Source organism: Arvicola amphibius, chromosome 1, assembly GCF_903992535.2.
Source record: "Arvicola amphibius chromosome 1, mArvAmp1.2, whole genome shotgun sequence".
Lineage (NCBI taxonomy): Eukaryota > Metazoa > Chordata > Mammalia > Rodentia > Cricetidae > Arvicola > Arvicola amphibius.
In genome coordinates this window covers 104,611,920-104,684,008 of record NC_052047.1, presented here as the reverse complement: position 1 = coordinate 104,684,008, position 72,089 = coordinate 104,611,920, and the positions used below count along the sequence as shown (strand labels likewise).

Here is a 72,089-nt window from a genome sequence, read left to right as displayed (position 1 = left end):
GCCCGCACCCCTCCGCAGGAATCCTCAGACCTGCCTGGAGGCCAGAGTCTGACCCCTTTGGGTGGATGGCCTTAGAACAGGAGCAGGACACCTGAGAACACTAGGGAAAGCTTGGGAGACACAGGGACGGGAGAACCGACACAAGCCTGCAGAGGGAAGTGGGGGTAGGGGGTCTGTGCTCTCTTCCAGGGCAGGTTGCCCCAGGGTCCGCATTCACTCACCAGTTCAGATGGAATGTCAGGGCACAGGATCAGGGATTCCAGGCAGCCCAGGGTCGCAGCCCAGACAAAAGGGCCAAGGTGGGGGCAGGGCGGGATGGAATACCACACAGCGAACCTGGCAGCACAATCTGAAGGAGCCCGCACCCCTCCGCAGGAATCCTCAGACCTGCCTGGAGGCCAGAGTCTGACCCCTTTGGGTGGATGGCCTTAGAACAGGAGCAGGACACCTGAGAACACTAGGGAAAACTTGGGAGACACAGGGACAGGGAGAACCTACACAAGCCTGCAGAGGGAGTGGGGGTAGGGGGTCTGTGCTCTCTTCCAGGGCAGGTTGCCCCAGGGTCCGCATTCACTCACCAGTTCAGATGGAATGTCAGGGCACAGGATCAGGGATTCCAGGCAGCCCAGGGTCGCAGCCCAGACAAAAGGGCCAAGGTGGGGGCAGGGCGGGATGGAATACCACACAGCGAACCTGGCAGCACAATCTGAAGGAGCCCGCACCCTCGCAGGAAGTCCTCAGACCTGCCTGGGAGGCCAGAGTCTGACCCCTTTGGGTGGATGGCCTTAGAACAGGAGCCAAGCATCATGTTCTTAGATCCAAATTCTGAAGTCATACCGTTAAGAGTGTCCATTCTGGTCTAGACTGGCAGCCCATATAATGGAAATGTTCTCTCTGTATTTAGCTCCTTTACAGTCAAAAATTTCAAAGGAAACAACACAATAAATACATAATCCAGACTCTCTGTGAATTTTTCCATTTTTTACGTGGCTTATTTTTCACTCTATCACTTTACTTTATTCTGTCTCTTTAAACACTTTACCCTTTTTTTAAAGGCATTAACTTTATTCTCTATATTTTCTTTTTTCTCTCTTCAAGCCTACGTATATTCATCCAACATTGTGAACCATTTAAAGGCCTTCTATGTCTGAATCTTTCCTATTGTGAATCTGTAATTTTTTACTATCCAGGAGCACTTCTTAAAATGTTAACCACTTCTTAAAAACTTAAGTTGCGCCATGTAGAGGTAATACGGTACTGCCTGTTTCCAGCCAAGTCTAAACCTTAACTGCGCTGTTATCATGGTAATTACAATAGATAGTTCCTGCCTGAGATCAGCACAGTTCATCACAGCGGAGCAGAGCCAGAGCCGCTCCTGCCTCAGTCATTTGGTGCCCCTGAGCCGCACACAGTTCCAGGTACACAGCAGTCCACATTGGAGCCGCACTCAGCAGTTTAATTCTGAGACTGAGCGTGCAGCACAGAAACTCTTTTCATCCAAGTTACAGCCAAATCTGATGGGCAGAGCACCGCGCAGTCTGAAAACATCTCTCTCTATGGCGGCAGGAATCCGCCATGATCTTCTGCCTGCCTAAGCCTGATTCTGCCATCTGCCCAGGTGCAGGCGGGGAGCTCTGAGCCATTGGCCCGGTCTCAGTGCACTCTCCTTCCTATCCCAAGCGGGAAACGGGAACACAATATCCAGGCCCATAAAAGCCATTGAAATGCTTTAAAGCCAGAGTTCGCGCTGGCGGCACAGCACCAGGAAGCCGCGTTTTAAAATGACTCAGCTTTTTCTCTGCCCCTTTTGCCGAAACAGGAAATCTCTCTACGGCACGTCCAGGCAAACAGCAAAAAGCTGTGTTAAACTCTCTCTCTCCTTTATTTAAAGCCAACTCAGGTTTTTAAGTGGATTTAGTTACCACGTTGGAGCGCCAATCTGTAGTAGGAAGCGGCAGGGCTGTGTCCCGCCACCCTGCTAGCTTTACCCAAAATAATTACACGGAAACTGTGTTCTTTTAAAACACTGCCTGGCCCATAGTTTCAGCCTCTTATTGGCTAATTCTCACATCTTCCTTTAACCCATATTTAGTAATCCATGTAGCACCACGAGGTGTGGCTTACAGGAGAGATCTTAACCTCGCGTCCATCTCGGGAGAGGAGAATCTATGGCGGACTCACTATGGTGAATGCCTGAAGCATCTGCCCCACTCTACTTCCTTGTTCCCACAATTCTGTTCTGGTCTACTCCACCTACCTAAGTTTCTGTTCTCTTAAAGGGGCCAAGGCAGTTTTCTTTATTAATTAACCAAATGAAGTAAACATAGACAGATAAACTCTCCTCCATCAAAGTATCAACACCCCCCCCACCCAGGACTGGTCTTAGATCTGTCATGATCCTAAGAAGAGAAGCTGGGTTCAAAACATGCCTCTTTACCCCTCAGCCTGAAAAAACATTACTCCTGAGGCATTGCAGCTACTTTCTATTGAAGTTGTGTCCTGCTGACTCATCCACTCTTCCTGCTTGGGTGTCCTAATGTCTTACCCTCAGAAGTAAGCATTGCACCACCTTGGGCCTGTTCTCTCCAAGACCACATATGCCCTGAAGCAGGGACATTCTTCACAAAGGTTACATTGTTAAGGTCCGACTTCAATTCGCCCTCAAAACTACTGTCTTACACAATCCTACTACTGTAGCCCGTTGAAGCCCACATAACGCTTTTCTAGTCTAGAAATATTCTAGTCCCAAAGTATTCCATACTCCTCCAAACAAAAGCATGGTCAGGACAATCACAGCAACGCTCCACTTCTGGGACCAACTTCTGACTTAGATCACTGTGAAGAGACACCATGACTATGGCAGCTCCTAAAAAGGAAAGTATTTAATTGGGGCTGGCTTACAGTTTCAAAATTTTAGTCCCTTACCATCATGGTGGGTAGCATGGGGGCACACAGGCAGACATGGAACTGAAGAGGTAGCTGAGAGTCCTACATGTGGATTGGTGTACAGCAGGAAGAAAGAGTGCCACTGTGGATGACTTGGGCTTCAGAAACCCTGAGCTCACCCCCAGTAACACACTTGCCCCAACAAGGCCACATCTCCCAATGGTGCCCTTCCCTGTGAGCCTACGGGGCTTACAACCACCACTCTCTTCAATGTCTTTCATCACGTTTTAAGCAAACAGACTCCACATCACAAACCTGCTACCAGCCTTTGTCTCAATTGGCCACGGCCTCTTTACCAAATTCATTTTCACACTATCTCCTCTGTCACCCCGCCTTAATGACTGACCTGAGGCTGTCTTTCAAATTCACAAAATGTATTCCAGATGCTTTCCATATCTACTGTTTCCTTTTGCCTGTAGCAGTATAACCTCATAGACTGGCTTGTCTTTCTCACTTACTTCATCAAGATCCCCAACTCAGCTCCTCAGAAAGGTCTATTGTGATCACCAACTTGCACTTCCTAACATTTTCTTCCTTATAATCCAATTTTTCCAAAGCACCTCTCATTTTTAATTTTTAAATAAAATTGTGTAAGTTTATCATGCATAGCATAATGTCTTAAATATATGTACTTCGTGACTTGGATAAATAAAGCTGACTTAATATGTACATTAATCCCACATTAAAAGGGAAGATCACTTGTCTAGATTGCTGTGGGACAATGGTCTTGTACTCTCTGGAGATTTGTCACTTGTACTGGTTTAATAAAATGCTGATTGGCCAGTAGCCGGGCAGGAAGTATAGGCAGGGCAACCAGAACAGGAGAATTTTGGGAAGGGAAAAGGCTCAGTCTGCAGTCGTCACCCAGACCAAGAGGAAACAAGATGAGAATGCCTCACTGCTAAAAGGTACCAAGTCATGTGGCTAACACAAGCAAGAATTATGGGCTAATTTAAGATATAAGAGTTAGCTAATAAGAAAACCTAAACTAATTGGCCAACCAGTTTATAATTAATGTAAGCCTCTATGTGTTTCTTTAGGACTGAATGACTGCAGTACCGGATGGGACAGAAACCTCTGTCATCACTAGATCATGTAAGAACTGGATTGGATCAGCAGCACTAAGGGAAAAAATTGTTAACTATTGTTAACTAAATTTAGAACGTAATTTAGTAACTCTCTCTCAAACCTCATTAGGGCCCTGGAAAAGTCCCACAAAAGACCACCATCCACATATGCAATCAACAAGAGCATTTGTTATCTCTAGACTAGAAGTGCTAGCACGCTGGGGTTGCACATCCAACACAAAGGCAAAAACGGTGAATGGTGACCCCAAGAAAAGTTTGCAGGCTCTTTTATGGCTAAAGGACTTCCAAAAGCAGTGTGATTTTAGTGTTTAGTATGTTCTAATTGGTTGGGGCTAGCAGGAGTTAGCTAAGCTTACAGCTTTTACAGTGAAGGTTACAGGCTTTGTCCTTATTTGGTTATTGCCCTAAGGCAATGGGGAGTTTGGTCCAGGCTTATCAAGTGCAGTTTTCCACGTCCAAAGGGTGTTGGCAATTGGATATGCTTTGTTGTATCTTCCTCAGAAACTGTCTTGTTTGGTCTCAAGAGGCAGGAATTGAGGCCTAGCTCTTAACTGAGCTATCAGGAGTTTGTCATGATATTTGCCTGGCCCTCTCAAATCTATCCCTCAATTAACTTCAACTTCTGTGTCCTTTGATCTAGCCTTCTTTTCCCACCATGCCAGTCTTTATATTCCACAGATAAGAGGAATTTGTCTTTCTGTGTCTGTCTTCTTTCACCTAATACAATCTGCAGTTTATCCACATTGTGGCAAATAGAATTTTGTTCTTGTTATGGCTGAATAGCGTTTATCTGTGCATATCCACCACATCCTCTTCGTCCACTTGTCTGTTGATGGCTCTGAGTTCCATGCCACTATATGTGAATAAACACTGGGAGTTCAGATATCTCTTCACACACTGATTTCATTTTCTTTGAGTATACACCCAGTAGTGAATTGAGAGATCACACGACAGTTTCATTTGTAAATAAATAAATAACACATAGTAACACAGTAACGAGGCCCTTGCCAGATGGAGCCTGGAACTTGAACTTGCCAGCCTTTAAAACCATAAGCCAAATAAATTTTTATTATTTATAGAGCACACTATGGTGTTCTGTTACAGCAGAAGGTGGATTATGACATTCTTCCCTCCTCAAACAAAGTCTAAATTTCAAAGCTTTAATTTGATGCTTCTCTGCAGCATCCCAGAGGTCTCTTTAGTGTCCTTATCACCAGGGAGTTTCTGCTCATACCTAGAGCCCTAATGACAGGATGAATACTGAAGTTCTAAGCCCCACAGGACCCTAACTCTGCGATCACCCTCTTCTCATACCTGGTAAGTCAGTCTGCAAGCTCACTTCTGCATTAGACGTACGATAAGCTGGCCACAGACCCAAGTGCCACTAGGCTCATTTCTCACTGAGATATTCCTGGCTCTTTGGATAAAGACCTCCTCTGTCAATCAACAGTGTCCTATAATGTATGGATCAGCCTCTCCAGGTCACAGGGAAGCAGGTGAACAGAGTTTAGGTGAGATCATTGAATCCACAGCTGGTGAGTTTCTGAACCAGGACTTGAATTGCAATGATCTTGGTCTTTCATCGAGGAGCGATGAATTCTGGCAAAGGGTTTTCATATGCTCAAGAGGGGTGAAAAACCTGTTCCTTACCTCAAAACTTAGCTCTGTTCCTGGCACCTGGGCACCTATTCTTATATGTTTTAAGTAAGTCCTGTCTTATAGCAAATGCTAACATGATTCAAACAAGGCGAATGGATGAGAAACTACTTGCTATTTTGAGAAAGTTATTTGGAAGTGGCTGGGGTTTGTTTGGTAGACTGCAAGTTGCAGATGAATCAGGAAAAAAAACCACTAGAGAATAAAAAGACAGGTAGGAGATATAGAGATATAGGAAAATGCAGTAAAACTGTCCAGTACCACCTTCACTTTGAATGGGCTCAGCAAGCATGCTGTTCAGCCCTCAGCCTAGAGGCCACTAATCAGAAGACAGGAGTCCCTGTAAATGCTGATGATGGCGACCCAACTTCAGCCTTGCCCTACAATCTTACCATCCTGGATGTTTTTAATGAATTCTAACTCAAATATTAGTGACAATTAGGAAATGAGAAGACCAAGATCTATACCTAAGCCCTGGTATCTTTCCTGGAATCTAAGCACAGGATACTCAGTGCCTGCACCTTCCAACTTCACTTCCTCACATATGCGAACACAGCCAAGGCAAGGGAAGTACATGGACATTGCGGCATGTAGCTCCAGGGTGAAGGACAGGGCAAAGACTTTCGAATGGAAATTAAAGAGCTGAGTAAATCTGATACAGTGATTAACTGACTAAGAAGATAAAGGAAGAAAAGAATACTTAGGTTATTTAGCCCTCTGGTCCCTCTTTGTCAGAGAAATTATATCTGGAGAATGGGCAGCCAAAGAGAGTGTCTTGTAAATCTGTGTCTGAATCTTCTGAATTCAGCCTTGCTTTCATGTCAATATCTATGGACACACAAAATCACAAACTTAGGCAGCATGCTCATCCCATTTCACAAGGTCCCACACACTCTGATTTCCCCCTGCCCCTGACACTTCCAGCTACCACATTGGCTGAAATCCCCCATGGAGATTATTGGTCCCAGAACTGAAGATGGAACTATCATAGAAGAATACATAAAACATGTTAAATCATGAGCTAGAAAGGGATAGTATGGCTTATTCCAGAGTGGCAGTTACAGTTGACTCTGGGATGGAAAAGAGTTGGCCTGGCATAGCAGTTCACATCAGAAAGGCTCTCCTTCCTGCCTTTCTCCAAGGCAGTTTCCTAGGTCCCAGGGTGCGGATGGCTGATGCTAGCAATTGCACGGATACTGTAACTTTAGGCTTGGGACACAGCCGTGGTATTTCCAGATGATCTCTCTGGTTCTTCTTTCTACTTCAGTTAGCAACCAGGACATGCTCGTGGCCCATCTTGTCGTGAGCACTTCTCTCCATGTGAATTCTGGCTTTGATTCTCTTCGCGGTTTCGTTTTCATCAGCATCTCTTCCCTACCATCCTCTTTCCATATTTTTCACTTGATCTCCCAACTCCCTTAAATTCTCAAATATTGCTGGTTAGTGTATTTAAAAAAAAGTGAGATGTATGTAGGTGGAGGGAGATCAGAAGAGTGTGTGAGGCAGACAGTGTGGAATAGAGATATGTCAAAGCCCAGCGTTATCTTTGGACAAAGTTTAACTCTGCTTGCTTATGGGTATTGTATATTGTCGGTGATTAAAATTCACATCTCATGCTTTTACATAACTTAACATTTTATTATAGAATATATTTGCAAGCAATTATCTGTCAATGGTCTCAGCAAATCACTTATTATGACCCTCAACAAATCATTTGTTATGACTAAATCAGCTTGACAGCTACTGCTACCCATTCTGCATCGCTTCACCTGGTTCTACCTACAGCTGCATAGGACACCTGACACAATTCTAGGATCTTACTAAACTTGAGCCAGAAAATCTTCTATCCACAGAGGCTACAAGAGATTTAGTCCTTCATCTGTGCTTTGATATTCCCAGTCAAAACTGAAGTTTCAGTCCTTATGCATGGGTTGTGATAGACTTAGGAAGTTGGAATCCCCCACACAAAATGTATTTACCCTCCATTTACTTCCTTCAATAATAATCTTCACATCTTGAAAAGGAACCATATCTGAGGCTCCCGTTCAATGAATTTGAAGAAAATAGTACTAGAGAATTTCAAGGGTTCATAGGTAGAGACAACTACGTAAACATCTCTAGCTCTGAATTTCACCATGTGGTGGTTCTATAGCCATGCCCCCTCGCCCCGCCCCACAGACCAGACATTATTAAATCACACAGAAGTGAGAAGGGTGTCCTTTGAACCTTGCTGATACTAACCCATCTCCTGCTTTGTTATTTCCCAGGGCCCTACAAATCTTCTCATCCCAGATGCTCTTTTGTAGAGTCTTAACTCAAATATTTCTGCTGCCATTCAGCTAGAGCAGAAAGATGATCTTATCTCTTAATGCTTCATAGAGCTTAGAGCAAAGCAGTGAGATCTTCCATACATACTGGTCTTTGGCCTGACCATGATATACACAAACCACAGCCATCAGAACCCAAGCTCCTTCCTACTTATGGGAATTCCTGGCCTGGAGTCATCCCACTTTTGGATTGCATTTCCTTTCTGCTCCATGTACACCCTGGCAGTGCTTGGCAACATGGCGGTTCTGCTGGTGGTGCACACTGAGCCGTCACTGCACCAACCCATGTACCTGTTCCTGTGCATGCTGTCCACCATTGACCTGGTGCTCTGCACCTCCACCGTGCCCAAGCTCCTCGCACTCTTCTGGGCAAATGCTGCTGAGATTGCCTTTGGGGCCTGTGCTGCCCAAATGTTCTTTATCCATGGCTTCTCAGCTGTAGAATCTGGGATCTTGTTATCAATGGCCTTTGACCGCTACTTGGCCATCTGTCGGCCGCTGCACTATGGGTCATTGCTGTCCCTAGAGTCAGTGAGCAAGTTAGGGGCTGTTGCTCTGCTTCGTGGCTTGGGACTCATGACCCCACTTACTTGCCTACTGGCAAGGCTGAGCTACTGTGGCCGAGTGGTGGCACACTCCTACTGTGAGCACATGGCTGTGGTGAAGCTGGCTTGTGGCAACACACAACCGAACAATATATACGGCATCACGGCAGCCACACTAGTAGTAGGAACAGACTCCATTTGTATTGCCGTATCCTATGCGCTCATCCTCCGGGCTGTGCTGGGCCTCTCCTCCAAAGAGGCCAGAGCTAAGACCTTTGGCACTTGTGGCTCCCACCTGGGTGTCATCCTTCTCTTCTATACACCAGGGCTCTTCTCATTCTATACACAGCGCTTTGGCCAGCATGTGCCCAGGCATGTCCACATCCTCCTAGCTGACCTCTACCTGGTTGTACCACCCATGCTCAACCCCATCATCTATGGGATGAAAACCAAGCAGATCAGAGATGGAGCATTCCGACTACTGAAGAGGGGTCCTGTCCAGTCATAATGCTTCAGCCCCACCCCAGACCCAGCTGCCAACATGATGGAAGGCAGAAGCCCACACTCAATGGCATCCTTATTTTAATGTGGAGATCGCATATGTGGAGGAGGAATCATTTACTGCTTGCTACTTGTGATGGAGATAGAGTCACAATGGTCATGAAGATTTGCCTACAGGAAGATACAGCTTCCAAACTAATAGTGGCTTCCCTGGAAATCCCACTGTCTACCATCTCTCCTATCTTCCAAAGAATGCTGATTAAATGGGAGAAATGTGGCTCCTGACCCAAGAAGAACAATACTTCCCACCCACAGGTTGCTATTCCTTTTTATTGCTGACAAATACTACATTTTGCAAAGCCACCACAGTTTGACTCTCTGATCTTGGATTCCTGGATGTTTTCCACTTTGGGCTGGTAGGAAATAAAGTGCTATATTTCTTAACCTACAAGTACAATTGCTGGGAAGAGGGGAGGTGTGTGTTTAACAGAACCTGCTGAATGGCTTTGTTCAGTGTAGTTGTGCCATGCCGCAGTCCATCAATGATGTCAAGCTGTCCCTCTCCTGCCCATCTTTGATAGTGTCATTTTTTACCACTCCCGTGAGTGGAAACTAGAAGAAATTCATTGCAGCATTGCATTGCGTTTTTCTTGTAATTAATTATGTTAAGCAAACTCTCTCATGTTGACAATTCATGAATATTCCTTTTATGAAAACTTCAGTCTTTTGCTCATATATGAGTTTCTTGCGTAGTATTATATGTTTTGTCTATTTACTCTAAGTTATCTGTCAAGTATACATACTATTTGTCTGATTTTTGTGGTTTGCTTGCTTGCTTGCTTGCTTTTTGGCTTTTTGAGACAGAGTTTCTCTGTGTAACAGTCTTGGCTGTCCTGGAACTCTCTTTGTAGACCAGGTTGTCCACAGACTCACTGAGATCTGCCTGCCTCTGCCTCTCAAGTGCTGAGATTAAAGGCATGCGCCACCACTGCCTGGCTTGCTTTGTTTTCTTAATAATATCTTTTACTTAAAATGCAAGTTATGGTAAACTGCAAATCATTTTATTTGTGGTTTATTATTCAGTTCATATACTCACATTTTAATTTTAGGTGCATGGCCCAACACAAGTACCAGCTGTCACAGCATAAGCTAGGACCCGAGTTTCCTCTTTCACATGCGGATACCCGTCTGCTCCAGCAATTTTTGTTGGAAGTTCTTCCTCTGTCAAACTGAGTTGTGCTGAACCTTATCAAATTGGTCAAAGCACAGGCAGAGAGGCAAGAGAAAGTATTTCAGGAGTCAGTTCTCTCCTTCCACATGTGGCTTCTAAGATTAAATGCAGGTCATCAGATTTCATGGTAAATAGCTGAGCTGTCTTGTCTACATGCTGTTTATATTCTTTATCTATAAGGTATTCAATGATAACAAAATGTTCCAAAAATAATTCCTGTGTGACTTCTCTCATTTTCCATCTTAATTGTCTACTTAAATATGTGCTATAAAAATCTAGTTTCTACATCTGTACAGTATTTGGGTTGGGCTTTTTGTTTGTTTGCTGCAAACTATACTAATATGGCTTTTGTGCTTAAAAGCCCATGCTGAGAAAGGCCTGGGACTACGCTGGGATCCTGAACACTCAGCGTAGTCCCGACTGGCTAATAAAGACTTTCTGTTCCCTTCAATCCATTCCAAGTAATCTCTCATGCATACCGCACAACACTGAGTTTTGTGCCAACTTGACACAAGGCAGAGTCATCTCAGAGGAGAGAGCTTCAACTGAGAAAATGTCTTCATAACATCCGGCAGGAAGCAAAATATTGGGCCTTTTCTTAATTAGTGACTGATGGAGAACCAGCCTATTGTGGGTGGGGTCATCCCTGGAATGTGGTCCTGGGTTCTAAAAGAAAGCAGACTGAGCAAGGAATGATGAGCAAACCAGTAAGCAGCACCCCTCCATGGCCTCTGCATCAGCTCCTGCCTCCAGGGCAGAACCCTGATTGAGTTCCTGTCCTGCCTTCCTTCAGTGATGCAGTGATGTGGAAATGTAAGACAAATAAACCCTTTCCTCCACACTTGCTGTGGTCACAGCGTTCATCACAACAACACTAACTGAGACACCATGTTGTTATTTTTACTGTCTAAGCTGACTAATGCACGTGTACATGGCCTGCAAAGGCTGAGGTACGGAGACATCATGAGAGGCAGGAATGATACAAGAGCCCAGCAGCAGGCCCTGCAGCCAGGAACAAACACACACTCAGCAGCAGGAGCAGCTTTTCTTAAAGCTCCAAGAGTAGCGGGAGCCTCTGGCTGCCCAACCAGCCATGAAGACCACTGGATCAAGGTAGCACCGTCTGAATCTGGTGCAGTGAGGAAACAGACAGAGTCTGGAAGAGAAAGACACAGTGAGGTGATGGGGTGAGATGAGAGGATTTGAATCTGCTGTATCAGAGGAAATTAAAGAAAGTTGGGTTTTGCCGGGCGGTGGTGGCGCACGCCTTTAATCCCAGCACTCGGGAGGCAGAGGCAGGCGGATCTCTGTGAGTTCGAGGCCAGCCTGGTCTACAAGAGCTAGTTCCAGGACAGGCTCTAAAAAAAGCTGCAGAGAAACCCTGTCTCGAAAAACCAAAAAAAAAAAAAAAAAGAAAGTTGGGTTTTTTTACCTTATAAATTAAACATTTTATTGCTTTCTATACTGATCATATACGTAAGTACAAATAATGTCTTCTGTTGGCTATAAATCATTCCTGAATTACATACCAAGGGCTATATACTTAACATACCTGCTGTATATAAATAATACAGTAATAACTAGATGTAATACAGAATTTCAGACATAAGGCAAATCCCAGTATATTGTAGTTAAAACATATGCTGATTTTTAAAATCTGACACTTCCCAGAGGAAACTAGTGTACTCTTAACAAATGATTAGCCAAACGATGTAAGTATGCACAGTAACAAGAGCCCGCCCGAGAAAAGAACCACACATAAACACTATAATTTATCTATATTACAATCATATTTAAGCACAATTTAAAAATTATATTTGGTTATATTTTAAGAATATGAATTACAAAGTTCAACAAAATTAGTGAAATAAACTTCATAATTTATAAGAAAATCAAGTTCACTTAGTGTCAGCACATTTTCAGTTACTACAGAAAGCAGTTCAAGGTCTCACAAGCAATGCAACATTTTTATTTTTCACAGTTACTAAAATCAAATATTAAATAATTTAGTTACACAGTATTACGTATACACACAAACTACTTGTAACAGCATGACCAGTTACTTTCTTGAAAAACCAAGGACAAAAATACTTTTATTTACATATTGCCCGTAATATGTGATGGGCTTTCTAATTTTTTAAAAAAAAAAGTACATTTGAAAAAAACTGAACCAGAACAGTGCCACCTAAAAGTTACATCCTATTTGTCAGACATCGCTGTCTTTGTAACAACTGCAGTACAATTTAAGAATCAACTTCATCCTAAAGAAAAGCATTAAAAACAAGAAATCTAGCTATTTAAAGAAATCATGCTTCCATAATAAGAGTATCCTTTACAAAAAAACAAACCATAAAGAAAGCAAAATTTAACTTTTATTCACAACACTGCCATACTAAATGTAAACTTTTCAACTGTTTCTTTCCCTATAGATATGTTCTTCCTCTTCACTGAGACCTAGTCCTGAAGAGCCTTGATCCTTTTTATTGTCACACGAATTTGGGAGCCATTTAAAGAAGTTAGCATTCCCAAAGTTTGAATACCTTTCCCTACGGAATAGGTAGTTTTCTATTTAGGTCTCTATGTGTTCATGTAAAAGTGACTGGCTTTTCATGTGACTTATAACACTTTACCAACAAAGGAAGCAATATCACTTAGCCTAAGTAATGTGTTTAACAACTAAAGGAAGTTGGGGTTTTTTTTTATAGCAGGAATTGAATTAGTTTATTTAAAGATAGAAAATTGCTAAATACTACATTGTTAGCATTAGCACATTGTTTTCGTAGGCTAGGAATGTAGCTCAGTTAAAGAACACTTGTTGCCTGATGTGTGTGGGGCCCTAGGTTCAGTCCCCAGTACTGCAACAAAACAGCAACAACAGAAATCAATCAGAACACACACACACACACACACACAAAAAAAAAAAAAAAAAAAAAAACTCAATAATAGCAACAAAGAAACTCTTGGATTAATTAGAGCATTTGTTCTGTTTTTTAAAAGTATCTAAAAATATATCTCCATATGTGACAAAATGGCCACCACATCTTTTTTAATATCTAGGATTTGTTGATAACTCCTAGGCCAGGCGCACTTTGGTTTTTTTTATTGTTTTCATTGAGCTATATATTTTTCTCCTCACCTCACTTCTCCCCTCCCCTTCTACCCTTTTCCATGATCTCCACGCTCCCAATTTACTCAGGAGATCTTGTTTTTTTTCTACTTCCCATGTAGATTAGATCCATATATGTCTCTCTTAGGGTCCTCTTTGTTGTCTAGGTTCTCTGGGATTGTGGTTTGTAGACTGGTTTTATTTGCTTTATGTTTAAAAACCACTTATGAGTGAGTGCATGTGATAATTGTCTTTCTGGGTCTGGGTTACCTCACTCACTATGATATTTTCTAGCTCCATCCATTTGCCCACCGATTTCAAGATGTCATTATGTTTCCGCTGAGTAGAACTCCATTGTGCAAATGGACCACATTTTTGAAGAAAGTTTTATAGAGTGAAGAGATTCACTGTTAAATGCTGATGTCAGACAATAAATGGAAACTATTTTAATGTTTTTTAATTAATATAATTATAATTTCTTCCTTTCCTTTCTTCTCTCCAAACCTTCCTATATACCAGTCCCCTTGTTCAATTCCTGGCCTCTTTTCCTTGAACACTTGGTGTATACATTCCTACATACATGTCCACCACCTGCCCAGTCCGTAAAATGATATTTGCACACATGTGTTTTCAGAGCTGACTGCTGGTATTGGATAACCAATTGGTGAGCTCTTCCCCAGGGAGACTCTGTCCCACTTTAGCTTGGATTAATGAGTCATCCCAGTGGAGTAAAAGGAGCTGAAAGCCTGACCTGAACACGAGAGAGGATAGCAAGGAAAGAACTGGTGATGATGAGTGCATAGCATTTCCATTCTTCCCATTCTTACTGAATAAAAGCCCCATGCCTGGTGTGGGTCATGAGAAAAATTGCTTTCTCACAGGAGGAAAACCAAACCAAAAAATTTAACAAGGCCTCTGCTTCTGAGTTGCTGTTGTAAGGGGGTCGCTTGTTCATTTCCTGGCCACCCAGCACCTCAGACCCAAAATAATCACATAGAAACTATATTATTTAAAACCCTGCTTGGCCCATTAGCTCCAGCTTCTTATTGGCTAACATTTATATCTTAATTTAACCTATTTCTAGTAGTATGTGTATTGCCACGTGGCTGTGGCTTACCCGGTAAAGTTCCCAGTGTCTGTCTCCGGTGGGGCTACATGGTTTCTCCTTGACTCTGCCTCCTCCTCTTCTTGACTCTTCCAGCATTCAGTTCAGTTTTCCCTGCCTACGTAAGTTCTGCCCTATCAACAGACCAAGACAGTTTCTTTATTCACCAATGATATTCACAGCACACAAAGGGGAATCCCACATCTATTTGCTGTATGTACCAAACCATCTTCTTTAAGGGGCAGGGGGTGGGGGAGATATATGTTCATGTAACCATACAGCATCCTTCTGGATGAAGAGAGAAGTGTGTTCATGCTAATCACATAGCATGCTTCTGATGAAAACAGAAGTGTGTTCATGTAACCACACAGCATGCTTCCAAATGAAGACAGAGTATGTCCATGCTAACACACAGCATGCTTCCAATGAAGACAGAAGTGTGTTCATGTAACCACACAGCATGCTTCTGGATGAAGACAGAAGTGTGCCCAGGCTAACCACATAGCATGCTTCCGGATGAAGACAGAAGTGTGTTCATGTAACCACACAGCATACTTCCAGATGAAGATTGGAGTGTGTCTATGCTAACCACATGGCATGCTTCCAATAAAGAGGGTGAGTGACTGTTATTTCCTGATGCATTCAGCTTGGAGATTGGTTAGGATCCTCGTGGTTACATAATCCAACTGGTAAGGTACAGAAATCTCTCTCTCAACCCATCCAATAATAAATTGGGCCCTTCAGAAGTATAACCTTGTATGTTTGGGCTTTAGTTACTCTCTTGATGGATGAAATTGACTTAAGCAGTTCTCCCAGTGAAATTGTTTTATAAGCTGACCCATCCTCCTGAATTAAAAATGCTTAGTCAAAATAAAATAAAAATAAAAATGCTTAGTCAGGTCAGCAAGTTTCACATCTTCTCCAACGGGACAAGAAGATGATATGAATTAAAATGAATTCATAAAGAGGGATGACCCCAAAGGAAAAAATGAGGACTTGAAAAATAGCAGCTGTCAAGCTGTAAAAACATCTTTTATTGTTTCATGCATGAAGCCAGCTGGCTATCAAGCATAATGACTGAGTTTCAGAGAAGAAAACAGAGTCTTAAGGCCAGGCCTGGTGACATATATCTGCAACTCCAGCATTCAAGATATTGAGGTATAAAGATCATTAATTTGGGGGCAACCTGAGCTGTGTAATGAGAGCCTATAATAATAAATAAAGAGGGAGGAAGAAGCTGAGGAAGGGAAGGGTGGAGGAGGAAGAGGAGGAAATGAAGGAGGAGAGGTGGGGGCAAGAAATTAAGCTTTGCATCTTTACAAGTGACACCTGACATGGTTGGCAGTTTTGGAGATACAGAAACTTAGCCTAGCTGAAGCACAATGCTCCCTTAAAAAGCCAAATCTTGGAATATACCATTAAATGTGGAATTGTCCCTCATAAGGCTTAGAACATGGTTCTAATCTGTGCCTACTAATTTCAAATGCCTGATGATAACAATCTAAATTTTTGGAGAAATGTCATTACACACCAACAAATGTAGAACAAGGTGAGAAAGACAAGATGTTACTCAATGGCAAAGTCCATCTCTGAAGAAGGGCGGCAGCATATTATAATCAATGCCTTATAAATACCTGCCAATGATATAAAGAAAGATATATAGAAAGGGAGATAGAAGTAGGGCCCCGCATGAAAAATCATCCATAAACCTTTAAAAATAGAAGCCTAGGGGCCAAGGAGATAGTTCAGTAAATAAAGTGCTTAGAGGAATGAAAGCCAGTGTTGTCCTCTGGCCTACATACATGCATAAATATACACACACACACTGACACACACACACACACGCACGCACACGCACACACGCTTTTTAGGAAGACTATAAACAGCAGTGAGAAGGCAAGTCTCTCCTCCCCAACTCTAGGACATAGCAATATTCTTCCTCCATAAAAGGAAATATCAAACCAAGCCTCCTTTGCTAGGCGAGGGTTAAAAGTCATCTTTATAAATACTTCTAAAGTGTAGGTCAACATTCTTCTTATGTTTAACTGAATTGTGAAATTGTATTAATGATTCAGGTGATAGGGAATTAGAAGACTCTCAAATCAGCTCTCAAAGCTAGGAGATGTCTCTCGGGGTTTCTAGAGCTTTGGGAAAGGATAATTAAATTAGACATGATCTGGGAGTGCGGACAGCTAGGCAAGGGCACTGCCTCAGATTTATGGGGCCCAAGGGATATATGACATTAAGTTATATCATTATTACATTTTCCTATACTTCTTAATATTCTCCAAATAGAGCTCATTTCATCTCCATGTCATTGTGGTGTAAGGCAATTGCAACTTGAATCAATGCTACCTTCAGTTGCAAAACACTAGGAATGCAGTCTTTTGCTTATTTCTTTATTACATAAAAGGCTTGCAATAGACTAAACCATGTTCAATAATAAGATTGGATAAGTCAAGAAACTGTCTCCATGGTGTTTCTAGTAAATAGAAAAACGTCACTAATCAAATAAACCCAATCCACATCAAAGGGTCTTCTAGTGCTGAACTGTGTGCTCTGTACAGTTAAGTCTCTACATCTGCAAGGAAGGTATCTCCATCTAAGAAAATGGCGCCTCAGAAGGGTGCTGTAGTTAGCTGAAGGCTGCACAGAAGCATGAGGCAGAATAAGACTTTCAAACTTGTGTTTTCCGCATACCCATGCAGTCTGATTAGAACACGGAGTAAGAACAGAAGCATTGCATTCATGTGCATGGACTTTTTTTGTTTTGTTTGTTTGTTTGTTTTGTTTTTTGAGATAGAGTTTCTCTGTGCAACAATACTGACTGTCCTGGAACTCACTTCGTAAACCAGGCTGGCCTCAAACTCAACAGAGATCCACCTGCCTCTGCCTCCTGAGTGCTGGGATTACAGGCGTGCTGCAGTGCATGGACATTTTACTGACACTGAAACCTGAAGGCCACTGAACACGTCCTAACAATCTCTACAGGGTAAACTAATAACAAAGCATTTTAGAGACCATCTCGGGAGTCCTTATTATGCCCGGCTCAGCCATTCTGTAGTTGACTTGTAAAGCGAAGGTAAAGACTGTGGGACATGCTGAGATGTTTGCACAGTGGATGAAGCTGTAGAGGTTTGGGATCCTAGATCCCGACCAGCTTGTAGTGTTATAACAGCCATGAAAAGTCAGGCTGCGTTGACAGAGAGGGAACCCTGAGAGACATCACCAATGGGACGTGAGAGACGATCCAACACTTCAGGACTTGTGTTGCTCTTACAGAGGACCTGGGTTTGATTCTCAGCACCCACATGGTGGCTGACAACTACCAAAAACTTCAGTTCCAGGTGTCCAGCACTTTCTCAGAACTCCGTGGGCACCAGGTCTTAGACCTGCATGGGCACCAGGCACACACATGATGCACATGCAAATATGCAGGCAAAAACTCATGCTTTATTCCAGGTACCTAAGGGGGGATGGAGGAAAAGGGGGATAAAGTGATATAGTTCTATTTCAATTTAAAAACATATTTTAAAAAGCATTCATACAGATAAAATAAATAAATCTTAAAAAATTAAAAAGAAAAGAGAAAGACATTGCCAAGCTCAGAGATGTTGTCACTTAAGTGTGATAGAGTCCAGGGTCCCTCTAATACAAGGCTGAGTGTCCAAGCCCCAAGTCTATTCCTTTGATCTTATGAATGGGACTCTAAAACAATTGTTTGTTTGCTGTTTGTTTAACTGCTTATGCATGCCATCTTGTGAGCCTCTGGTTTCGGACTGAAACTGGTAAAAACCAGTTTTTTACCAGTGAAATGGACTTCCTCCAGGTCTAGAACCTTCTTGTTACTAGACTTGCAGGTGAAGCAGAAGAGGGGCCAAACAAATTCACTGATGTTGTTGACTGGATAGTACTAGACACAGTATAGCAAAATGGGAAATTTGCAGCCAGGCCCTCCATCTTCTGTATTTATTTTAGTAGTCTTATCTTCCACACTCCACAGAAAAAAACCATTTATTCTGACCATGCAATGGCTTCATAGCCCAGACTCTAAACCTGGTTTTTCATCCTTGTTTCTTGATCTCTAAGGCCAGGTCTGTAACCTTCAAAACACAGGACTCACAAAGCCTCCTGTCTACTTACTGACATGCACAGAGTAATTCACACTACTGTGGCCAGAGGAAATGGGATACAGCAGAGCAAGCACGCCTCCCAGTCACACATCTTTTTCGAGATTCACAGCTCTCCATGCTGTCTTCCTGCCCCCAAGGTCCTTATTCTCTCTCTTCTCAATTTATGGAAACGACCAAATGACCATAATCATTGGGGGTCTCAATTATCTAGAGAGCTATAAAGTAAAAGTTCTACATAGCAGGACTGTAATGGGTTTTTTTCCACCAGGAATATCCACATTTATTCAATAAATACTGAATAATTTGTATCAAGAGAAATGTCATAAGTGGAATAGAATCCTTCACTCTCCTGAAAGTTTGGAAGTAGTAATGGAAAAGATTCCACAGTGTTCCTTGGCTCCTCTCTAAGGTGCTGTCTTGGAAGAAGCCACCTTCTTGTGATCTAAGAGTACAGTTTTCCAAATAGTATCCCGAAGGTCCGTGACATCCCGAAGGTCCGTGACATCCATCCTTACGTCATGCATTTCAGTTTATGTATTCACTGCCTTCTTCCTCGTCTGCCTTAGACATTCAGATCTCCCAATTCTGCGCCCTCCTGAGAGCCAGCTGTTAATCTCTACCCTTGATCTCCCCCACTCACGGATCCATTGAAGGCCCTGCATCCCTCTTCAAAAGGCACCATTCCTGGTGCTAAAGACACATCAATGAACAAACAGCCCTGAATCCTTTGCCTCTTGGAGACTATCAACTGCAGTAGGTCAACTGCTGTGGAACCGAAGGAAAGTCTAGCGTTACTATTTGTACCTAAGAAACATGTGCCTCCCAGAAATAACTTCCTTAATCTTAACAATAACAAACTTTCTAACTAAAAGGAAAAGGTACACAGGACAAAAAAGAAAGAAAGGAAGGAAGGAAGGACGAACAAACGAAAGAAAGAAAGAAAGAAAGAAAGAAAGAAAGAAAGAAAGAAAGAAAGAAAGAAAAATAAAAAGAAAAAAAAAAAGAAAAGAAAAGAAAAAGAAAGAAAGAAAGAAAAAGAAAGAAAAGAAAAGAAGAAAGAAAGAAAGAAGAAAAGAAAGAAAGAAAGAAAGAAAGAAAGAAAGAAGATATTTAAGAGAATTATCAGCCTGACTACAGGGCAAGTCAAGATCAGGCCCCCTCTCCTCTATTGCTTAGGGTCTTAGCTGGGGTCATCCTTGTGGATTCCTGGGAATTTCTCTAGAGCCAGGTTTCTGCTAACCCTATAATGGCTCCCTCAATCAAGATATCTCTTTCCTTTCTCTCATCTCTGTCCTTCCTCCATCTCAACTATCCCATTCCCTCAAGTTCTCCTCAACCTTCCCCTTCTCCCCTCCTATTCCTCTTCCACCCTGCCCCTCCCCACCTTCATGCTCCTAATTTTGTCAGGCGATCTTGTCTGTTTCCAATTCCAGGTGGATCTATATATGCTTTTCTTTGGGTTCACCTTATTACTTAGCTTTCTAAGATCATGAACTATAGGCTCAAAGTCCTTTGTTTATAGCTAGTATCCATTTATGAATGAGTACATACCATACTCATCTTTTGGGGTCTGGGTTACCTCACTCAGGACAGTGTTTTCTTTTTTAATGATTTTTGTTGAACTCTACATTTTTCTCTGCTCCCTCCCTGCCTCTTTTCCTTCTCCCTCTCCTTCAACCCCATCCCCAAGATCCCATGTTCCCAATTTACGCAAGAGATCTTGTCTTTTTTCATTTCCTATGTAGATTAGATCCATATATGTCTCTTAGTGAACTCATTGTTTGTCTAGGTTTTCTGGAATTGTGATTTGTGGGCTGGTTTTCTTTGCTTTATGTTTAAAACACCACTTATGAGTGAGTACATGTGATAATTGTCTTTCTGTGTCTGGATTACCTCACTCAAAATGATTTTTTCAGCTCTATCCATTTGCCTGCAAATCCAGATGTCATTTTTTTCCTGCTGTATAGTACTCCATTGTGTAAATGTACTACAATTTCTTCTCCGTTTTTCCATCTAAGGGGCATTTAGGTTATTTCTAGTTCTGGCTATGACAAACAATGTTGCTATGAACATAGTTGAGCTCATGTCCTTGTTGACACAGTTAATCATCCTTTGGATATATACCCAAAAGTGGTTATACGGGTCTTGAGGAAGGTTGTTTCTTAAGTTGTGAGAAATTGCCACACTGACAGCCAAGTGGCTGGACCAGCTTGCATTCCCACCAGCAATGCAGGATTGTTCCCTTTACCCCACAACCTCTCCAGCATAAGTTGTCATCAGTGTTTTTGATCTTGGCCATTCTTACAGGATTAAGATGGAATCTCAGAGTTGTTTTGATTTGCATATCTCTGGTGACTAAGGATGTTGAATATTCCCTAAGTGTCTTTCAGCCATTTAGATCCTCCGTGAGAGGTTTCCTATTTAGGTCTCTACTCCATTTTTTTATTGAATTATGTGTCCTTTTTATGACCAATTTCTTGAGTTTTTTGTATATTTTGGAGATCAAACCTCTGTCTGGTGTGTGGAGTTAGTGAAGATCTTTTCCCATTCTGTAGGCTGTCGTTTTGTCTTGTTGACCGTGTCCTTTGCTTTACAGAAGCTTTTTCAGTTTCAGGATGTCTCATTTATTAATTGTTTCTCTCAGTGTCTGTGCTACTGGGGTTATATTTAGGAAGTGGTCTCCTGTGCCATGTGTTCAAGTGTACTTCCCAATTTTTCTTCTCTAAGGTTCAGTGTGGCTGGCTTTATGTTGGAAGTCTTTCATCCATTTGGACTTGAGTTTTATGCATGGTAATAGGTATGGGTCTATTTTCATTCTTCTACATGTTGATACAGGATAGTGTTTTCTAATTCCATCTATTTGCATGCAAAATTCAAGATGTCGGGTTTTTTTTTTTACCTCTGAGTAGTACTCTAATGTGTAAATTGACATATTTTTTTTTATCCATTCTTCGGTTGAGGGGCATCTAGAAGCTTCATCCAGCACTGATGGAAGCAGAGGCAGAGACCTACAGTGGAGCACTGGACTGAGCTCCCAAGGTCCAGTTGAAGAGTGGGAGGAATGAGAATATGAGCAAAGTCGCCAAGACCATGATGCGTTCACGCACTGAAACAGTTTACCTGAGCTAAGGGAGCTCACCAAACTCCAGCCAACTGGGAAGGAACAAGCATGGGACCAAACTAGTCCCTCTGAATTGTGGTTGGCAGTTGCATGGCTGGGGAAGACTGAGGGACCACTGATTTATCACTACTGCATGTACTGCATTTTGGGAACCTATTCTCTTTGGATGGATACCTTGTTCAACCTAGATATAGTAGAGAGGGCCTTGGACCTTCCACAAAGCAATGTGCCTCACGTGATCTGAAGATTGGATGAGGGTGGGCGGGACGGGAAGGTGTGTGGAGAGAATGGGAGCAGATGAGAGGAAGGGAGGAAGGGAGAACTTGGATTGGTATTTGTTTAAAATCTAATAAATAAAATAGAAAGAAAAGAAGGAAAGAAACCTCACTTCTCAAGATGAAACCCATACCTGGCACTGGCACTGTTACCAGGGCCAAGAATCTGTGGCTGGATGGTCATGGTCTCCACGGGAGAAACCACTTGCTACTGTTCTGTCTAAACTGACACAGCCATCCAAACGACATCATACACACCCTTAGATGAGTGCATCTCTCGAGTTTCATCAGACAGCTGCTTTCTGGAGAGCATAGTGATGGATATGGACTCGCACAACTAGCCAAGGGCAGAGAACAAGAGAGTCTGAGTGCTCAGCCTTGAATGGATATCTATATCACGTCCTCTCCGTCCAAGGCTCGGGGATCACTGCAGCAGAGATGATGGAAAGATTATAGGTCACTCTCGGGAAACCATGCCTCCCAGACACAGCTGGGTAGACACATGCAAATCACAGCAGCTGAGACAGGCATGTACAAGGCTTCTGCAGGCTTCGGCCAGACAAGACCCTCCATGGAGGAGGGGGGATAGTCCCTCCTCTAGCTGAGGAGCTATTGGCAAGCTGTTCAATAGGAGAGAGTCCCATTCTATGTAGTTACTGGTAGGTCAAATACATCCTAGTGAATGGTTGCATACCCAAACGTATATAAGCAGCCACAAGCTGGACTTGATTTTTTTTTAATGAGGGCACAAAGTTAAGAAGATAAAAAGGAGGTGGGTCTTGGAGGAGTTTGTGAAGGAATGATATGATCAACATATGTTGCCTGAAATTCTTAAGAATTTTTAAAGATATAATTACCTTTCCCTAAGCTGCAAGTAAGTGGCAATATTGTCATCTGTGTTTCCCATCACCCGCCCCCCTCTGTGCTTGTTGGACACAGGAGTCAGTTAATACAAAAATTTGGGGGAAGGCAAATAAGCATAGTTTAGATGTCATTTCTTCCTTGGGTTATGCACAAAATGCAAAAGAAATCTAGGAAGGAGAGATGCCTGTATAGAAAGCATGCCCAATTAGTTTAACTATCAATCTGACACAACTAGAAACCGCCTGAGAAGGGAGTCTCCATTGAAGGATTTCCTGGATCAGCTTGGTCTGTGGGCATGTGTGTTAGAGGGTGTCTTGATCATTAAATGAAACTGCCCATTTGGGTGGCACCATCCTCTGGCAAGGGTTTCTGGGCTGTAGAGGAGAGAAAGGGGTGGCTGAGTACACAGGCTAGAACCCATGTGTTTATTCTCTTTCTGCTCTTGACTACAGATATGATGCTTCCAGTTTCCTGTGCTGGCGTCCATTAAAAAACAGACTATCTGTAACCAAATAAAGACTTTTCTCCCCTGTGGTGCTTTTCACCTGGGTATTTTAACACGGTGACAGAAATGAAACAGATTGATACCAACATTCTTCAGTGAGACTTGCAGCCTGGGTAAGATGCTGCAGCATGTGTCAGTCCGAGAGTTCAGCTCTGATTTAATAGAACGTGAAAAAGATTATCGATGGAGTTCTCCGATCAGCTCAGTGTCTGGAGTCTATGATGATAGAAGCAGGAGGGTCCCCAAAGGGTGCAACACTTAAGACATTCAAAGGTCTCAAAAGTTGACGTATTCACTACACCTACCACCCCAAGATTGAGGTCAGGGGGCCCAATGAGGTTATGGTGCCTAGAAAGCCTCAACCCTCTTCTTGCTGGAAGCGCTTTAGAAGCCCTGACGGATCTGCTTGGACTTGATGCAATAGACAACAGGGTTCATGAAGGGTGGCACCAGGAAGTGCAGGTTGGCCATGAGCACTGCCAGAGCTGGGTAGCTGTGTTTCTCCACTCGTGTGCAGCACGGGACAGCCCCAACTTTGGCAAATAAAAGATGAGAACAATGCAAAGGTGCGAGACACACGTGTTGAGTGCCTTGAGCCGTTCCCCGGGCGATGCGATGCTTAGCACAGTCCGCAGGATCAGAGCATAGGACAGCATGATGAGAGAGGAGTCGAAGCCCAGGGAGAGGAGGATGGAGACCAGGCCAACCAAGCTGTTGATCCGAGTGTCTGAGCAAGCTAGTCCCACGAGGTCACAGTGCAGGCAGTAGCAGTGGGAGAGGACGCTGGTCTGAGGAAAGAGCAGGCGCCGGAGAAGGATGGGTGCAGGGAGATTGAGTAGGATGGCCCTTACTAAAACGGCAACCCCGACTTTGGCCACTGCGGAGTGGGGAAGGATCGTGGCATAGTGCAGAGGATCCCGGATGGCAATAAAACGATCGAAGGCCATGGCCAGTAGCACGCCAGATTCCACGTAGGTGAAGGCATGGATGAAGAACATCTGTGCTGCACAGAGGTCGAAGGGCAGTTCCCGAATACCCAGCCAGAAGAGCCGCACCATGGTGGGGAAGGTGGAGGCACAGAGGCCCAGATCAGAGGCAGCTAGCATGGACAGGAACCTGTACATGGGTTCATGTAAGGCTGGATTTGTGCGGATCAGGAACAGGATGACGCTGTTGCCCAGGATGGAACCACACAGATGAGATTGATAGGAATAGAAACCCAATGGTGGGAGGCTTCCCAGGCCTGGAAAGCCAGTGAGGAGGAAGATAGAGTGACCAGGAGCGCTGGTGTTGCAGAACATGCTGACATCCGGGAAGAAACTGTCCACCCTATGAGAAGAGACATTCGTTCATGTAGCCACTGAGCTAGAAAAGGGGAGTACTCATAGCCCGTAACCAGGCCACTGAAAGACAGCAACACTCCTCCGAGGGAGCTCTTGCCTAGTTAGATTTCCTTCTCTGAAGAAAGTATTGTTGGGTACATTTCCTGAGTCAATTTCTGATTTTTTGCTAGCTGCCTTTTCTTTAGCCGGCAGCACCTGCCTTCACTGGGGCCTGAGCAACTTCTGGTTTTCACCAGAGTGAAACCTTAAAGCCTAATCATCGAGAGAGCCTTCTCAGGCTACAAACTGAGGGAAGAATAATCTCCAAAGAAACGGGTGGTGGCCGGCAAGGTATCGCTGCTGGTAACAGCGCCCTCTGCCAAGCCTGAAGCCTAAATTGAAGAAGAGAATCTGATTTCATTGGCATGTGGCACATACGCGCACACACACACACAAAGTGTGATAAATATTTTTTTAATTTTAGGATGACAATACAAACAAAACACACGGCCCAGTGAGAGGAGGGTGGCTGCATTGTCCCTTAGAGGTGGGTTTTCCACCTGACAATGCCATCAAGCATACCCGAAAGGACGGTCGACCCAATGGTGTGTGTGCAGAAGGCATCCCCTTAGGAGGCTGGCTGCTCTCCTTTCTGCTGCTGTTGTGTACACTTTCTGCAAGCCTTATGGGAAAGGCTTTGGGGGAGGAAAACAGGTTCTTTGTTATATCTCATTTTTAGTTGCTGTTAACTGTTCAAATGTGTGGAGTACTTTGTACCAATTAATGTGTACATTATATAATAATTGATTCAGCCAGCTGACATTTTACCCCTTAAACATATTTAAATTTTTGGTTAATGTGTAATAATTGTACATATTTGTAAGGACACATGTGATATTTCGATACATACATGCAATGTGTACTAGTCAGAATAGCCCTCTTCAAATGGGCTCACTGTTGACAAATTTTTGTCCTGTGAAGATGAACTGGCTTGAAAGAAGTGGCCAAGGATCTCCTCAGAGTCTGGTAAGCAAGGCAAGGTGGGAATTTACCAAACGCATTCAATCTTGCTAGTGCTTTTTCCTATGTCCACCTCATCCTCTATGTATAAAGCCTTCATGTGGGATACCTGACCCTCCTTCAGCATAGGGTTCTGGTCACAGACTCAACTAAAGAGCAGTTTCTCTGAAACCACCCCTTTCAGCACCCTCTTACTACGAAAGCTCTTAGATGGGCTCAGCTTGGCAGGGAACAGAGCAGGGGTGGGGTTGGGGGTGAGCTGACAGCTCAAGGGCATCACATGATGTCAGGCAAAGCCAGAATCACGTGCTTTCCAGAACCCCAGGATTAATAAAGCTCTGCCCAAGAGCCCAGACTGAAGTGTGTGTGCTCTCCTGTCCTCACACACCAGACTGAAGTGTGTGCTCTCCTGTTCTCACACCTCACACATCACTTCTCCCAGCTTCTCACACCAAAGCACAGCTGACCTTCCCTTGTCACACTGGTCCAGCACTGCACCACTGGTCTAGCACTGCACACTGGTCTAGCACTGCACACTGGTCTAGCACTGCACACTGGTCTACATTATGGGTTGAGTGAACAAAACAATAACCCCTCCCATTCCTCCCAAAGCCACAGTCCCTGTCCTGTGGACTGCCTGTCTCCTTTCCTTTGTTCTATCTATAAAACACTCAAAAACCTGTCCTTTTACTCTGAATATATTCTCCTAATCAGCTAATCTTTGAACTTTCTCTTCTCTTCAGATCCCAATGAATTAGTCAAGTCAAACCCACCACCACTTTTCTGAGTAATGAATCAGTTCCATTGTCCCATTTACTGCAATCTTTGTGTATTTCAGTTTACAAGTTTCCATTTGAATTAGGCTCAAAATATTTATTAAAAGTTCAGTATAAGTACTTAAATTTTACATATACAGCTAAGAATTGATAAACAAATCAAAGAATAAATGTGTATATAAATAAATAAATAAATAAATAAATAAATAAATAAATAAATAAATAAATAAATAAATTGGGTGCACTTCTGCTTTGGCAACTCTGGCATCTGTGGGCATCGATGGCCCCTGATGTACAGAGGAGCAGATCTAAGCAGTCTCCACGGTGCCCACCTTATGTCTCTAACCGTTTCAATCACCTTTCCCTACGTACCCTGAATCACTAAGATATCCTTCTATTCATCGAATTTGCTGTTTGATTGATTAAAAATATGTTGTTTAGGAGATAACACATACACAGGAAAGTCTGCAAGTCAATAATGTAAAGCTTGTTGGATTCCACAAGGTGAGTACATCCACGTAGCCGAGTACTGAGGGCCAGCAAGAAGGCTCAGAGTAAAGGTGCTTGCTGGGCAAGCCTGGCAAACAGAGTCACTCCCCATGTAAAGGTGGAAGAAAAGAGCCATGTCCACACAGCTATCCTATGATCTTTACACATGCGCATAGCATGTCCACCTCTATTCCCCTTCCTCCCCCCCCCCACACACTCATACACTCACTCACAAAATAATAGTACATTATTATCTCCAAGTTCAATGACTGCTTCCAGTGACTCCATGAAAGATGAATGTCATAAATCTTGGAACTTTATATAATTATAATCATACAGTGTGCACATGTAATTCATTCAACTTTATATCTATGACACATCCATACCATTGCATCTACTTGCAATTTGTTCATCTCTTTGCTGGATGATTCTTCCATCGTAATTATATACAATAGCATGTGTCTGACACAGTGTCTACTTCACCTTGTCAGTTCGTTCTCTCATTCAGCGAAAGTCTGGGGACCTCAGAACTCAGGAAAACCAGTGCAAGAGAAGGCGGAAGGAGTGTGGTAACAAGAGAAAACAGAAGACACCAAGAGAACAAGGCCCTCTAATCCAACCGAGCAAGGCTCATATGAACTCACAGAGACTGAAGCCACAAGCACAGGGCCTGCATGGTGTGCACCAGACCCTCTGAGCATATATCATGGCTTTGAGTTTAGTACTTTTGTGGGACTCCTGGTTTTGTGAACAAGAAGGTCTATGATTGTTGTGCCTGCTCTTGAGGCTTTTTTCCTTGTGTTGGTTTGCTTTGTCGTCTATTATAGATATATAGAGATAGATAGATAGATAGATAGATAGATAGATAGATAGATAGATAGAGATAGATAGATAGATAGATATACATATACACTAAATATCATGAAATGCTTTGCATTTTCATCAATGTTATATTTTAGATTACAATAAAATTCAATTAAGATGCAGTTTGGATTGCTTCTTGAAAAAAAAAGGAAGAAAGTCTGAGGACACTCTTGAGTAATGAAAACAAGAAATATAAGCCCTTAAAACAGTATCAAAGTTCTATTATTCCTTCTTTTGCCCTATTTTAAAGCACATCTCTCTGGAGAATTGTGAGGATGAAGCTTTCTGAAGGAAAGTTCATGGCAGGCATCGTCTTGTCTGTCTGAATCTTACAATCTCCCCGCATTGTGTGCAGCACCTGTATGTTCTGGCCTAAGCCTCTGTCACACAAGTCAAACCACACGTGGTTCTCACACGTAAACATGAGGCCAATATCCAGTCAGAGCTAACACCATAAGGGCTGCCCTCTACCCTTCAGCCCCAGTGAGTGTGGCCTCCAGAAGCTGTGTTTCTCAGCTTGAGCCAGCATTATCTTCTTTCAATGTAATAAAGGACCATGACACTGATGTCCCAGAGTGGTTCATGAACATGGAAAAGGACTGCACACCGTTTTACACATCGTAGACATGTGTAGTGGGAGAGCCATGGGCTGCATTCCTGCTGCGCAGCTCCCACACAGCTAGCTTTTCACCCGAAATAACAACACATAAACTGTATTCATATTAAAACACTGCCTAGCCCATTACTTTCAGCCTCTTACTCACATCTTGACTAACCCATATCGAATAATCTGTGTAAACACCACGAGTGGCGGGGAAAATTCAGCATGTCTGACCTGGTGGCTGGCTTCACGGTGACTGGCTCAGAGAGGAGAGGCAAGGCGATTGCCTGAGACATCTGCCTCACTTCCTTCTTCCTGTTCTGTCTACTCCACCTACCTAAATCCTGCCCTATCAAAAAGCTAAGGCAGTTTCTTTATTAACCAATGAGAGTCCTCCATCAGACATGGATGAAAGGGTAATGCTAACCATGCCCTAGCCTAGATTCCATAGCCCACATCTAATGAAGCCCCTACCTTCCAAAGCCTTTGAGTGGCCTTGTCTCCTTCCTGAAGATGAGAAAATAATTGAAAAGATGAGAAATCCTGTCTTACCTCATTAGAAGATAGCAGAAGAAACAAATGACTTGATACCAATGATGGTGTGCCTGCCATCAGCACCCTCACTCCCAAAATCTTTTTAAAAAAAATCATCTCTTCCTATAAGTGTGTGTGTGTGTGTGTGTGTGTGTGTGTGTGTGTGTGTGTGTATGTGTGTGTGACTTGAAACGATGCTTGGTACATGAACACTGACATGGCTACCACACACATACTTCATACCTATCATAGTGGTGAAGCACACCTGAAATGCCAGTACATAGGAGGGGTTGGGATAAGAAGATTGTGGGTTTGAGGCCAGTCTAGGCTACACAATGAGCTCCAATCTCAATAATAATAATTTTATAATAATAATTATAATAATAATAAATTCCCTACTTATTGAGGGCTTGCTATATTATGAGAACAGAATTATCCTCCCATTTTCACATGGGAAAACTGAGACACCAAGTAATTTGATGACTAGCCTAAGACCATGAAGTTAAGAAGTGAATGGCCAGAATAGAATTCGAGGCAGCCTGATCCCAGGGGCTCTTAGGCACCATGTTATGATTGAGTCTTCTATTATCTATTGAGCCTACTAACATGATTAGTGCTGGAAATACCTGTCCCCAAAGAGGTGACAGGAGCTACATACTTGAGAGTGCTGGTCATCTAGCACCCTGCCTCCCTCCATGACCCCGTCAGTGCCCCAGTCACCAGTCCTTGAGAATTCTCATATTTCTACACCCTAAACGAAAAGGAGCTCACGAGCTTAATGACCATCCTGTGTGTAAACCATGTGGATTAGATATGGAGTAATGGCTGAGGAAGAAACATTCTCAAGCAGGAATCTCCTGAGAGGGACCAAGACACTTGATCAAACTAGATGTAGAGGGAGCTTGGGGTGGACAGGGCTGAGGAATAGATAAAATAGATAAATGATGCACAGGTTCAGTAGATAGAGAAAAGTCAGAAACACAGTCAATTCTGGGATAGAAAAAATTAAATTATATTCTCTGTCCTTCCACCATTTTACCTATCCAGGTCCCAGAAGGTCGTGAATAGTATAAAGTCTATTTGTTTTGCTAATCAAAGAAGTCTATCACTAACAGCTTAACTGTGAGTCTTGAAAGGAAATAGTGCAACTTAGAGAAGGTTGGAGATCCCAAGAAGGTTTCTATGGCAACCAAGCATCAGTCACCAACACTCAAGGGAATGTGAGGGTTTAAGCCTCTGGCTTTGCCATCTGAGTCCTAGGGCCTAAAGGAAAGACACAGAAAAAACAGATCACAGTGCCGAATCCTAAGCCTAGCAGAGACTGGCATGAGCCAGAAACTCAAGTTTCCTCAAGCCATGACACCGATGTGCCTCAGCTAACATGAGGGCTAAAATTACACTGCTCAGAAATAAGCTTGGGATACAGGTGCCTATGCCAGGCACCTGTGACAAGGAAGTTATGAACTGTTTGCAGGGTCACCAAGCAACTCACACTCCTCCACCTCCGTGGCTTCTCGACTGGCTAAAGCTTTCATGATGTACGTGGTAGAGAGGATGAGTGCAGGGTGGGTGTGGAGGTGACTTGCTCTCCACACCCTCCTTCCCTACACCCCTTACAGACTGGGATCCTTGGAGTCTGTGGATGAAAACTAATAACAAACTTGGGTCTGATGCTGCCAGTGGAGTTGCAATGAGGTTAAGAGAAAAGAATGGACACTGGAGAATCTTGTAAAACTTTTATTTGTTTACACACTCCTGATCTTTATAGGAAAAAATTTTGTTTTAAATAAATCAGATCCTTCTCTTGTTGTTATTCTGACTTGTATTAAATCTCTTCAGATGTTTTAAACAGTTGGTCTTCAAAATCTAATCATATGAGTATTGTCTTTGCTTTAAAACAAATAGTAACTAAAATCTTACATTTAACTGGTAAAGTTACAGTCTACAATAAGTCCAGAATATATTTAGTATCAAGATATAATAGCTATATAGAAGGAAGGAAAGAAGGAAGGAAAGAAGGAAGGAAGGAAGGAAGGAAGGAAGGAAGGAAGGAAGGAAGGAAGATGGAGGGAGGGAGGGAAGAGGGAGGGAGGGAAGAAGGGAGGGAAGGAAGAGGGATAAACAATGATTGACACAAAAGCTTTCTATGTAAATCACAAGCACTATGACTATTTCATAGCCAGACCATTGAGCTCCTCCTCCAAGATTAATACGAGTAAGCCTAAGGACATCTGAGCTCACTGCGAACGTTAAAAACCCTTTAACTTCCTTGGGCAATTTTAGTAGCATGTGTGTTCTGTTAAAATCATACATTTTACACTGGCATTTCTGAGGTTGGAGCATGTAGGCATATAATATATATTACATTCTAGGCAGGCAGCACAGGATTAAAGATGCACACTCTAGGGGCTGAAGAAATGGATCAGACATTGAGAGCTCTTGTTGCTCATGCAGAGGGCCCAGGCTGGCTTCCCCACCCCACATGATAGATAACAACTCTTTGAGAGTACATGTAGTGTGCATACATACATGCAGGCAAAACACTCACACACACAAATAAACTAAACTAATCTAAAAACATTTAAAGTCTGTGCTTTAATCCATAAAGTCTGGGTTTGAATCCTAGTATTGCTACTTGCCACCAGTGAGTATTCGGCATGTTTTGGTACCCTCTTTGTCCTAAATTGCCTGATTTGTGAACAAGAAATAACAAGAGCACATCTTGAGTGGCAGTGAAGGTCTATGAGATCATCCAGAAGTCATGAGGCTCTAGTAAGTGTTAACGGGACCAGCGTCTTATGGTTAATGGCCTACTCAGACCGAGTTAGCTTAGCAGAGGAGAGACTGTCAGCTGCCTTCCTCACACTAGTCAGAAATCGCCACTTAGATGGCAGTTTAGCCAAATAGCTGATTCCATGCTGTAGCTAACTTTGCCCCACAACGGGCTGTAGAACACTTCAGGTTCTGCCTGTGCCTGAAGCAGCCACTACAGGCGACACGAGGAAATTATAGTCTTCCCAGACTGGAACAGTTAGTGGAGAACTGAAGAACAGTGTTACCCTTCATCCTGAGGTGCCCATCTTCTCGTGCCCATCTTGTTCCACCCACCCAGGAACAGTCAGCCCTAAAGAGAGCCTCACAGACTCAAGTCCCTCATGCTAAAAGATCAGGAAAAGCCTTCATCCAGGCACTCTCACATCTCAGGGACAACTGACCCAGAGGGAAGGCGGCTGCTCTAGATAGCTACCGTGCTTCTCAGTAGCAGAAATGATGGCACAGGCAGACGGTACAAGGCTCCGGTGCCCCGTCCCTTCGCCCAGCCCTGGCAGCTTATCCGCTCACTCACCACAGCTCCGGAGCACGTGTCTCCTCTCATCTGTTCCTCTGTTAGTAAGAAGCATCTCTTGCTCTGCCCATAAAGGCCAGTGCTTTATAATCTTCCTGTTGGAAGTGGAGACATAACAGGTCTGCTGGGAACCAGACGCAAATCCAAGAGATTTACTCAGCTCACCTCGCTGAGGTCCCTGAGCTCCGGGACAGGCAGCTCTGAGACTTGGGGTGGAAGCATCAGGCAAGTGTTTTAATACCTGCTGAGTTTTCTTAGGAGCACCAGGAGGGCGCTCAAGACAACTCATACAGAGTGGCTATGTTTCCTGAAGACCCAGTGCCATGAACTCCTGTGACAGACGGAGGCAGGTGGGAGCAAGAGGGTACCTAGAGATTGGGCACACTCTGCCCTTCTGTGGAAGGGAGCTGGACGAATGCCGGTATCTAGAGAGCATCAGTGTGATCTTGCCAAATTCTTCCAAAGAGGAGTTAGGCTAGCCAGAAACACACACCAGTGCCTTAGGCCTGGGAAACTTGGGAGAGGATGAAAACTTTTCCTGCTTAACTCAAAGGTGGCGCTTGGAAATGACAGTGTTGGAAGGTAAAGACACTCCAGAAGCAAGCTTTCTCTCATTCCCAGGAAAGCCCTTGGTGATCATTTGCCTAGCTTGATGTAGCAGAAAATTCTGGGCTGTTTATTTCTGGGTCTGTCACCAAATATGTGATTGTGAGCAAATGACTTCCTTGATCTTTAGTCTTTGTTTGTATATTGGAGGTGATGATTGCTCTACAGAATCTTTGCTATGATTAAATTAGGATGCAAGTGGCTGGGAGACCGGGTAGAGTGCTTCCTGCTCAGATTTTGGTCCTCAGCACTCACATCAGGCAACATGGCTGCCTAATAAGCCCAGCTCCAGATATCCAGCATCGCCTTCTGGCCTCCATGGGCACTTGCACACATGCGCACATAAACACACACATGTAAAATAAATCTTGTTTTTTCCAACACTCATTAATCTGGTTTGTTTCAGATCATTTACTTTATAAAATGACTGCACATTCTCTTTTAAAATACAAGCTTTTCATGTTGAATTTTTTTATTATTTGAGAATTTCATACATGCATATACTGTGTTTTGATCAACTGTATTTCCTATTCCCCATTACCTTTCCCCCAGTTCCTCCCCTACTCCCCTACCATTTTCCTTCCAAATTCATGCACTTTAAAACACACACACACACACACACACACACACACACACACTTGAGTCCTTTAAAACCTAAATAAATTATAATACATGGGGATCTTGGGAAAGGACTTATAAACTTTACACACGCTCTTTTGACTTCCCCATTAGATATTAAGAGCTGGCTTTGGTGGCCCATCAAGCCTCCTCTATCCCAACACACATATTAACCTTGCCCTTCCCATGGTCAAAGCTGTGGAAGAGTTTTAGTATGGTGGGGGCAGAGGAACTTTATGAAACTCATTCAAAGAGAGAGAGAGAGAGACCAGTTCTCCAGCCAGCACCTCAAGCCAGCCAACTTACAACCAAAGATAATCTTGCACTCTTTGTGCATTTGCTTACAGCATTTGATCTATAACGGGGTCTTAAGATTGGAGATCCCATCACTTCCTGGGGGAAGTGGAAGGAGGAAGCTGGGGGTTCCTGGAGGAAGTGGAATGCTGCCATTATGTATAACACTAACTCTTAGCCTGACTTTTTGGCTGTGCCTAGGAAAATCTGAGCAGTTTTCTAGTGATATTATTTACATTAAACAAGTGGAATTCTTCAAACAAAGTAATATTCCTGTATACGTTTTTCTTTTTACATTATGTCTGCCAAGTGTCACCATTTTTAAGCCTGCACCACTAAGCTATTTCCAAAGCATTATCTGCAACCAGGAAACTGTTTTAGATCTAGCAAGTCCTAATAAGGGGGCTTCTCTATGGAAACCATTCATCTGGGATGTGCATCATCAGTTAGGACAGGTGGCCAGTAGACCTGCCGAGAGCACAGGTGTGACGCCAATTTGGAAATCCATCTGCTGTGATCTGGATGTCTCTGTATGCATTAAGTTCATATATTAAGATGATGATGATGATGATGATGATGATGATGATGATCACAACAAGAAGTGAAGCTGTGGCTTAGAATCCAGATCCAGAGAGCAGGAAGGCCTCATCTTCTGAAGAGAGTATGAGGCAGCAAACCTGCTGCAGCCATATCCCGGACTTCCTGCCCTCCACAACCTTAAAAAAGAAACTTGTTCTTATGAATTACTCAATCCATGGTATTTTGTTGCAGGCACAGAAACCAGCAAACACCTCATCTGTGAGGCTAATTCTGATGCACAGTTAAAATGAGCAACCCTCTGTCACCCACTCTTGCGCCTCTCCTGCTCCTGGTGAGCCCTTCCTCTTCCTGACTGGTCCTGCTTCTATGTCCACATCTTTGGAGCCTCTTAGGTCACTAAATTAGAACTAGGCAGAGGATGTCCTTCCTGTCCTGGCCAGCGTGGACTTATCCCTACCACCAGGGACAACTTTGGCTACTGACACACATTCAAGTAAAGTAGTCTCAGTGGAGACTACGATCAAAACCCAAATACTCCTCCTCAGTTCACTGAACAACCTATATGCTGGACAGTAATGTGTGTCAATGGCATTAGGCCTTCCCAAATAAAGACTTCGGTCATTTTAACAGAGGTGGAGATGGGGGAACAGGACTGGAATATAAAAGTACTATCTGTGGGTGAAGAAATTTTTGGAATGAGTGATAGTTTGGATCTTCAAACATTTACCAGCATGGGAGTTGAGGCAGCTATCTACACCTATTCTATTAGTCAGCCTGTGTGCACAGGTACCAATAGGGTGGGTGTGTCAATCCAGCCTGCCAACAGAAACAGAGCGCCATCTACTGCTATAAAGCAAAATAGACACCAACTCTTCCTCTACCTTATCTGCGGATAAGGTTCTTTTCTGGCCTGATGACTGCAGGAAACACATGTCTTCAGGGGTGTGAAGATGTCATCTTCTGAGGTCTACAGCTCTCTTCGTCACGTCAGATGCCTGACTCTGTTTTCATTCTGCTTGCTGGAGCTGCTTCCTGGAACAAATCTCACTACAACAGCACAATCTAAACAGTATACGTCACCTGAGAAAATCTCTCCTAAATAGGACTAAAAATTTCAAAACATGAGATGCTTTTATGTTTTCTAAATATAATAAATATTAAGGAAAAATCAACCGATTTTTTAGCGTATTATAAATGCAGTCGATGCCCACAAATCCCAACTCCTTTCATTGGGACAACACCAATTAATTTTTCACCCCAGACTATTTGAGAAGAGGGGAGAAAAATCGGAAGATAGAGTAACGAGAAATGAACTTAATTACAGTACACTGTACTATTAATATATACTAATAAAAACGGTGGCCAGGATCTTTCAAACCCCAGATTTTAAAGAACTTCCAGTCTTGTAGGAAGGAATCCATTCCCGGGAGTAGCAAGCAGATGGCGATTCATTCCTCTCCATCCAGACCTCTTCTCCCAGATGCTCCCAAGTGTGACCTGAAGACCAGTGTCCGAGACAACAGATCGGTATCCTGTAGGTTACGTGCTGGGAAATAAGACGAGGAGGCCTCAGAGAGAAAGCAGAGAGCAGCAGAGAGAACTCAGAGAGAACGCAGAACTGCAGTTTCCTCCGCCTGCCCCTTGGCTGACAGTGGCTTCTAGCACCTCTGACCTCTTTCCTCACAGTCCCCGCCCAGTCTCCGCCCTCCCCTTGCTCCACCCTCTTCCTTCTAGACAGCCCTCTGAGAGGAAACTGAAAGTGAAATTTAGGGATCAGACTTGTGCTGCGAAGCTGAGAGCGGTGGCCAATGCTGAGGATCCTGGTAAGGTGAGTGAGGCTGGGATCCCGGGCCCACGTGGGACGGCTCTCTCCTCCGCCCCAGATTCGAGAAGCCCCCTCCCACCAGCGTCTCCCACCCCAACCTGCGGGGCCCACCTGCTGCTTCGCTTCGGCAGAGTTCTCTAGTTCCAGCCCTGCCGTGGGGGGCTGGGCTCTGAAAGTGACTTTCCAGTGGCCTGGAAGGGGCTGCCCTGGTGACTGGTGCCTGAGCAGAGACAGGGGGCTGGTAAAGGTGGGAGAAGCAGGCTGTGACCTAGCCCAGATGGGAGCTCAGGGAAACCCCCACCCCTTGAAAACCCTTGCTGGAGGTAAGTGCTAGCCATTAGAATGTTCTACTGGGAATTTATGTGGGTTTAAAACACTCAGCGCCCTAAAAGAAGTTGAGTCAGGTAGTAGGTTTGGAGCAGCTTAGAGAAGAGCCTGGCTAGTGCTCCCCACAAATGTGTATGGATGAGTACATATATGTACATTTATATGGGAGAACATGTGGGCACACCTACATTGATGCATTTGTGCTAAAGTGTATTTTGTATATAAGTATATATTAGGTTAGATAAAAAAACAGCTATGTATGTATGTACACACAGACAAATATGCATACCTACATACAATGCAACCCTCATGGCTGGGAATGTGCTCTTAGACGGGGTCCTAACGAATGCACATCTTGAAGTACACATGCATGAGCGTGAGGGGGAGCTAATAGCACACCTAGGCTGTATGGATAGCATATCTGTTGTTTACTCACCACATACGCAGCCCCTCATGTTCGACCACTCTGCCTTGTGTAATAAATAACTGCGGAATCCCTGACCCCTGTGCTTATTGTCAGGACTAATGAAGACTAACATAAGCATGTAGCACCCGGCTGGGATGTCCATGGTAAATATGGTCTACGGTAAATAGCCAGTACTGCTGTGTGGCTAACTTCTCTGCACGTGGAGGCGTGAGATGAGAAAGTGTGTGGGAGAAGTCTGGACCCTGACAGTTAGCAGGGATGGATGTGATGAAGGTGGACTTGTGTTGACAGCATTATCACCGCCAATTTTCTGTGCCTCTTCTGGAGACTCAGTTTCCCCTTCTGCCTGACTGGATTGCTGGGTCAGACTATGGAGGAGAGGCTGCTGTTTCCCAGGTTGATATTCTTGCCTTTTTCATTTCTCCCTTCCATGTCATTCTCCCACGTGTTTTCTGTTGCATTATTTTGGGGAGTTTTAGTTTTGTCTTGCTTTTGTTTTTGTCTTGCAAACTTTCATTTTATCTCTTCCCTTCCCCTCTCTGCGCTCCTCAAAATTCTACAGCCTCAAAAATGTCTGTGGAAAAGATGTGGGAGGACGTCACCTGTGCTATCTGCCTGGATCCCATGGCGGAGCCAATGAGCATCGAATGTGGCCATAGCTTTTGCAAGGAATGCATTTCTGAGGTTGGGAAAGTAGGAGGCGGTTCATGTCCCGAGTGCCGGCAACACTTTCTGCTCAGAAACCTCAGGCCCAATCGACATATAGCCAACATGATAGAAAACCTTAAAAAAACAGCCCAGGATGCCAAGAAGGGCAGCCCGGAAGACTGCTGCATAAAGCATGGAGAGAAGCTTCACGTGTTCTGTGAGGAGGATGGGCAGGCCCTTTGCTGGGTGTGTGCCCAATCTGGGAAACATCGTGACCACACCAAGGTCCCTATTGAAGAGGCTGCTCGGGTATACCAGGTGAGGACTTAGCACAGAGATACGCGTGGGTATAAAAAGATGGCCTAGGAAGGATGCTTTGTTCCCCAGAATGGTGGCTGAGAGTCACCCCTATAGCTGAGAAGTTGGGGGATAGAGGGTTATTTTCTTTGTTCACTGAGAGGAACTTACACATCAAAGGCAAGCCTATTTCTCGGGAGCTGAGGTCTGCTACACGGGTCATGTGTTTTGGGTTCCTGGTGAACTAGAGATGTAATGACCCAGACCCCATCCCCCTGTCAGTGTAGCTGTTTTGTAAGATGTACTGGGTTTTCCCCCAAAGTCTTCCCATCCCCCTCCTCCACGTCTCTAGCTAGTGACTAACCTGCCTCCGTTTTCTGCAGGAGAAGCTCCGTGTGGCTTTAGAAAAACTGAGGAAAGGGAAGGAATTGGCCGAGAAGCTGGAAATGGATCTTGCAAAGCAGAGAACAGACTGGAAGGCAAGAGGCCAAGGATGGGCTGGGTCCCAGGTCTTGACCTAAAGCGAGTATTAACCATAACTGTGCCTCTCCAAGGGCTGGGAGACTTGTTATATAGGTCACTCCCCAAGAACCATCCACACCATATCCCTAGATAGAGGGGAATTTAACAAAGGAAGGGAGGAAGGGAGGGAGGGAGGGAGGGAGGGAGGGAGGGAGGGAGGGAGGGAGGAAGGGAGAAACTTGAAATCAGATGAGATTTCCCCCAATATGGGACAAAGATCAAGAATTACTGGAGAAAGTGTAAGAAGGCCACTCCGTTCCTTCTGACCTGTTTCTTGGGATAACAGAATCAACTCTGTAGTTTCTGGGTCTGAGGTATCCTGAGAGTATCCCAGCTGTGCCCTTTAGACAAAGGCTGGCTGGCGGGAACAGCTCGAAGAGATCTATGTAAGTCTGATGTAGGACGCCCACCTGACTCAGTGGCTGCTTAGTGGCGACCAGGTTATTAGTTCAAAGCCTGATAAAGAATTAAAGCCTGTCATCTTGGTAATTTGCTGGTAGAAAATGGGATACATTTGAAACTGACAAGGAAAGCAAGGGCTCACAGCAATCACAGACCTCAAAAGAGGAAGTGGGACTAGCAAAGACTGAATCAACTCTGGCGGCAAAGAGGTCATCCCAGGTGGGAGAGGTGACCCTCCCGTCCTGGGGCCATTGTTGTGCCCCCAGGGCTTAGGAACAGTACATTATTGGAAATGGGAACAGATTTGTTTACTCTTTGTGACTTGTTGAGATAGAAAGATAAAAGGACTCACATGGGTGTTGATGGGTTTTGGAAGAAATGTTGAAAAATGACTGTTGGTGCCAGAAATTGTGAAGCTGTAACTTACTACAGCTCCAGCCCTAGTGTGCCGCTTACAGTGCTGTTTCCCTGGTCTTCCCAGAGGCTTGTGTGCACTGGAGAGTGTGCTCCGTGCGTGGTATGGGTGTGTGCGTGCGAGCCTATTCCTAGACATAAACAGAGGGATAGGTGACCAGGGAACAGAAACGCCTCCCCACCAAAGCCTAGGAAATTTTATTAAAAATAAAAATGTAAAACTCCTGTCTTTGCCTTGCCACTGCAGAGGAACGTGGACATACAGAAGTCGAGGATTCATTCGGAGTTTGTACACCAGAATAACTTGCTGGCCAAGGAGGAGCAGAGGCAGCTGCAGAAGCTGGAGAAGGATGAGCGGGAGCACCTGAGGGTCCTGGGGGAGAAGGAGATTGAGCTAGCTGAGAAGAATCAGGCCCTGCAGGAGCTGATCACAGAGCTGGAGCGGAGGAGCCGGGGCTCCAACCTGGAGCTACTGCAAGGTACGACCCCGCCCTTCTCCCCCCCCCCCCCCCTCCGCACGAGCTCCCGGAGATCCGGAACCACTCCTAAGGCAAGCACCACCTTAATCTTTGGGATACTCTTAAATACCTGAACCGTGTACCCAGAAGTAGCTTCCATTTCAGGAGAAAGTGCTCCGGTGTAGCAAGCAATAGACAGACATCCCTGGGACCACTGGGAAGCTGCAGCGGTGCCACGTGTGGGAACTGGAGCACTGCCCTAAACACACGTCACTGGGCTGTAGTACTGCATATCTCCAGTGGTTTGTTTCTTTTTTCAAGAAGAATTAAATGAGAAAATCCATTCTGGTGCTTAGACAAGCAGCCATGTTTTAAAGAATATAATTATAAAACTGAACTGTGTTGTTTCCTCCCTCCAGGGTGTTAGGTCATGGGAAGCTGGTTTTCCTTCCTCTACTCAGCTTCTCGTTTGTGAAGCCATGGAGGGTGGACAGGAGCATGCCCTAATGTTAGTCGGAGGCGGCTGCGTTTTAAATTCTTTGTGTTCACTGTGAGCCGCCTGCTTGCGTTTTAGCTTGTCCTGCTTCTGCAAATAGGACTCACTCTTTTCCCGAAATAAAGTTAGCTTTAAAAATATTTTTTCCAGAGCACAGTAACTAAGAAATTATGTATTAGTGCTACTATTTTTTTCTAATTTTTTCCCGTAATGATAACTGTGGCGCCCTAAACAGCACACAGACGGCTTAGTATGGTTGAGGTAAGTGCCACCGTGATCCCATCCCAGGGATGAGGAAACCAAGGAGCAGAGGCTTGACAGACAGTGAGAAAGTCAAGTTAAGTGTTTAAGTAGTAAGAGGCAGAAATTAAGATGGATCGCGTAGATCCCACGGCCGTCTTGCATCTACGTTGGAACACTGTGGACTAAATGGCCTTTCTCCCTCTTCCATCACTGTGCCTTCAGTCAGACACAAACAGACAGTTCTCTGGGGTTTGTTCAGGAAAGCTGGTCATATTGGTTTGACTTGAGAGGCTTCTCTTGCGTCTCACTGAACTGGGCTCCCTAGTGCCTTTTGACTTTGCCTAGGAGGTTGTCCGTTCCAACATGGTGGCTGTTACTCTCTGGGAACGAATATCCTCACTCAAGCTCCCTCTAACTATGGCAGAGGATGAGCCACAGCACAGACAAAGCTTCCAGCTGACCCTTCCTCCCGACCTCCTCAAGCCCATAAATGGCAAGGAGCTTTTCTGGATATGCTACCTCAGCCATTCATTCTCTCCCTGAAACTGCCTCTGGGCTTCAGTTGGGTTTTGCTATTTGTTTTCCTCTTCTTCCATCTTCACGGCCAACCCCCGTCCTACAGAAGCTAGCCCTTCTAATTTGTTTTCTCAGTCAGTCTTTAAACCCCTGGCTGTATCCTAACTACAGCCATTTTGGATCCTAGATATTCTATGAGCAGTCACTTGTCCTCTCTGCTAAGGGTCAGCAACCTGTGGTTCAGGGAAATGGTGCAGAGCACAGCCCCGTGGAAACATGGGTAATGGCACGTGCCTGGGGAGTTAGGTCTGAGTGATTGATCAGAAACTCCAGAATTGACTCTATGTCTCTTCTCTCCTCAGGAGGTGAGGATTGTCCTAGAAAGGTAAGGAGAGGTTTCCTCAGTTAGAAAAGGGATCCAGAGCTTGTGTACATAGAAGTGGTTACTGAGCTAGGCACACACACACTGGGAGTTTTCCCAGGCAGCCCTGTTCTCAGAGACCTGGTCCTGTCTGAAAGGTTCTCTGACCTCAAAAGGACATCTCAGCGGATGAATTCTCTGATGTAGTTAGACCGCATCATCTTTATACAGTAAAGTCCTCCACAAACAAACCAAAAAAGAAAAAAATGGGGTGGAAAAGGCAATTTGAGCATACTGGGACTCCGGGTTCTTCACAGAGAAACCCAGCCTCCTAGAGGCTGCCTGCAGAAGTGCGTAGAATAGACTTAGTGGTGACCTCTGGCTTTGGGGAAGGAATGGGGATTGCTCTGAGTTTCCTAGAACTTGGAACTCTGAAATTGTTTCTTTCCTTTCATATGGACATCAAATGCATGAGTATTTGTAAATTTGTATTGAATTTAGTTATCAGAGGTGTCCATGACGGATGTCGTTAGGGCCCCAGGGTAGAAGACAGCAGTGCCAAGTAAAAGGAGATGCTCAAACTCCTTTTCCCCAGGAGTGGATCCTTGAACCTGGACACGTTAGATGTTACCTCCCCAGACCTGACAAACGCATGCCATGTGCCAGGGCGGAAGAAGATGCTGAGGACATGTTGGGGTAAGGTGACTTCTAGGAACTGTGGGCTTGAATGTAAGGGGACAATGAGGGTCATGGGAAGTACAGGATGGTAGCATGTGGAAAAGCCAGGTGGAGCAAAGATACACAGGCAAGGTCTCCTCACCCATCAGAGGAAGGGCCAGGATTGCTGTGGGTCCTTTCCTCACATAGTGAGGTTCAGGGTCACCCCTCCCCTTTGAGTTCACATGAATCCACTCACTACAGGCAGAGTTGCTGGCTCCACCGGGGCTTACCTATGACCTATGACCTTCTTTCCGCAGTTCATATCACTCTGGATCGCAACACAAGCCAACCCATGGCTCATCATCCCAAAGGATAGGAGACAAGTGAGGCTTGGAGATACCCGTCAGAATGTGCCTGAAAATGCGGAGAGATTTGACAATTACCCCATGGTGCTAGGTGCCCAGAGATTCACCTCTGGGAAGATTTACTGGGAGATAGATGTGACCGGAAAGGAGGCCTGGGATCTGGGGGTTTGCCGAGAGTCTGTGCAGAGGAAGGGGCTGTTTTCACTCAGTCCTGAGAATGGCTTCTGGACCATTTGGCTGTGGAAAAAAGACCACTACGAGGCTGGCACCAACCCCCAGACCACTCTCCACCTGCAGGTGCCTCCGTGCCAAGTTGGGGTCTTTGTAGACTGTGAGGCTGGCATTGTCTCCTTCTATAACATCACTGACCACGGCTCCCTCATCTACACCTTCTCGGAGTGTGACTTTGCTGGACCCCTGCGGCCCTTTTTCAATGTCAGCTTCAGTGATGGTGGAGTAAACTCAGCCCCTCTGAAGCTCTGTCCACTGAAGATGTGAAGGTCGGACTCAGTGCCTACTGACAGCACTTTGTGGATCCTGTTCCCTCCTCCCTGTCACGACCGAGGTCCAGTGACTACTGAAGGCAGTTCCCGGAGACTGTTACTTCCTGTTGGTGTTCCTGCCATGCACGCTGCCTTTTTTGCCCGTCTGGTTGGAACCATCTCACACCCTCATCTCTTTAGAGGAGCCAGAGCCCCAGAATGAAGGCGTTAGCTGGAGCAATGGAAAGTCATTGTCAACTGACCTTCATCATCAATATTCAACATCTACCGTAGGTTCCTTAATGACTCCCGCCAGGGAGACAGACTCTTCACAGTGGACCTGAACTCCTCTATTGCAGTCAAGACCACATTTCTGTCTCCTTTGTGTGACTTCCGTTGTTTTCTTTTCTCTGTCTCTTGGCTATTACCTTTGGCCACTTACCTATCTATTCCTGTATCATCCATGGATTGCCAAAAGGCGTCCTAAGAAACTGTGCCTCGGTTCTTTTTGGAGAAGCCCAAAAATGTGTCTTTAACATTGTACATCTTTTAGTTTGGATTGAGGGTTTTTGTTACCAGAGGTTTTTTTTAAAAAATTTTGTTTGTTTGTTCCCCCTCCCCCGGAATGCCAACACACTTCATCTGTAGACTAGGTGAGGAATATCTTCCAGTGTGACAAACCAAAGTCAGAATGGAATAGTTGAAAGGCAAGAGCTAAATGGAGCATGACAGTGTACTCGTGTCCCCAGTGATGACCAAAGTCTAGGTAGAAACTGAAATTAGTACCTGAACGAGAACACGAATATATTCAGAGCTTCAAAACTACTGTAACAAGATTTAAAATGAAAGATAGATAAATGTACAATAAAGAAAATTCAGGATTGTTTTCAATTCAGTCAGTAGTTCCAGAAGATGTTCTGTACAGTGTGGATGGAAACAACTATGATCCAATGGCTGCCAGAGTCAAGAAACTGCAGCTGCTCCAACTCAAACCAAAGAAACCTCTCTGCTGTAGCAGTGCAGCGTCACGGAGACCCAGCTCAGCACACAACCTCAGCAACTAAAGGTTGACCCGTGTGTGTGTGTGTGTGTGTGTGTGTCAGCTAGGATGAGACCCAGCTTAGCACAGAACCTCAGCAACTGAAGGTTGACCCGTGTGCGTGTGTGTGTGTGTGTGTGTCAGCTAGGATGAAAGTGCCCCATTGGTGCAACAGGTCAGAATATCGAAGATTACTGCCAACAACAACTTACCTCAGAAAGCTGAAAGACTCGGTAAACTAACCAGCTAGGAGGATGAGCAGAGGACTAGAGACATTCTTTATATCTCAAATAAAGGCTTTGTACCCAATAAAGAGCCCGGAATAAAACAGGAAGAGTATCAACATCTGGACTAGTAGAAAACATCTGTATTTCTTTCATTCCAAGTCTTGTTTAACAGTGTGTGTGTTCTTTTTGATCATCCATTGTTTTTCATTTTTTTTTCTTTTTGGTTTTCGAGACAGGGTTTCGCTGCAGCTTTGGAGCCTGTCCTGGAACTAGCTCTGTAGGCCAGGCTGGCCTCAAACTCACAGAGATCCGCCTGCCTCTGCCTCCCAAGTGCTGGGATTAAAGGCATACGCCACCACCACCCAGCTGATAATCCATTCTTTATATATATTTTTTTCCATTTAAAAATTTCCACTTCCTCCCCTCCTCCCATTTCCCTCCTGCTCCCCCACTCACCCTCCTCCCTCCCCCTCCAGTCTTAAGAGAGGGCAGGGAACCCTGCCCTGTGGGAAGTTCAAGGCCCTCCCCTCTCCATCCAGGCCTAGGAAGATGTGCATCCAAACAGACTAAGGTCCCAAAAAGCCAGAACATGCAGTAGAAACAAGTCCCAGTGCCTTTATCAGTGGCTTCTCATCAGCCCCCATTGTCAGCCACATTCAGAGTCCAGTTTGAACGCATGCTCATTCAGTCCGAGTCCAGCTGGCTTTGGTGAGCTCCCATTAGAACAGGCTCACTGTCTCAGTGGGTGGACCAATCCCTCGCGGTCCTGACTTCCTTGCTCATCTTCTCCCTCCTTCTGCTCTTCAACTGAACCTTGGGAGCTCAGTCCAGTGCTCTGATGTGGGTCTCTGTCTCTATCTCCATCCATCTCAGGACAAAGGTTCTATAATGATATTCAAGATATTAATCAGTGTAACTATGGGACAAGGCCAGTTCAGGCACCCTTTCCTCTGCTGCCCAAGGACCTAGCAGGGGACATCCCCGTGGACACCTGGAATCTCCTCTAGAGCCAAGACTCTTGCCAAACCTAAAATAGTTCCCTTAATGAAGATATCTTCTTCTCTGCTCCCATATCCGCCCTTCCTCCATCTCAGCCCTCCCACTCCCCCCGTCCATGACCATACCACCCTGAATGTGCCTGATCTCGTCTGATTATCCACTAAGAAGTTCACTTGTGGTTCTCTTTGTCTTAGAAGTGCACTTTGCAGAAGCCGCCTCCTTTCTCGGTAACTTAGAGGTAAAGTTTTGTCCTGTGGCAGAGCGGGGACTTGTCTGTTCCGGGAATGAAGAAGCCCACCATGGGGCTCACATTGTGAGTGCTGGTCAAAAAGGTGGCTTTGTAGACCGCATGCAGTTGGTGACATCAGTGGCGGGATGTAAACACTGAATTGAACTTTGAGCTAGTATGAGAAGTTTGCCAAAGAACATTTTAATAAATATATGCCCTGAGATTATTTAAAATATGCTTCTGTATTTCAAAATATCAAGCATTACCTGACAGATTTTAATTTTTTTTCATAAATTTTTGTAAGCATATAGTAAGTTTCATTATTGCACTTTGGTGTCTGTGTATCAATGTGCTTGGTTCACATTCCCCTCCGACAGCAGTCCTCCCTGTCCTCCAACAGCACGCCTCCCATCCTCCTCCAACAGCACTCCTTCCCTCCAACAGCACTCCTTCCTTCCTCCTCTGACAGCACTCCTCCCGCCCTCCTTTGACAGCAGTCCTCCTTCCTCCGACAGTACTCCTCCCCTCTGACAGCACTCCTCCCCTCCGACAGCACTCCTCCCCTCTTCCCACAGCACTGCTCCCCTCCTCCTCTGACAGCACTCCTCCCCTCCTCCAACAGCACTCCTCTCATCCTTTCTTGGACTTTGGCTTCTGCCTTGGGATTCTTTCGGTGGGAGAGAGTGTCCGGTAGCTGCTGTGGGCCCAGCCCTGGAGTTAAAGATCCCACAGTCCTACCTAGGCCTTTCAGTCTGTAGGGCCCACCGAACAAGGGGCAGCAGCCATGTGTGCAGCCAGTTGGGCCCTGTGGGGAATGAATTCTGAATCCTCTGATAAGGCTGCCTGAGAATACGGTGTGTCCGGACATTGGAGCCCAGCTCTGCAGCCCCTGTGCCTATGACAGCTAGTTCTCGGAAATAACTGTTGGAACTGGTATTGAGCATAGCTAAATTTCATCTTGACTGATGATGGAAGACTGTCATACTTGATCTGCCCAACACAAAGTGCTTTGGCAGACTCTCTAGAAGAAACTATAATATAATAGGCTTATCAAAAAGGCATGACTTATGTGTTTATAGGGTGTATTGGTCTTTCCCCATACCCCTATCTGAATACCCTGAATATCCTCAGGCTTCTCCAAGGAGGAGCCCAATAGTAGCATACCAGTTTTCTGTATGTTTGGGATTTGTAAACAATTCAGCTGACATAAATGCTTGTTCAGAAAAGTGCACATCATGTGCAATTGAAGATTATTTTTGTAACAAACTGAATATGCCCTTCTAATATGACTCTACATCCAGAAACAGAATTGACAACATTTTAGAAAATCCAAACAGGTTCCCCTCAAGTCATAACCCATAAGGTAATTGCTAACTTCATATTTATAACAAAACATCATAGATTTATTGTAATCCTTTGACTACAAGTTAAATTATTTAAAAGCTTTCCCTCCTTTCTCCTATGTCTAGCTTAATTTTACTTCATGATGTTCATAATTCAATATTATATTGGTAAGAGACTCATCCCTTTTTTAGTCTATGTGTCTTTTATATCATGTATCTTTTTTGAAGATTTATTTATTTTCTTATTTATTATGTACACAGTGTTCTGCCTGCATGTCTGCCTGCAGGCCAGAAGAGGGCACCAGATCTCATTACAGATGGTTGTGAGCCACCATGTGGTTGCTAGGAATTGAATTCTCTTAACCTCTTGAGCCATCTCTCCAGCCCTACATCATAATCTTGTTACCATTCATTTCCCCCATCCCTTTGCATCATCCCTCTGCCCCTGCACACAAATAAAACAAAACTAAAGAGAAATTAAAAATAAAGGAAAAATTTTAAATTCATCATGGAAACTGAAGCGTAACACAGTGAGTCATACTGTAAACCCCTTTATATATTTTTACTTCAAGTGCTCATTGCAAAGAGTCATTGTCTGGTTTGAGGTCTCTGGTTTCTACCACACTATCAATGCTGGGACCCTCGCTAGGGCTCCTCCTGGTTATCTTGCATTTGTCCTGTGTTGTGAGAATCCTGCAGCTTTGGGTCTGCAGGCCAGGTTTCCTTCACATTCTCCAGCAGGTCACAGATGGGGTGGATGTTTGGGCGGACCAACTCATACCTTGGGTCCTGGGCCTGGGCAGCTGTAGGGGTTGATCCACCAGATGATGAAGTGGGGGCAGCCTCTCCCATGCTTACGACTTTCGGGGCTGGCTCACCTAAACCTGCACTAACAGGGTTGCCTCTCCCCACTCCTAGGACCACAAGGCCAGCTCTCCCACCTGCCTCAGACCTCATTCCTTTTATTACCAGTGCAATCCATTCTTTTTCATTGCTATTCACAGCTCATTGCTTGGGCATACGCCAGTTTATTATTCCATTATTGAAGACACAGAAGTAATTTCCAGCTGGGCTATTAAATAGGTAAACATTTTCTTTATAAATATACTTAGAAAAATATAAAACATAAAGATGGCTACTATATTATCTCAAAGATCAGAGTGAACATTATCAGCCAGAATTTCTATGAAATCTTACAAAATTTCTTCCAACTGAAGGAGCCTTGCCTGACATTCTCGATTTCACATATATGTTGCATGCAATGAATATTAATTTATATCTTTATGCAGATATGTACATATTCTAATGAATATTGGGGTAAAGACTCCCAGGAATAATATGATACTCTGTCAGTTATGATGGCTTCCCTCACAATTATTTTTATCTTACAGTGTGCAAAAATACACACATACAACCATTGTGACTTTTACTTTAAGTATCCCAAGATTTTTCTGAGATAACCAACATTTATTATAAAATAGGCTTTGAGTTAGATGATTTTGCCCAACTGAAAATGTTTAAAGTAAGCCAAGCCAAATTCCTATGCTCCCTATCTGAAACAGAGTCTAATTGCCCTTGGTATATCGGCTATGCATTTCACAAAATATTCAGATATTGTACAAAGATGTCAGTAAGTTAAAAAGAGTTCACGGGGGTAAGAGGATGTTCCTAAAGAGGAGTGATAATCTGTCTAAATACTGGACAGAAAGGATATCCTAGGAAGGGAAAATTCAGAGAGCAGAACAGACCCAAGAATGAGACTTCAGGCAAGAGGACATCGTCGTGGAGCTAAAGATACAGTAGGAAAGTCAACTAATGGCTCCCTGGTTAGACTGAAGGAGGAACAGACTCGAGTCTGTGTCTATAGACTGGTTTGTGAAAAACATGAAAGTGAAGCATTAGCTATAAAACTGATCTTTCTTCTTTGTGTTCTGTCTCAGCACTGACACTAGAAACAACGGCTTGCATCTCCTGGTTTCCTGCTGGTGGGAGAGAACAATGCCAGTGATTAGCTCTCGGTTCCTCAAAGTCCAAACACGGTGCCTACCAGGTTATCTCACTCACTGCGTCCGTCACACAGCAGTTACCTGAGAAACAAAAGATCTCCGAAGTACTAACTCCAATTTTGCTTAATATTGTCACTGGAAGTCAAATAAAGCCTGTTGATTTTCCTCAACTTTTTTCAGTCTTCAAATGGACAGACATAAAAACTATTAAAGAAACATAATATCTGTCCTGGCTTCAGCCAGCCAGACAAATCAGCATAATGGGAGATGGGCACAAAGCCCCACTTCTACCTAAGAGTGTTTGGTAGTTGGTATCTGCCAGGAGAGTCAGTTTCTCCAAGGGAGTGGACCCTGGTGCGTAGACCACTCCTAATGAGAGCCATATCTCCGAGAGTATATGAACATAAACAGTACCTGGCGAGTTTTGAAGGAGGAGGAGAGGACACAGAGTAAGACAGCAGAGAGGGAAGATTTGGAAGGTGTGAGGAGAGGGGGTAAATATGATCAAAATACATTGTATCAAATTCTCAAAGAAATAATCTTAAAGTGAGGGTAAAAAAGAATGTATAAAAACTTTAAAGAAACTAAAGAAAAAAAGAAAATTTTAAATACACTTACAATTTATTCTGCAGTATATGTAACAAAAATCCTGTTGTAAGTCAGTCATGCCACAGTCTAAACAATGAAGATACCATCAGAGCACAGTCAAGAACCTACGAAGGACTGTGGCAAGCCTGCAAACTGAAATGTGGTGTTTTTACATTAAACGTTTATTAAGCTGTAATGTTCACAATGTTTTAATTCAGTCCTTGTCAATCTACAGAGACAACTATATGAAAGCTAATGATTAATAAGTAGAGGAATGTACGCCATCACTGTACAAAACAATAATAAGCCTTATGCTTTTTTCTGTGCCAGATGTTCATAGAACCAACCTCCCAACTATGATATGTTCACAAGCATGGCTTTCTATTGCATCAAACTACAGGCTCCATGAAATTTCTAACTTAAATGTGTCTTAGTGAAAATAAATGTATACACACAATTACATTGCTCTAGATTCAACGCGGATGTTTTTTCATTGTGATGCATAGTGAAATTCATTATAAGTAAACTTTCTTGTTCTTTTAGTTACTTTGGTGTGGGCATCCCTCTTTTGAAGATGTCCCAAACATATCCTAAGAAGACTTTCTGTGAAAATAAGCAGTTTGTCCAAGGATCAATAGATCGCCACCATCATCAACACACCACCATCTTCATCAACAGCGAAGTCGGGGATTCAGTCCTGACTCAAAAGCACATGCTTCTTAAACGCTATCCTTTTTTGATCACATGGCAAAGTGACTTTGAAAGTCAGGACAAGTCTCTTCATACACTGTCCATGGAAGTCTGGATTCATTCTTCATTCTATGTAAAGTAGGTAAAGCTATGTATGGTAAATATGCCACCTGATAATTAATCCAACTCAGCATAGTTTCTACTGTGAAGCCAAAGTACTAAGTACACGCTCACGAATCTGCCTGGTTTTGATCCCATAGATGATGGGATTCAGCATGGGAGGGGGCCAACATGCAGACATTGGCCAGTAGAATGTGGATATGAAGAGGAACATGGTGCTCAAACCTCTGGGTAATTATGGTAAAAAATGCAGGCAGGTAAAACATGGAAATGACACCAAAGTGAGATCCACATGTTCCCAGAGCTTTTTGCCGGGCTCCACTGGAGGTGAAGACAGAAGACACCATAGAGAATGAGGTTGTGGGAGACTAAGATCAGCAGGGCACAAGCCCTAGAGTACACAGGAGAACACACAAGCCATACCAACATCGACATTTAACATCAGCACAGGCAAACGTAGCAACAGCCATATGCTCGCAGTAGGTGTGCAGCAGCACATTGCTGTGGCAGAAAGGCGGCCGTTTCACCAGGAACACATTGGGGAGTATCCCACAGAAACTTCTCAGGACCACAGCCAGGCCGATCCTAGCAGCCACCATGTGACTGAGCACTGTGTCGTAGGGCAGTGGGCCACAGATGGCCACATAGTGGTCAAATGCCATGGACAACAGAATCCCTGATTCGACAATGAAGGCGGCAATGGATGAAGAAGATCTGAGCAGCACAGCCGTCAAGGGAAATTGCTCCAGCGTGAAACCAGAATACGGCCAGAGCCTTGGGCACTGCGGCAGTAGACAGGATGGGGTCAGCCACAGCCAGCGCAGAGGAAGAGGTACATGGAGGCTGTGTTCAGTGATGATGACAAGAATGAGGACACTTGTTTCCAAAGAGAGCAACCAGGTAGGAGATAAAGAAGGGGAGAGAGATCCAGGCCAGGGATGCCCAGCAGAATAGAGTGAATGACTGGATCCCATGTAATTAAAAGTCACCATGCCCAGGCCACGTTATCTGTACACTGAGTATAGGATATGACAGTCACTTCTCTCTTCCCAAAAACCTGAATGGGTTGAGGAGGATAGAACAACAAATGTATCAGACAATTATGACATTCAGACTCCTAGTTCAAGGAGGAAACTGCTGGGGGAGCCCCTGGCTCATCACCTACAAGTTGAGTTGTATACACTGTCATCTTTTCCCTCTCCCTCATCTGAAAGGCTGGTCCCATCTGAGGGTTGAACCCCAACCCTCTCTGCCTCTCCACATTAACCCAGCACTCCAACGATGTCCCTCTCCTGCCCGCTCACATGCACCCATTACCACCTCCCTGCAGCGCAAACACTGCACTGCATGACGTTCCCTAGAACTGAGCCACAATGACCAAGGCTCGTGGCACCTTTCATTTTTCTGCCTGTAATTTCCAATCTCTGTCACTCTACGCTTCTTAATTCTATAACAGTGATCATTAAATACCTGAATATTAAATATATTTCTTCTCTAAACCTCACACCAAAGCTATGAAATTGAAACTACCACAGTTTTGTACAAGAAACTGACAGCTTCACAAACAATTTGTTCAAACACTCTGTTAGTAGCCACATTATTATTTGAATAGAAGTTTAGATAGCATCAAATTTCCTTTAAATTTAAAGACCTTTAAAGCTGGCCCAAACCTGACCACATGACTGTAATCACTAGAATCCGCACAGGGGAAGATGAGAACTGATGCCCAAGTCATCCTTTGGCCTCTACATGCATGCCGTGGCATGTGCATAACTACACACATATGCACACCAAATAAATAAATACCATACAATAAAAATATTTCAAGCCTTCATTCCCTTATGTTGACTACCCAAACCATATTTTGAGGGCTTCCATCCCATTCCCCACCAACTCTAGTTATGCTACAACTTCAGAAGTACATCTGACTGTGTGGTATAGGCCAAAATAACATGATCATTTGAGCCATCTGTGCTCAGTCCCACCTCTGCCAGCTGCATGCAGACACACACACACATGCACACACGCACACACACACACATGCTCACATACACATGCACACACACCACACACACACGCACACACACCACACACACATGAGCACACACACACCACACACACATGCTCACATACACATGCACACACACACACCACACACACATACACCACACACACATGCACACACACACCACACACACATGCGCACACACACACCACACACACGTTTTCACCACATTCGTTTTTAGAGTCACCGTCCTATGTGCCCACTCACTGACACATATTTTCACAATCTGCACCGATAGCCCTTCACTATGACACTACAGAAGCACAAATATGCTCCCCAGACATGGAGGAAGTGCCAGGTCAGCATTAACTGCGCAAGCTCAGGCTCTCACGCATCATAAATCACCTGTGTGGTGACTCACATGAGTCACGTCAGCCCATTCTCATTCAGCATTCTGAGCTAACCAATGTGACTCTCTTCTCCCCTAGCATCTTTTCTGCACCAGGAATATCACTCTTTCATGGCACGCACACTGGAGGCCCACAGTAAAAAAAATTCCTGTGGGATTCCGTAAGGTTGGATGAGATAATTTGGTGGGAAAGACATAAAGTCAGAGGACAGGGATTTGGCTAGAAGCCCCAAATTTCATTCCACATGATCCTCTTAAACCCTAACTTAAGAATAACTTTAAACTCTGGAAGTCTGTCTACCTTTTCATACATTTGCTTGTTGTTTGTTTGTTTATCTATTTCATCCACTCACCAACACTGACTTAGTGCTATGTTGACAATATCATAACAAAATGTCAAGTCTACTTAAACTGTATTTACATTGCTGTGTCTGTCCAGCTATGCCAGCATCTACTGATAAAATGTTTCCCTTGATAACCCTCCCATCTTCTTTGTCTGCTTGTTGTAACTCACACTGTATACTGTACACCCCAGTATGTCCCAACTGTACTGTGGCAATAAGTGCATAACTACATAGCTTCTTTGTTTTTTCCTGCTTCAGAGAATCGGGCTTGGTTTTAATTAGATTTTGTTGTATATTTTAAGGATGACTAGGGCAAATGGTCACCACAGGGAAGAAAATGACTATCTACTCCATCTCACTTTTGTTTCGTGGCAGGAGAGGTAAAACTTACCCCAAAACACACAGCACAGCTCCACCACACGGTTACAGCTGCACTTGTCTCCAGTTTAGCGCAATACCACATGAGTTATAAATGTTTCTCGAAAAATGTAGTGGGTGAGTGAGTATTCTTCACTGCTCGTGTGCCAAGACACCTTTTCTCTGATTTTTACTTTTGAGATTATAATAAAATTACATCACTTCTCCGTCCCTTTCCTCCCTGTCAGCCTCTTTGTTTTTTATTCTCCCACTTGCTGCACGTTGGCATAGCTTCTAGTTTGTTCTGTTAGGAGTATTCGCTGATGAATATATTTACATAGTTTTTAATTTTTTGTTTGTGTGACACACAGTTCCTTTGGGTTTTGGTGTGTGTGTATGTGTGAGGTATATGATTTGTGTGTGTGTAACTGTACACACGCATGTCATGGAGCGTGTGTGCAGGTCAGAGGATAATTTATAATCTCTCCTTGCACAGATTTGGTATCACTGAGCCATCGGCAGCCCAGCATCTAATCCCTACGCACACGCTGAACTACTTGAGTAAATATGAGTTCCTCCAAAGATGGAGACGGTGACAGAAATGTTCTCACTTCCCTGTACTTTATCTTATTACTCATAGAAAACTCACATTTTAATACTTATTAGGAATCTGTTTGAAGTAAATAAATAAAAAAATCCCACTGGAAATCTACTCCATGCCAGGCACTCCCAGACACAGGAGTGGAGAAGACAAATGCCTCCATGGTTTATGTCACAGAGAAATGAAGCCAATAGAGGAAATCTGAAAAGAAAAGTCTTTTGTCGATGGCTATTTTGGTGCAATTTTATTAAGCTGGGTGAGACATACTGATACTTTTAAGATAGGAAATCATGTAAGGTGCATTTTTTACTGCAAAATGCTTCCCAAGCTTGTCTCCTTGCAGAACCTGCGGCTCACGTGGGACTGTGCCATCTTTCCCTCCTCAGTGCTGGAGGCAGACCTGCTATATTCCTTCGCAAACACATGCGAGCTCTTGGCAACCCGTGTCCAAGGAGACAGCAAATTCTTCTCTCTGTTCTTTCTGCCCAAAGCTTACTGCAGTGTCACTGACAAATTAAGAACATGTGTGCATTTGAGGTGTGCAAAGTGTGTTTTGATATGTGTGTGCACTGAGGTAACCACCATAACAAAGCTGATCAAAATACTCATTACCTCACACACTTCCTTTGGGTTTGGCTTTGAGGTAAGACTTACAGTCGTAGCAAATTTCAAGTGTACTATCAATACATCCCTGAACACTGGATCTCCAGAGTGCATCCATCTCCCGTAGCTCAAGTGTGGAGCTCTTTGACTGCCTCCCCAATGTCCCCGCCCTCTGCTGCACGGCCACCGTTCTACTCCCTGCTTCTGTGGAACTGTGGCTTTTCGGTTTCACAGTGTTTGCCATGCATCAGCAAAGCCTGACAATGGAAACTATGAATTTTATTATATACCAGTATTCACTATCAGTCCAAACATATGGATCACGTCAATGCAAGATGTTAGTAATAAGACAATCTGGAAGGAGGGAAGAGAAGTAAATGCCAATTTCTTACTTTCTGCACATTTTTGTAAAGATAACTTAAATTTTACCATTTTGATATATATTTATTTATTATGTATACAGTTACCCAGAAGAGGGCACCAGACCTCATTACAGATGGTTGTGAGTCACCATGTGGTTGCTGGGAATTGAACTCAGGACCTTTGGAAGAGCAGGCAATGCTCTTAACCACTGAGCCATCTCTCCAGCCCAATTTTACCAATTTTTTAATTTAATCATTGAATAAAAAATAAAACTCAATGTTTTGGTTGATTCGGTGTATTAGACAGAGGTGAAGATCATTAGCAAAAAGTAAATACAGGTTAGGAAATATAACTCAAGCATAATTCAAAGAAACACAAAAGTAATAAAGAAGGGTTAAGAATATTGGAGGTCAGCCTGGCGGTGGTGGCGCACGCCTTTAATCCCAGCGTTCGGGAGGCAGAGGCAGGTAAATCTCTGTGATTTTGAGGCCAGCCTAGTTTACAAGAGCTAGTTCCAGGACAGGTTCCAAGGCTACAGAGAAGCCCTGTCTCGAAAAAAAAAAAAACAAAAAAAAAAGAAAGAAAGACAAAGAAAGGAAAGGAGAAGAGAAGAGAAGAGAGAATAAGAGAAGAGAAGAGAAGAGCAGAGAAGTAGAAGAGAAGAGAAGAGATAGAGAAGAGAAGAGAAGAGAAGAGAAGAGACGAGAAGAGAAGAGAAGATTAGAGGTCAGGTAAGAAGACAGAGCCTCTAAAACACCTAGTTAATGGAATCCGCCTAAGTGTCCATCAATAGAAGAGGAATAAAGAAAATACAGTGTGCCGCCCCCCCCAACCCACGGCCTCGTGGACCCAAGACAGCGGTGGCAGGGGTGGTGGGCATCGTTAAGAAAGCAAACATGTGAGGAGAGGTGGGAACGGTAGAGAAACGGAGCGCTGTGCGCTCGGAGACAGGCAGAACTGGAGACGAGACAGAAGCACAGGTGATGAGAGAGGGCTAGAATCTACTTGCTGTCATTATCCTATACGGTCGGCCAGATGACGCGCAACAACCTGGAGCTTAAGCAGACTCAGACTCAGCCCCGAACCTACCTTAGCCTGGCCACAAGAGTGCCTGGCTCTAGGCAACCACGGAGACCTGAGATGAGCAACAGTTCACTGTCTGAATTGGATCTCCTAGAAGGACCATTGTGGCCCTGGATGTCACCAGAGACCAAATTAGTATTGGTGACCCATGCTGCTGCACATGCCACGAAGAAACCTGAGACCGGTGTAGACATAAGCAGTCGGTGTGATTGCCTGATGCTTTGGTGATGTCCTCCAGCTTTGCTCCCTCGGGGGTGCCACGCTGATGTGACTGACATGTGTACACACTGAGGCCTTGTCTTAGGAGGCTCATAGCCCCTGTAACTGCGAGAGCCAGAGTGGGGCCAGTGTCCTGATACAGGTGTCTACTGCCCATGTTACCACGGAAACCCCGGGCCAACGCTGTGGTCTAGGCCTCTGCCTGGAGCGTACACAGGCACGCTGGCCCCTCAATTTCACCACCCCCCACAGAACTGGTGACAGGAACAGGGCAGTGGCATGGGCTCAGGCCACTGCAAGGCTCTGCTCAGTTGGTGACTTCTGGAATGGATGCAGGCGGAAGAAAGAACTCGTCTTTCCCTTAGGAGACTGGCCACTAGGAATGTGACATGTTCCAGAAAACATATGGACAACACAAATATGGACTTTTTCCGCCTTGGGGTGGGAAGGGTCATAAGGGAGAGAAAGCAGACGAGGGAAGACTGGAGGTCTGTGAACAGGATACACGATGCGAAATTCAACAAATAATCAATTAAAATAATTTTAAATATTGTGTATATATATACACACACACACACAGTTTCCATTCAGCTATAAAAGGGATGAAATCACATAATTTGCAGAGACTTGGATACAATACTGGAGATCATCGTGTTAGGCAAAGTAAGTCAGAGTCAGAAAGACAAAAATCTCCTTTTCTCTCATTTGTGAACCCGAGGTTTTAGATGCATGAAATCACACATATGTGACATACATAAATACACATGTATATGATGTGAAAGACGAAGTAAGGATAGAAGAATGTGGAAAGAGGAAGGGCAGCAAAGGGGAAACGAGGAAATGGGGTGGGCACACTGGCAGGACGTGAATACTGGAACGAGAGTGGAGCCCAGCACTGGGCACAGCGAGTATACAGTAACAAAGCTATGCATCTTAAACTCCACGTGTTCCCATCCCGCTCCTGATCTGAGGCCTTGAGAAGCATATCACAATTCCCCTAGTAAAGTTTATCCACAAAGAGAGTCATCGAGATAAATAGTTTGGCTCAACGTGGCTCAGCCACCAGGGCCGCAGAGTTCACCTCATACGTGACTAGAAGGTTGAAAATACAACAGATCATGAGTCACTTGGTCTCGGATGTGTTTGGTCTTGACCCCATAGATGATGGGAGTCAACACTGGTGGAGCCAGAATGCAAGCGCTGGCAAGCAGGACATGGTATCAGTTACAGTCTGGGGGTTGAAAAGGTCACAGGCCATGAAAGAATATGATGACACAGACATGGGACCCACAAGGATCAAGACCTTTGTAGCAAGCATCTTGGGATGGGAGGTAGAAGATAGCATGGAGAATTGGTATGTAAGAAATAAATATTAGCACAACATCTAAAGTGATTGTGGACATTAAAACAAAGAATCCAAGCCAGATGTTTACTTGAATGTTGTTACAAGCAAACTCGGACAAGCCAGTGTGTTCACGAGCTGTGTGTGGAAAGACTGCTGGTTCTGCAAAACGTTAGTCTTTTCAAAAGCAATATTGTGGGCAAAATTGAGATGAAAGTGGACCCAGTGGTGATGCAGGGATCATCCAGAGAAGTTTCCCCAGCATGGAACCAGAAAATTGCCAAGGCCTGGGAACCGTGTGGGTGAAGAGGACAATGTCTGCTCCCGCCAGCTTGCAGAGGAAGAGGTCCATGGGACCATGGAGACCAGGCCTGTGAGGATATTGAAGATGAGCAGGCTGTCCCCAAGCACAGCTGTGATGTGGGAAATGAAGAAGGGGAGGGGGATTCGCGTGTGCTGGTCCTCTAGGCCAGGGACGCCCAACAGGCAGGAAAGTGAGTAGCCGAGACCAGTGCAGTTGGCAGGATCCACTGATGCGGACGGCCTTCCACAGAGAACTGAAATCTCATGCTGTGCCCAAAGATAGTGTCTATGATACCAGAGTCATATAGTACTTCCCTGTTGTGCTTCATGGCTGGCGTGCCTGGAACTATATCAGATGACCAGTTGAATAAGATAGAACTGCATCTTTGAAGAGACAGAAATAATACAGCCAGGTCAAGTTTTGCAAAGCTAATTGAAATAATATGCTCACTGAACATATTAGTGTACAGTAGTAAGAAGTCTATGGGACCACAAAGGGCAAAGTAATTTGCTCTGCTAAACTGAAGGATCTGATTTGGCCCAAGTCCTATTGTGAGTTGAGCATCAGCTACCACAAGTCAATCAACCTCTCACCAAGAGTAAAACTGTGTGCACCCTGAGGGGAGTCAATGAGGTATACAAATGCTAGAGAGGCCCGAATCCATCTCTGTGCATCACCGTCCTGAACAGAAACAGAAGATAAAGTCGAATAATTATGTGTAAATAGGAAGAGATGCTAGGAAGGCTTCCAGGAGTCAAGGGGTATCCAGTGCTTTTGGATAACAAAACAGCAAAGTCTTATTTTAACTGTTTTCACTTAGTTTGATCTTAATTGATTTTGAACTTCATTTTTCATTGTGCACTTCTGGAATCTAGCATGTAAAAGTGCTGAATGAAATTTTGAGTCTGTGCTATTTAGTGAAAAGATTTTGAAGTATTGATGTTTCTCTGGAGACTATAGAGTATAATTATTATGAGTCAAGTCATGGCCTTTCTTCTGAAGTTGTTCTGTGACTTCTCCTGGGATGTTGAGAACAAACATCTTTCTCATCAGAAGTAGTCAGTGATAACAGGCTCAAGATATGATTCCACCCAAGTCCAACTTGGCAAATGAAGAAGTTTAACGAGGTTAGGAGTTGAATGGGGTCACTACCAGGAGCATGAAGGACACAAAAACCCAACCCAGTATGGGCTATGACTCATAAAAACCACATCCTTGGAACTTCCTACCTAACTGGCAGACAGTTTGACACAATTAAGAGTCTCTTGTACACAGAAGTTTCTGTCCCACCTAGTCCTACAGCCATTAAGTCCCAAATAAATACTCAGAGGCTTATATTAATTATAAATTGGTTGTCCTCTTATCTCAGGCTTATTACTAGCTAGCTCTTACAACCTAAATTAACTCATAATTCTTATCTACGCTTATCCATGTGGCTTGGTTTTCTCAGTGAGGCAGCACTTCCTCTGCATCTAACTAGTGATTGACACTTTCTCTTCCCAAAATTCTCCTAGTCTGGTCACCCCACCTATACTTCCTTCCTGGCTACTGACCAATCAGCATTTTATTAAACCAAATGGGTTTAATCTTTACAGTGTACAAGAGCATTACCCCACAGAGCCTCTCTTTCCCAGCAGTCATTACTACTTACGTGGCCTTACCCTGTGAATGGTGTTGGTTTTGAGTACTTTCCTGAGATTTCACATTCTGTTCACTCCCAAAGTCTTATAGCCTCCCTCTAGGATGAAATGTTGCAGTTCAGGGACAATTGGCAACATTGTCTTTCAATTGATTAGTGTTTCCATGGTATAGGATTTCTCATCTTTTTACAGTTAATGTTTCTGCCTCAGAGCTTATGATGGTTGTCCTATTGGTAGGATGCATAAAGAAGCAGTATTAGTTGACTGTTGACCTGAAAATCTTAAACATTCCTTTGGAATACTCACACATAAATACATATGCATATTGTTCTGTTTCTGCTTACATCGACTCTCACACTATGTATTTTCTTTTTACTCTCATGATTTCTATTTCTTTAACTTTCTATCGTGTTAAATGAGTTAATCACCACTGGATTCCATTTTTATTAATTTTTAAATTATATGCATGTCTGTGTGTAAATAAGGGCACTTTTGTGCCTTTGTGTGCATTTGCCTGGGAGCTGGATTTATGTGAGGTTGTGAGCTGTATGAGATGCATACTAGAACTGAACTCAGGTCCTCAGCAGGAGCAGCACATTTCCCTCTGCTAGTGTGTTTGAAAACATAAACACGGAGTCTGGGCTTGAAAGTGAAAAAGCATTTGCTCCTTGACATCACTAGCACGTGACTACTTTCAGCAGGCACCCTTACTTGCTTTCTAGATGCCCCTCGACAGAAGAATAGATAAGGAAAATGTGGTACATTTACACAATTAAGTACTACACAGCAGAAAAAAGTAATGACATCCTGAAATTTGCAGGCAAATGGATAGATCTAGAAAAAAAAACATTGAGTGAAGTAACTCAGGCACAGAAAGACAAATATAATATGTATTCCTTCATGAGTGGCTTTAAGACATAAAGCAAAGAAAAACCAGTCTACAGGCTACAACCCCAGAGAAATTAGACAACAAAAAGGACCCCTAAGAGAGACATACATAGATCTACATAGGAAAGTGAAAAAGACAAGATCTCCTGAGCAAATTGGGAGCTTGGGGGTCATGGGAGAGGGTAAAAAGGGAGAGGAGAGGAGGGGAGGGGAGGGGAGGGGATAAAAAGGTATCGCTCAATAAAAGCAATAAAAATTAAAAAGAAATAATAGCAGAGCGCAAAGTCACTGATCCAGGATGTCACTTAACTAAAATAAAGAGCATGAAGGAATGAAATGTTCTATGTGATAGCCCAGAGATATCATAAATGTTTCAGAGGAGCCGGGCAGTGGTGGCGCACGCCTTTAATCCCAGCACTCGGGAGGCAGAGGCAGACGGATCTCTGTGAGTTCGAGGCCAGCCTGGTCTACAAGAGTTAGTTCCAGGACAGGCTCCAAAGCCACAGAGAAACTCTGTCTCGAAAAACCAAAAAAAAAAAAAAAAATGTCTCAGAGATTGAGAAACTCCATGAAGCGAATCCCAAGGCAACAGAGTGTTCTCATTCACTTTGTTCCAAAACTCACGCTAGTATCACGGGAACATGTCTGGAAACAACCCCATCTACCCCAGAGTCTGCACAGGAGTTTCTTTGTTAAGTAGAGTACGTGAGAACACGACACTGCTCTCATGGGTACGAAACCAGAGATTAAGTTCTACAACCTCCCTAGTAAAGTTGCTGAAGATGCAAAATTGACCGAGATATCTGTCAGGTGACCTGTCCCATCCACCAGTTCCAAACACCACTCCATAGATAACTGTGGATTCCAAAACCTGAGTTCTGAGCTTTTGACCCAAATTCACTTATGTTTTGTAAACAAGACATGAATTACCTGCTCCTGGATTTGCTTGGTCTTGATTCCATAAATGATGGGGTTCAACATAGGTGGGGCCAGAATGCAGACATTAGCCAGCAGGATGTGGATATGAGGTGGAGTGTGGCACCCAAACCTCTGAAAGTCATGAAGATCCCAGACCCATAAAAGAGGATAATTATGCAAGCATGGAAAGCCTGGAGTGTTGAGCGCTTTATGGTGAGCATCCTGGGAAGGCATGCAGAAGATGGCATGGAGGATAAAAATTAACACAACATCTAAGACCACTGTTGACATGAGAACAGAAAACCCATACCAAATGTTTACTCGGATGTTATTACAAGCATATTTAGCCAAACCTATGTGTTCACAAAAAAGTATGAGGGATGATACTCCTTTTGCAGAAAGTCAATCTTTTCAGAAGAAATATTATGGGGATAACTTCTCAGAAAAAAAACGATCCCTCCAATTTTCCCAATCAGACAGTTTGGGAGAAGAGTGGTGTACCTCAGGGGATAGCAAATGGAGATGTAACGGCCAAATGCCATCACCAGCAAGATCCCTGACTCAGAGATGAAGGTGGAACAGTTGGTGGAGCAGGGATCCAGAGAAGTCTCCCCAGCATGGGACCAGAAAATGGCCAAGGCCTGGGAACCATGCGGGTGGAGAGGACAATGTCTGCTCCCGCCAGCTTGCAGAGGAAGAGGTCCATGGGTCCATGGAGACCAGGCCTGTGAGGATAATGAAGATGGTCAGGCTGTTCCCATGCAGGGCTATGATGTGGGAAAGGAAGAAGTGGTCCTTTAGGCCAGGGATTCCCAGCAGGCAGAAGACTGGGTGACTTACAGCAGTGTGGTTCAAGATAGTCATGCCCAGAAAGCCCTGCAGACCCAAATCTTCCAGTTCACAGACCTGGGAGAAAACATGTACTTCCTTTAGTTTTTGGTGACAATCACTAGGAGTTTTCCTTGTGTTCTAAACCTTCCATCTTTTTGAATATAAAAATAAGAAGCACACCAAGACAAAGATGATCTATGCTCTAATGAGTGACATCCACATAGAATTATAAAAAAAAGAGATATTAATCTCTAAATCTCAGTCACAAAGAATCAAACACACACAGGGTGAGTCACTTATGCCTGGAGGGCTTGCCTTGAATGTCAGAGGTGAAACCATAACCTGAGTAACAGAAGAGAGAAGAAGCAGTGTAAGTTAGTGCACAGCAATGCACAGTGTGGTTCTGACATGTTTTCCATCCAAAGTAGCCAGGATGGAGGGAGGACAGAAGAGAACCAAGGAGATGGCTATATGGCAAATGTTTTTCCTTCTGTAAAGGGTCTTGAGCACACCTGCTTCCTCAATCCTTAACCTTGACAGTTCTCAAAGCAAGAATTAAAATGATTGATGACCCCCCCCCATGTATGTTTACTAAAACCTGACCCTAAAAGGCCAGTGATGTTCCAGGAATACAACGGGTCTGAGTGTGAGACAAGCCCAGAGGAAAGAATCACACTTATTAACCATCACTTGACCCAGGGCTGCATATTTCCTTTGTTCATCATGCAGGGAGCTGCCATCCAAGGTGTTCCCTGCTTCCCTGCTTTGTAATTAGAAAGCATTGCATGAGAACCACTCACCAAACAACGAAAAAGCAAGAAAAAGCAACCAACACAAATGAGATTACAAAGTTCTCTGACTTCACTGTGTTTACTTATGAAGATACACCAGGACTCTTTTTTCTTTAGACTTTTTTCTTTATTTTATTTTCAGAGATTGTGATATAATTAAGCATTTCTCTATTCCCTTTTCTCCTCCAGGCTTTTCCATATATCCTTTCTTGTTCTGTTTCAAATTCATGGCTTCTTTTTTCAATAATTGCTATTACATGCATATATATTCCTATATATACATACATACATATATATTCCTAAATGTAACCTACTCAGTTTGTATAATGTTACTTGTTTACAGGTTTTCAGGACTGATCATCTGGTTTTGAATAGCATTTAGTGTGTTCTTCCCTGGGGGGACTATTTCCCCCATTCTCTGCACTTCTTAATTGCCTCTAGCTTTTGTGGACAGGTTAATTTAAGAAGAAATGATGACCTGGCTCATGTGTCTGAAATGAGGTTCTCCGTGCTCACCCTAGTGAACCAAGCCACCAATGAACAAAATTAAAAAGACAATCGTTATTTGGGGCATGGGGTGGATTACAGTTCTTGTTACTTGGAAACAAACAGGGAATTTCATTGTTTCCCAAAATACAGTTCTTCATTCACTAGCCTACTCCTTCAGCAAACATGTTTTAAGCAATAACCAGTGGTTTGGTTTTGTTTGGAGGGCGTCAGGCTTTATATCTAGACACAGGCTTATAGCTAGAGAGAAGGGAGGACAGACAAGCCAAGAGCTTCTGCGAAGGCTCTAGGCAGGCTGCTCTCTGAGGGCACCGTCTGGAAGGAATGGAACTCATCCTGCAGTCATAATGATGAAGAAATCTGAGGACACGAGGGGATACATTGATAGCGCAGTAGCTGCTATTTATCTTCTCCTCTTTAACATTGCTCCTTCAGTTACTACTCCTACCTGTCAGCCGTGGCTCTCTTCTTGAGGGGAAAACCAGTTCCCACTTGTCTTCTCCACCTGCCAAGTTGCCCTGGCTGCCAATGTCAATCCCAGGAAAAGTGACCGTGGCCTGTGCCCCTCAGAGGTCTTTTCACATGCAAGGTGCCCACAGTCCTGTGTCAGAACATTTTACATCTTCTCTCCTTATTAGAGCCTCTGCCGTATCCCCAGCTGCTTCTCCTCACTTTTCCAAATGTTCTCTTTGGCCCCTGTGCTCTCCACTTCCCTCCCATGGCCTCACCTTCTATACCTGCTGTCAGGAGGCCAATTCATAGCTTTCAGGTTTAAATTTATCAACACATATCCCATTGCCTCTTAGAGTCCTTACCTTGATTATAGAGCCAGGCCACCCAAAAACATCTGTATAATCACTGGGCCATCTGGAGACTTCAGGAACACACAGGAGGTCTGTGCAGATTCAGCTTGTGTGTCCACTGTTATCCTTTTCTGAGAACACTTGAGGGAAAGCCTTATACCACACCCTCCTGGGATGAAGCTGGGCTGCTCAACCAGTCTTTTTCTTAAATTGTGGAGTCTCCAAAGTCAACACCTACCTCTCTGTTCTCTTCTATTCTCTCTGACTTCTCTCAAGATGGTATCCTGCAAAAGCCTCCTCTGTCTACCTTCACAGCTTAGCTAATTAAACAATGTTAAACACAAAGCCATGGTGTTGAATGCCTTTAGTCCCAGCACTCAGGTGGCAGAGGCAGGAGGATCTTCGTGAGTTGCAGACCAGTCTGGTCTATACAGCAAGTTCCAGAACAGTCAGGACTTCACAAAGAAACCCTGTCTCAAAAATTAATTAATTAATTAGCTAATTAAATAAAATTTTAAAAGTCGAGGAGGGCACACCTTTAATCCCAGAACTTGGGAGGCAGAGGCAGGTAGTTCTCTTTGAGTTCAAGGCCAGCCTGGCTTTATAGATTTCAGTGTCCTGAAGAGCCATTATAATAAGTTCCACTTCAGAGCTAAGGATTGAATAAATCCTTGACTTACCAGAGTCACACCAGTGAGTGGCAGGACGGGGCTTCCTCGTGACTCTCCACCATGCTGTCCCATGAGCTCAGCACACTCCAGCTTTGGACTTTCATCTCAGCTTGGCCTCCCTCCACCTCAAAGTTCTTTCTTCCCACCAGAGTCAGCCACACTGTTTGCTGCCTCTTACAGGGTCAGGAGATGGAACAGTGCTGCAGGAAGGTTACAACTAATACCTTTTTGCCTACTGGGGCGTGGCCTCATGGACTATTTACCTGGATGCAGAAATGCATCTGGCCCTTCTTTCCTCTCTCTGCTTGCCTCTAGGCCCTGTTTTGGCTGTTTGGTTTGCTTTGGATCTGTTCTTTGTCCATCATTCAAGCAGAACATCTTAACCTTGTAAGTCTACCCCTTAATAAACACCTATCTGTTTTTTAGTTCTGAGCTAGTGTGAGATTCCTTTTTTGTTAAGCATCCAATCATTTCCGCCTTTACTTGGTGCCCCATGTTGGGCGCCAATCTGTTGCAAGGAGAGAGGGCAGCTTGTGTGACCCAGCCACCCGGCTAGCTTACACCTGAAATAATCACACAGAAATTGTATTAATTTAAATCACTGCCTGGCCCATTATCTCTAGCCTCTTATTAGCTAACTCTCACATCTTGATTTAACCCATTTCTAATAATCTGTGTTCAATACAAGCTCATGGCTTACCGGGAAAGATTCAGCATGTCTGACCTGGTGTCTCCATGGCAGCTCTCTGACTCTGCTCTCTTCCTCCCAGAATTTAGTTCTGTTTTCTCTGCCTACCTAAATTCTGCCCTATCAGGTCAAGCAGTTTCTTTATTCATTAACCAATGAAAGCAACACACAAACAGAAGGACCTCCTCCACCAGAACACACCCAGCACCTGTTCTGTCAGGACCACATTTAGACCAACCCAAACTCCTGGACGAAAGCTTCATCTAAAAGACTGGGTTGAGGATGGGATTGTTTTGTTTTTAATTTTTAAATTTATTCAAAATAATTTTATTGTTGTGTACACAGAGAACTATGCCACTAGCTCAGAGACTGTGGGCTTCCAATTTGGTGGGAGGACATGCTGGGTCTTACAGTAAGGAGCCAGCTGGTGATTTCTCCTCTCTATAAAAGTCATCAGAATTTAGCATCCTTTTCTGTTCCTCTCAAGATGCTTTCAGACAGTGCTTTCTTAATCAAATGGTAAAGATTCTCAGGGAGATCAGGGGCAAGGCTTTTGTACTTATGGATTCTCAAGATTTTATTACCAGTCAAAGACAGACCCGTGCCAAACCATGTGAGCTCTTTAGGACCACGTCTGTTCGGAGGGATCCAGGGCCAGTTTGTGACTCTGTTCTTTCACGTTGTCAGAAGTCAGCTTCAGCTACATGGGGACGCTACAGTGTAGAGCAGAGCCCGACTAGGACAGGCTCTTCCCAAGAGCGTGCTTGTGACCCATGATGTCAGAGTTCGGGTAGCAAAGAGAGAACAAGGGAGGAAGCAGACTGTTTTTAGGTTTTTATTGATTCCTTGTGGATTTCACATCGTACATTCCGATCCCAGTCATCTCCCCGTCTCCTCGCTCCACCCTCTGCCCTTGCAACCTCCCCGCAAAACAAAATTTAAAATATAACAAAAACAAACAAACAACAAAAAGATAAAATAAACAAATCCGAGAATGGAAGCTGTAGTATGGCCCAGTGAGTCATACAGTGAACCGTTCAGTCCATACATCTTTACTTGTAAGTGTGCATCACAGCGAGTCATTGGTCTGGCTTGTACCTCTGGCTTCTGCTATTACCTCGATACTGGGCCCTCACTGGGGCTCCTCTTTCCTTTGGGTATACTATCGTTGCCTTGTGTCATGGAGATCCCATAGCCTTGGATCTGCAGGTCCAGCCCCTTCACACATTCCAGCAGTTCATAGATAAGGTGGGTGTCAGGGTGGGCTACCTTATAGGCCTGGTTCTCAGCCTGGGTAGTCACCCTGCCAGCTTTCCCTCATTGTAAAAGACTAGGTTTTGCCGGCCTGCTGGCACATATCTCTAACCCCAGCATTTGGGAAGCAGATCCCTGAGTTTAAAGTCAGCCTGGTCTGATTTCAAAGCCAGCCTGGTCTGAGTTTAAAGCCAGCCTGCTCTACAGAGAAGTTAAACACAATTTTCCACATAAATAAAATGCTGGTAGTATTTATTGGTTATCAGTAGTTCTCTCTCTCTCTTTCTCTCTCTCTCTCTCTTTCTCTCTCATTCTCTCTCTCTGTCACTCTCTCTCTCTGTCTCTGTCTCTGTCTCTCTCTGTGTGTGTGTGTGTGTGTAACATGTATATGCATGCTAATATGAGAACAAAGGCCAGAGGAGGCTGTCAAGTACCCTGCTCTATGACTTCCTGCCTTGTTCTTTGAGATGGGGTCTCCCACTGACCCTGGAGAAAAGTTGGTAGCCAACAAACCCAGGTAATTGTCCTGCCTCTTTCCTCAACAGTGCTGGTACTACAGGAACTCATGGATACTCTCAGCTTTTTTACGTGGGTGATGGGATCCAAACAAAGGCCTTCATGCTTGCCCAACAAGTGCTCTGACCTGCTGAGCTATCTCTGCAGCCCGCAAAGTTTTATCCTCACGACAAGTGATGGAGGTGGGTCTCTCTATCAATCTGTTGATTTCATTGGTTAATTAATAAAGAAAACTGCTTGGCCTAATAGGTTAGAAAATAGGTGGGTGGAGTAGACAGAACAGGAAGAAGGAAGTTAGGTAGATGGCTCAGACAATTGCCCTGCCTCTGCAACCAGATGCGATGAAGCTCCAGCCCTAGAGATGAAGCTCCAGCCCTAGATGGACGTACGCTAGAAACTTCCCGGTAAGACACCGCTCATGGTGTTACATATATTATTAGATATGGGTTAGTCAAGATGTGACTAAGAGGCTGAAAATAATGGGCCAGGCAGTGTTTAAAAGAATACAGTTTCTGTGTAATTATTTCGGGTAAAGCTAGCCAGGTGGCCAGGAGCCGGGCGGCAGGAACGCAGCCCGCAGCTCATTACTACAGACAAGGATTGTGTTGAAGGGATATTCATTCTCAGAGTAGTGGAGAGCAAAGCAGAGCTCTGTGGTCTAAAGAATAAAATATCCATTGCTCATTAATAGGACTCTGATTGTTTAAGACACAGTTGGATTTCTTTGTTTTTAACAATTTATTTTATTGTGTTTATTTCTAATTTATGTGTTCTTCCTGAATGTAGGTCATGCATCACTGGTGCCCTTGAAGCCCAGGAGAGGGTGTTGGATCTCCTGGAACTGGAGTTGTGAGCTGCCATTTGGGTGCTGGGAATTGAACCATGCTCTTCTGTGAGAACAAGTGTCATTAACCCCTGAGCCATCTCTCCAGCCCCCGACTCGTTTGTTTTCATTGTTTGTCTCCTTTGATTGCTTCACTTTCACTTCACCTGATGCTGCACCCAAGCATAGCTTTCTCTGCCTTTATCCTCCACTTACACAGCTTATGATAGACAGAGACAAGTAAAGACAGATGACCCTGAGACCAGCTGCCTTAGTTAGAGCTTCTATTGCTGTGAAGAGACCCCATGACCACAGCAACTCTTATAATGGAAAACATTGGGGTGACTTACAGTGTCAGGAGTTTAGTCCGTTATCATCATGGCAAGACATGGCGGCATGAAGGCAGACCTGGTGCTAGAGAAAGAGCTGGAAATTCTACATTTTGACCCAAAGGCAACAGGAACTGAACTGTCTCACTGGGTGTAGCTTGAACATATGGCTTCTTTGGGGAACAATGCCTGAGAATAGCATGAGTGGCTATCTTGTGGCAAAACCCTGGAGACTCTGACACACTTGGCAAGAACCTGTGGACAGTTTTCTGCATAATTCTGAATATGACAAATAAAACTTACCTGAAGATCAGAGTGCAAAACTAAGCCACCAGAGGCCAGGCAGTGGTGGCACACACCTTTAATCCCAGGTCTTGGGAAGCAGAGGCAGACAGATCTCTGTGAGTTCAAGGCCATCCTGGGCTACACTAGATTGATCCAGTCTTGAAGAGAAACAGAACCAGGTGGTGTTAACTCACACCTTTAATCACGCCTTTAATCCCAACACTAAGGAGGTGGAGACAGGAAGGGTTATAGCTGGGCAGAGAGAGGAACATAAAATGGGAAGAGACAAGAGCTCAGGGTGTGGTCTGAGGATGTGGGCTGAGGATGCAGTCTGAAGCAGTCAGTCTGAGGAGGAAGTCTGAGGACAGAATTGCCCCTTTGGTCTGTGCATCTGTAGAGGAAAAAGGTCTCTCTAGTGGCTGGTTGCTCTGCTTCTCTGATCTCTCAGCTTTCACCCCCTAAGATCTGACTCTGTATTTTTATTAAGAACAATTAGAATTCATGCTACCTCAAGCCATTTGGAGCTAGCCAGTAAGCAACACCCCTCCAAGACCTCTGAATCAGCTCCCGCCTCCAAGTTCCTGCCCTGTTTGGGTTCCTGTCCTGACTTCCTTCAGTGATGGACTGTGATGTGGAAGCCTAAGCCAAATATGCTCTCTCCCCGTCAACTTGCTTTTGGTCATGGTGATCCATCAGCAATAGTAACCCAAGCTAAGACGTGGTCAGTCTGTTTTTCAAGGAACTTGTCCATTTCTTCCAAAACTTCAGATTTATTTCTATGTAACCACTTTTAGTATATTTTTCTTATCCATTAAATTTCTTCCTGTTCAAACTAGAATAGTGTTAACAATATCCCATGTTGGTTGTTTTATTCTTTCATTTTTCCTGGTCATTTTGTTAAGGGGTTATCTATTGTATTAGTTTCTAAAAAGAGCTGTTGATCTTAGTCAATTGTCTCTGGTTTTGTTTTTATTTTATTAATATCTGCATCTCTGCTATTTATTACCATCTACTGTGTTTGGATTTGGTTTTACGTCTTTTTTTAATTTTGGGAGATGGATAATTAGTTTATTTCAATAGATGTAGTTAAGACTATAAATTCTGACACTCCATAAGCCTCTCTGTGTTTTATTTTATTATAATTTGACACAAAAAATAAAATAAAAAAGAATTCGTGCTACACGACCCTAGAAGCATGTGTGCGACATGTTGTCATTGCTTTCGCTATACAAGCTTTTAATTTCACTTTGTCAGTCACAGCTGAAATACCTATTACAAAGAGAAGACTTCCCCCGATCACCCCTCTCTGTGTGAGCCAGAGGGGATTTTGTTAACAACACACAGTGGACCTGATTCAGCCCCTAAAGTCTTTGATGTTTAAAGCAGAACATCCTGCAGCCAACCTAACACGTCCGTCGCAGTAGCTGGTGAAAGTTCTGTGTCACATATGTGCAAGCTGCTCTGGGAAGGACAATTTTAGCCACATAAATTTTAAAGAAACCATATTAAATACGTGATAGTAGGAGTTAATGGGAACATTCAAGGAAGAGGGAATGAAGCAGAATCAAAGAAACCCTCAGTTCCCTCAATTAATAACTGTGCAATACCTGCAAGAAATTAAGGAAAATAAACATAAGGACAAGGGACAAGCAGTGCCAACTATTAAGAGTAAGTTTCCAGGTAATGGTGCCTATAGGTGGGAAAACCTGGTATATCCCCAAAGGTGACAGGGTAAACGCGCAATGGATTGATCTAGCTTTGGCTGGTGAGTCGATCATGAGAACGCAGACCCTCACAAATGTAAATAATAACTACAGAACAGTCTCTCACTTTGCATGACCCCATGACCACATGTGCTGCCAAGTGAGCACGTTGCTCTACCTGTAGGTGAGCCTAGTTGGAAAAGTTCCCTTGTAGCTTGCAAAATCGCTTATTCTTCTGATGGCAGAGATTATACAGATCAAAAATGGGCTACCAGTGGGAGAGCTGGGAGGCAGAAGGGGAAAGAGCGAAGGAACAAACTGGTAATTATTGTAACCATTTTTAGAAACTTAGGTAGTAAAAGCTGGTTGTAGAACTGTCCGAGCTGTATAAATAAAGACATCCCAGGCTACCAGGGGTCTCTCGCTTGAGCAACAACAGGCAGTCACAGTCTCTTCTTGGCTCTGACTCCACACATCTTCCCCAGGTCTGTGAACCCATCTGGAGTAAAGCCTCCAGCATAGAAGACTACAAAGCCCATCCACACAGTGACACTTCCTTCATGAAGGCCATTCCTACTCCGGCAAGGCTACATCTCCTAATAGGGCCACTCCCTTTGGTGGCCCTTTCTTTCAATCTACCGCACCAAACATGACAGAGCAGCTAATGACTATAAAGACAAAGGTCTTCACGATTTCCTTTTTTTGCTACCTTTTTTTAATTTTTTAATCAAAATTTCAGTTACAGTACAGAATGGGTTTCATAATATTCTCACACAGCTAAATCATGGATCTGGCTCCTGTCTGCATCTTCCCCACCCTCCTTCTCTCCCACCTGCAACTTGCTAATCTCCCTCCAAATAATCCCTCTTATACCTTCAAGTTCTCACTACCAGAAACCATGCTACGTTGTGTATATTTAAAGCTAGATTGTGTATGCAAAAGAAAACATAGCATTTTGTCTTCCCCCAAAGAGGACAAATTCTCTTGCCCTCCTCTCTTAGGTCCCCTCAAACTCCCTTTTCTATCTTAATGTCACTTATTAGTTTATTGATTTATTCAAATCTAGACTCCGCATATGAGACCAGTGTCTTTTTTAGTTGCTTATTTACCTCCTACACCTGGCCTGTGCTTATCATTTTGCATGCACATAAACTATCTATTGATTAAAATATGATTAATTAAATGGGTGGACTTAAAACATGAATGCTAGAATTACATGACATCTGTCACTAGATGTGACTTTGAAGGTGCTTGGGTGGCATAGCATCTAAGGGTTCCCCAGCCGGGGACAGGGTTGTGGGATATGAGAAGATGCTGACGAAGCAAAGGAATGGGTTTTGGGAGCCCCTGACTGTTCAACTTTAGGGAAGATTTTCTCACAAATTTTCTCCTTGGTTTGGCAACTGAGGCACTAGCAATGATGGCAAAAATCAATGGTGTGGGAACGTCTTCTGTATATGTGTTGCTTTATTGGTTAATGAATAAAGCTGCTTCAGCCAGTGGATTAGCAGAGTAAAACCACACAGGAAATTTGAACAGAGATATAGAGGTAGTAGGCAGAGTCAAGCAGATGCCAGCCAGTCACCAAGGAAACAAGACATGTAGAAACTATGAGGTAATGTCATGACCACATGGCAATACGTAGACTGATAGACACTGGCTAATTTAAGATGTAAGAGCTAACTGGAAATACACCTGAGCCATCGGCCAAACAG

General features: G+C 44.0%; 2 protein-coding genes and 4 pseudogenes across 2 annotated transcripts; 2 read left to right on the top strand and 4 right to left on the bottom strand.

Annotated features, from left to right (window-relative positions):
* The first annotated feature begins 8,122 nt into the window (after window positions 1–8,122).
* Window positions 8,123–9,070, top strand: LOC119804611 (putative olfactory receptor 52P1). Its single transcript, XM_038316054.1, has one exon. The coding sequence runs from the start codon at window positions 8,123–8,125 to the stop codon at window positions 9,068–9,070; it is 948 nt and encodes a 315-aa protein (XP_038171982.1).
* A 14,717-nt stretch (window positions 9,071–23,787) lies between these two features.
* LOC119806825 lies at window positions 23,788–24,704 on the bottom strand (annotated as a pseudogene).
* Window positions 24,705–36,146: 11,442 nt separating this feature from the next.
* Trim21 (tripartite motif containing 21) lies at window positions 36,147–44,246 on the top strand. The gene is given in 8 exon segments (XM_038315871.1): window positions 36,147–36,241; window positions 37,555–37,958; window positions 38,321–38,416; window positions 39,523–39,750; window positions 41,348–41,373; window positions 41,945–42,045; window positions 42,327–42,352; window positions 42,354–44,246. Coding segments are annotated over 7 exon segments (1,392 nt in total). The 5' UTR covers window positions 36,147–36,241; window positions 37,555–37,562; the 3' UTR covers window positions 42,873–44,246.
* A 5,930-nt stretch (window positions 44,247–50,176) lies between these two features.
* LOC119807773 lies at window positions 50,177–51,089 on the bottom strand (annotated as a pseudogene).
* Window positions 51,090–51,300: 211 nt separating this feature from the next.
* LOC119816988 lies at window positions 51,301–59,368 on the bottom strand (annotated as a pseudogene).
* A 1,784-nt stretch (window positions 59,369–61,152) lies between these two features.
* Window positions 61,153–62,037, bottom strand: LOC119807010 (annotated as a pseudogene).
* Between the last annotated feature and the right edge of the window lie 10,052 nt (window positions 62,038–72,089).

Coding starts and splice junctions, on each gene's coding strand:
- LOC119804611 (XM_038316054.1), top strand. CDS start 8,123: ATGATATACACAAACCACAGCCATCAGAACCCAAGCTCCTTCCTACTT.